Raw genomic sequence first — 72,089 nt, 5'->3', positions numbered from 1 at the left:
TACTGAAGTTACTAAGTATTTCTTGAGAAATTTTAGAAAATGTCAAAAACTGAAAGTGTCTCTTCCATTACTGTAGGATTGGTTTTATATATATATATATATATATATATATACATCGTGAATTCGCGATAACTCGAATCTGATAGGACTGACGAAAAACTTTGACACATCGGAAGTTCGACTTACCGTTAGTTTCGGTTTTGGACTTTCAAAATATTGTCGGATTATTTAATTAATGCTTATTAATTACAAATCTTCTAAATGCTTACAATATTTAAGATCATTTCTCTGACAAGCCATTTACGATAAGACTGTTTGAAGCATTTTATGATACCCTGCTCCATTGGCTGCAACTTTGCTGTTGTGTTTGGCAGGAGAAACTGCAAGTATACTGCTTTCAAATTAGGTAGATCACTATGCGCTGTGCATTTATCCATAAAGAGTATCACTTTTCTATTTTTAGCGAAGAATTTCCGATCTAATTTTCTTACATAGTCTTCAGATAAAACTGATGTCACCCAAAACTTTTTGTTAGACTTGTAATCCAAAGGATGCGTTTTTACATTCTTGAAACTTCGGGGATTTCGGTATTTTCCGTTTCTTGCCCATTTTACCCCCTGAGCAGTTTTCATCCTTAAACATCATAGTCTTATTTGGAAGACATAAAAAATAAACCTATTTCATCAATATTGAAAACATCATTGCGCAATGGAATGGGACAAAATAGTCTAATTCAGCAATATTCATTACTGATTTACCTCTTATGATGACAAATAATCATCTTTTAAATGTTGTCTGTTGTATAATTATGACTACGAGCCATTTTTAAATGATAGATGAAAATATTATGGAATTAGCCAGCAAAAATTAAAATATAATTTTGCAAACATAAGTTTGATACTAAATTACAAATAAATGAGTAAATTAAATTAAATGAAAATAATTAAATAAAAAATTAAATTAATAGACAATAATTCTGAAATCTAAAAGCATTTAAGTGTACAATGATTGTAAAGTAAAATTTTTGCTATTTTTTTATTGATTTCTTAAAAATAAACTTTTACTTTATTTTTAAAATATTCCATGATGTTTTGCTAAAAAAAGATTATACATCTTATTATTAAATATCCATTCTGAAATATTCATTTTAATTAATGAAAAAAGCCTTATTTCAATAAAAGTCATAAGTGTACGACACTTTTGGAAGCCACTGTAAAAATAAAATTTTTTTGGTGTATAATCGCCTAGAATCTTTTTCTTTTGCTTAATGAAAATATATTTATATTATTTTGCTTATTAAACAATACTTATTCAAGCTTGTTTTTTTTTTTTTTTTTGGTCGCTCTTTATTTGATATTTGGTACACTTTGTGAAAAAATTACTTAGTGTATCACATTAAAACATTTTTTATTCAATAAAAACACTATATTCTACTAGCTAAAGATATTTTCTCCACATCAGTCTTAATTTTTTAAAAATTTATCCAAACATTAAAGAATAAGAAACTAATATTTTACTAAGTTGTTAAAATCAATTTAGTCTGATTATTTTTCACGGTGATATATTAAAAGAATAACATTTTAAATAAAATATTTTATAATATTGACACTTTTCTTGTACCTATCCTACACTTTATGAGAAAAAAACATGCTGACCTGAAAATTTTAGTATGTTTACCTGGAAAACCTGAAAAAATCAGGGAAATTTAAAACCTGATTAAAGTGGCCACCCTGCTCTATGTTTGTTAATGTAAATATAATTGTATATAATGTAAATTTTTGTATGATTTCAATTTAATCTGGAAAGTTAAGATTCTACTGTATTTTCCAGATTTTAAACTGGGTCTTATTGTTATTATTTTATTGTTTATTTAACCATATTTTTCATCTTCTCTAATTATAATTTTCTATTTACAATTCCAGTTTGCTTTTTACTCTTATATAACTATTCTGCTTTAAATATTTTAATAATATTTATGTCATTCTCCTAAAAATGTATATATTGAATTTTGCCGAAAATTTCCTAAATTGTAAAGGCATTTTTTACAATAAAAAATTTTAAAAGATAAAAATATTTTATTTAAGATTTATTATAGTTTGTGTAATATTATTAGTTTTAAATCTGAAAGATATTTTAATAAAATTTGTTAGTTTATGAATATTTTTTGTTACTTTATACAGTATTTTTCTGAAAAATCTACTCTGAGCTCTAAGCTTTTCAACTTATTATAAATGTTTTGGGAATGTATTATTTAATATTTGGCCTTGGTTTTTTCACACTACTGTAGTGTTGCTACAGCATACTTGTTATACAACCTGTTCTCTCTTTTTTATAATCTCTAATCTCTCCTTTTTATAGTTTCTAATTTTAGATTGATTTTTTTTCTATTTTTATATTTAATGTTTTTGATTGTTTGCATTAAGTGCATGGGGAAATTTATCATTTTAAGTGAAAAAATTTGAAGTTCTATAGATTAAGAATGGTATTTATTGGTAAAAAGTCTATTATCAAGAAAAATAAACAAATGACTTTGAACTGACAAAGAGTAAATATAATCTATAAAAATCTTTTTTTTTTTTTTAAAAAAATTCATTTAATTGAAAAGTAGGCCTACAAAGATTTATGTGCAGCTAATTGTGTGTTAATTTTTTTGTCATTTTTACAATAGTGTGTTTTTTATAATTCTTATTTTTATATATTGATTGTATATTAAGATAATAAATGTTATTCTTTTCATGTGAATTGCGCTTCTAACATAGGGAAAGTATTATAAATAGAGAATAATTTTTTATAAATTTTTGGATGGTAATAAAAAATGTTCGGGGAAGTGGGCTGCAACATAAAAAGCTTTAATCTTTTTGTTATTTCATTATCTACGTCTTATTCTTAATTTATTATTCAAAACTAAACTCTTTCTCAAACTTAATTATTCACTCATAATTTTATTCACACATAGAAATTTTATTCTTTTCATTTTCATTGTGCTTCTAACGTAAGGAAAATATTGTAAATAGAGAATAATTTTTTATAAATTTGCCTGGAGCTTTTTTTTGCCATTCATATTTTCATATTTGAAGTACTTATTGATTTTAATTTTATAGCTTGTGTGGTCTTTGAAGGTGAAAAAAAAATTTCTTTACGGTTTTTTGATTATTTTTCTGACATTTGTCCAGAATTTTTATATTTAATATTTTTTGCTTTTCTTAAATATTTATGTTTCAATTATTTATTAATTTTAATTTACGGCTGGTATTCTCTACAGACGAAGAAGAAACTGTAGTATAATCTGTTGACCTGAAGTTCTCTTTGCTTCTATAATTTCCTTTTAGCATTTGTCTGGAGCTTTTATATTTCATATTTTTCTGCCTATTATAAATTCCATGTTTAAGGTATTAGTTGATTTTAATTTATAGCTTGTGGTCTCGAGATAAAGAAGAAATTGTTATATAGTTATATAATTGTTATATTTAGACCTACAATTTTCCTAGCTTGTTATAAAAAAATTCATCTGCCTGAATTTATTACATTTTTTTTCTTAATTTATATTTCCTTGTGCTAGAATTTGCAAATTGTTTTTATATTTAGTATGACTTTCATTAATGGTGATATTTGTATAATTCAGTCTTATCTTAATTTAATTAAAATGATCTTCTAAAGAATCTAACCTGCTGTTTTCCTTGCTCCTGAAAGTTTTCTTTAGAACCTGTAGTTGTTGAGTTGCTATTTTGAAACTAATGTATTTCTGTTTGTAATACAAGATGTTCATAATGCATTTGGATTTGCAGCTATCTTAATATAATGGTATATGTGTAAGTTTCTATTCTTTGTTCTTATTTGTGCTATGAGATCTTTTACTAGGAACTTAATCTAGTGTTCTTGATCTCTTCTTTTAAATTTAGCACTTGGTTTTATTCTTAGTTTTCCTTTCCTGGAATATTTTCTCTAATTTTTGCATAGAAACATTTCTTCAATTAGTACTTTTACTATACTATGCTTAAAAAGTAGTGGGCAGTACTTTATTTGTTATTTCATTTTATTTATTATAGGTTGCTCACACAGCTTTTACCTTTTCAGTTTATGAAAATATGTATATTAATACATATGTATATATTTTTCCATCTTTCAGCTTTCTCTTGGGTATAGTAAATGCACATAATCACATTTTTATATCAGATTAGTTTAAATGTTTCATGCTGTATCATTCCTCGTGATAAGTGTATGAAGTATCATCTATGTGACACCATATGTGTATTTGACTAAATAACTAACTCCATTGAAGTTGATATTAGTAAACTATGCAACTCTTTGGAGTTGGTGATATTTAGTCATTAGTTAATGAAAAAGAAGTTAGAATGTTCTGATATTGAAAGCTTTGAAGGGTATACTTTTTATTTTTTTTTCTGTTGATTTGAAGAAGAAAAAGCAACATTCTAAAAACTTACAAAGATTAGATTTTTGACTTTAATGTTTTCTTACTATAGGATTATTGTCATGAACTATTTTCTTTTGGATTTGTTAGGATTTGCTTTTAGGACTGTTAGAACTGTTAGGATTTTTAGATTTGCTTTTTTATTCATTTCGGCATTAATTTTTTTTATAAATTATTTATTTAAGTAACTATATTTAAATTTCCGTCCTCAAATTTTTTTTTATAGTACAGTTAATCTTGAAATTAAATTTCATAATAATGTGAGTTGTTAAACATGATGAAGTTTTTTTCCAGATTACTTTTAATGTTCTAAGCATGAAAGTACTATTTTCCATCCCTGTGTTGGATAGAATTATTATTCCTAAATGATTTATTATGTGTATGTGTTGCTAAATATCCGTTTCCATTAGAAAAGGCTACATAAAAAACTTTACATAAACCAATTTAGTGCTTAGAAATAAAGTTTCTTATAATATAAGGTTTCTTTATAATATGAATCCAATTATTAAATTATTCTCTCCTTGCAAACTTTCAGTTTTGCAACTGGCCTAGCACCTTTTTTACTGCTCTTTTAATATTTCTTCTTGCAATTGTATTTCTACATATTTTTTTGGCAACGATTTTTATTATTAGTTAGTTCTGATGGTTATTTATTTTAAGTTCTAAAATATATCTCACAGCTTGCTCTTTGACTTAGTTAAAACACATAACTATGCTTATTTCAAATTACTTTAAATGTTTTGGTTCCTAGAGAGGTGTTTTCCTTATGATTAGTGTGTGAATCCTTTGAGTCATCAGAAAAGCTAAATAATTGACTCCATTGAAGTTGATGTTAGCAAAACTATGCAGCTCTTTGGAGTCAGTGATATTTGGCAAAGAGGTAAATGAAGCAGAAGCAAGAGAGTTCTTATGATGAAAATTGCCTGGTATGACTTTTTTTTCCTGTTATACGAAATAATGGCAGAAAGTGAAAGTTAAGTAAAATTAAAGCAATCGTAAGTGAAATGTGTTCTTGTTCCGATTTAATTCTTCTGGTTTTAAATCGACATTGCCGTGTTTAAAATGGAAAATAAAGTTATTTAATTGATATACAGAAATGTCCACATTTTGAAGAAATTTTAAATTAAAATTCTGATGGTCAGATAAATTCTTTTCCTCCCTCAGCAGTAATCAAAGTTTCAGAAATGCATACCTTAAACAAAAATTCTAACTTTAAACTTTTTTAAAAATAAAACATAAAAAAAGTTTTCAAAAAGTTAATTAGCACAAATACTTCGATTATCCTATGTGATTTTGATTTAAAAAAACGAGATAAATTTTGCTCAACGCTATTCCCTTCTCCAAATGTTACGGAAACAAACTGTCCCAATCTTAAAAGTATGTTGTTGTTTTTTTCTATTTAAAGCAATTTTTATTACTGTTAATAATAACATTTTATACAATTTTTTAATGATACTTTAGTATCAAAAATATTTTTTCGTTATTTTAATTGTTTAAAGTATAAGTTGAGGTTAATGAGGAATATCTTGCAAAATGCAGCTGAGTTGCACATGAGAATGCAAGAATCTATCCAAACCCATCCAGCTCAGTATATGCTCGCATCAGAACCCCCCAAGTATTTCATCAAACATTTAAAATTATTAGCGCTGTCATATGCTATGGGCCGACGGTAAGTCGAAATGTATTATGTTCGAATGAACAATGAATAGAACATAATGAAATCCACGCTTTTGCATAATACGTGACGAAAATCGACATGTTAAAGAAAAGAAAAATCTAATTTTCAAAAAGGGAAAATTAAGCATTTTTTAAAAACAACCAGTAAAATAAGCACATTTAAAGGGCTTTTAAAACACGAAAAAAGCACCATTAAGCAGTTTTTAAAAACGCTACTCACTTTGATAGAAAGTGTAGATGCCAGGATGCCCTGCAACTCCATCTTACACCGCCCTATGAGTTTTTCCTTAACCTTAAGAGTAAAATGCAGACAACACGTAGGGTTTTAGTAGAAAATTTAATAGAGAAAATATAAACAATTCATATAAATAAAATTTCGTATCGCAAATTTCTAACTCTATTACTAGTTTAATTATACTACTATTAAGAACGAGGTTCAATTACAAAGTAAAGGCTAAGGAATAAAATAATAATATTTTTAAGAAAATTACATAAATAATGCGAAAATTAATATATAGGAAAAAGAGATTTAAAAAAAAAGAGAATTCTTAGATGCTTGCTCCACATAGGGCTTCCCTATCTCTACTTAAAAAAGGGAGACGAGAAACCATCTTACATAAACAATCCATATAAATAAAATTTCGTATCACAAATTTCTAATTCTGTTTTAATTATTCTACTATTAAGAACGAGGTTTAATTACAAAATAAAGGTTAAGAAATATAATATAAAAAAGGATTGACATAAATTATACGAAAATTAATATATAGGAAAAAGATCCGCCTACCACTGAGGATGTTTCGCTGTGGTCGGTGCAAGCCGGATGCGGATTTCGTATCGACTGGGATTGGAACCCGGTTCGCCTCATTGGAAGGCGAACACTCTATCCCCTGAGCCATCGCGGCTCCGTGGAGGACTAATTTTTTATATATATATACATATATAAAACCGTCGTTGAACAGCCGACACAATTTTATGGGTTTACGACTACTAATGTTCAACTCCTTAGCCTTGTCATTTTGAACCCTATCCAGAAGACAAGGGAACTCCTGGATCGAGTATTGGGAGAAATTTGCCTTCGTAGAGGACTTTTTGATGGTGCAAACCCGCATTTGCGTTACAAGGAGAGGAAGACCACGAGAACCTCCCACTGTTAGCCTGACTGCAAGGGGACTCTAACCCATGATCCGTCTACCACTGAGGATATTTCACGTTTATTGAGGAGGACTGTTGACGGGAACAGCAGTCAAACTAGATTAATAGTCTTTATGCAATAGTAACACTCAGTGGCGTAATTGACGCCACAACCTCCTTATGCGCTGGGGAGCGCACGAGGTGTGAGGGCGCATGATTCAGAAATTATACACTAGAGGTGCACGACCCGTGGTAGCTCTTGAACCAAAGGGGAAAAAAAGGAGACAATTATAAACTATTATGTTTTTTTTTCTTTTTTTACAAAAAAAAGAAAAGAAATCAGAGCATCTAAACAGATGTCTTTTCCTGTTAAGGTACCCGAGCAGGAAGAGATACAAAATTAAAATATTACTTAGTGGAATTTTCATGAAAATGGTCGTAAGGCAATAGACGTTCTTTTTCATTAAGTTGTCATTTCTGAACTTTTATCTTAAAAGAAAAGAAAAGAAACAGTTGGTGGCATTTCTTTTTAAAACGTTTTCATTCAAAAGTGTTGAAATGAAGAAACTCTGAAAGTAGCTTCAAAGCCGCTATAGATTTTATTTTCAGATTTATTGTTGGAATATTATATTATTATAGTTTGGGGATTCAGATTTGATGTTATATTTTTAAAACAGTATGAAAATTGAATTACATTTAAACTTACCACAAGAATGAAAGTCCCTAGAAATTTATCTTTACAGCTATTAGAATACAATAATCAATTCATAGATCTTTATTCTAATAGAACATTTATATGTTCTATTAAACCCGAGAGATTTTAATTACGTAAAGATTCTACCTGCAGAAGTTATCACTATCGGAAAGCTGTTTAACCTTTCGATACCATCTTTAAATTTATTCTAAATGATTTGCTCTCAGCAAAAAACGTTTGCACTTATAGAAAGCGATCACAGGAATAGTGAGAAAGAAATTATTTTACCAAACGTTTCAAATTAATTCCTATCTTTTTGAGTGTTACAGTATTTAGAAGCCACCCTGTAATGCAAATTAGACATTATTGATGACCTTTATATATTTTTAGTATTATCCCCACATAAGTGGTCACTATTAGAATTAGTGCATTTAGAGTTTCAAATAAATATTAGAAAGGAAAACTAGCATTTATTACCTATACCAGGTGAATAAGTATAGAAAATCATCATAGCAAGATAATTAAACCCAGTTTATTTGTCTGATAAAACTCGAAATGACCCAAACACATGGAGTCTAGGATCCATGCCCAAACATTTACCTGTGCTACCATTTAAATTTTCTAAACAAATAGTAGAGGGATAGCCTGGTTGGTAGGGCACTGGACCCATGTCCAAGAGTTCGCGGTTTCGATCCCAGCTGGCCGAAAGAGTAAATGATGCACGTTAAATCTATCGTATCTCAAAGTCCTCCATGTTCCCATAACATACCTCTGGGGGTACTGATCCAGGAGTTTCCTTGTCTTCCGGATTGGTTCAAAATGACAAGGCTGCGGAGTTGAACATTAGTAAACGTAAACCCAAAATTGGGTCGGCTGTTCAACGACGGATAAAAAAAATAGTAGGGTTGTAGGAGTGGGCATTAAGTGTGCGGGATTGCTCACGCGTCGCTTCTGGGTGACGGCTGTGTGCCTTGCAAGTCAGGGGGTGGGGTCTTGCGGACCTCCAAATTTGTGGGGAATATTGTTTACGCAGTGGCCACAAAAAGCCGTAAACCCGCTTCAAGGGTCGGCTAGCCACCTGCAGTGACCAAACAAATAAACTGGTTTTGATTTTTCATTAATTTTCTTAAAGTTTGCGATTCATAGAAAATGTTTTATTTCATTTTTTACAAAGATTATATTAATTATATAGAATTAAAGTAATGAACAGTGCGTAAAAAAATAAATAAGCGAAACATCTTGAATAACTTATGATCTAATGACAGCATTTTTAAGTTCTTGTACAAGTTAATAGTTCAAGGTGGTCTTAAATCTGTTAATTAGTTAGTGCAGATGATACTTTAGGTTACGAAATCAGATGCAATAACGTATTTTCTCTGAATAACAATTTATCTACCGATTATGATTATTGACTCCCAAAATAAAGGGGATTGCTGCAATCTAGAAAATAGAGTTCCAAAGTTTGGTGAGGGGAGAGGTCAAAAGTTTGATCCCCTTATTGTTAATTTTACTTATTGCGTATTTCTTCTTAAAACATTTTAAGAAATTAACATAAAATTTAATTAATAGTATGAAAAGAAAGAGAAGTGCTAAACACATCGAATGTTCTTCAACCAACTGAAAATGGCAACAAATGATTTCAGTCGGCACTGATGGGGGTTACCTGGCACACGTGATAAAAACAATCGATTTTACAGCAAAAAGCATTTTCATTTTTCGTTGTTGCTGTTGTCGTAGGCAATTAAAGCAAAGTGTGCGATTGTTCTTGTTTTTTAGTGGCGCCATCTATGGCCAAGAATTTGACTTCTGCCACACCCATACGTCACACCCGCTTACAGGGTGAACATATTCATACATCCCTCCATGCATCCATTCATTCTTCCACAGATCGTAATTTTTGACCTGATCCAGAGAACGATCAATTTCCAATTCAGTACCCTCAGAGGTATAATTGTTTATGGGAAATGTGTGACTCGATAGATTTAACTTGCATCAGTCACTATTTACTACACAGAGAGTCTTCGAATGGCTAAATTCCCGTTCTCATGAAGGTGGGTCAAGCGTTCTGCCAACCAGGTTCATTTATCGTTACAACACCGGTACTGTAAAAAAAATGCTTGGTAATTTGCTGCAAAAATTACAGCAATTTTTTACAATGTGCTAGCTGCAAACACAAAAAAAAATTTTTTAAGCACTTAATACATGAAATAATTCATTGAATTCCATAAATAAGAAACACACTCTCATCAAGTTCTAAAAATCTTACTATTTTTACGAAAGAACACACACCTATAAAGCTGTTAAAACCTGTGTAAAGGTTTCATAACTTAAAAAGAAGCTCATTTGAGAATATTTAAATATATTTTGAAATCATTCATGCTTATAATTAAACTGAAGCACGTATGAATGTAATAAGTAAGCGGTAAGTATAAATTGAATTTTCTACATAAAATGTGTTTTTTTCTTGTTGCTCTTAAGTTTTATAAATTCAATTTTCAACCAGTGACGTTATATATTTCGTTTAGTGTAACTAAGAAAATCGCTAGCCTATAAATCGTTAGTCTAACTAAGAAAGTTTTCGTGGTTTTCTTCTCTTTGTAACAAAGTACAAGGTGGTTTTACTGAAATAGTTTCTCATTGATAAGAAATTGCACCATCAGAAAGGTTCCTAGTTTTACATTAAAATCGAAATACAGAATTTATTATTAAAATGGAAAATCTTCTTTTTAGTTTAGCAACGTTGGTATCACAAAAAAAATCAATTCTACTTTTTAATTTTTAGAATATCGTTTTAAATGACAATTTATTTTATTTCATGTTAGATTTAAAATGTCTTCAACTCTAGATTTTTAGTTTATTCGGTGATTCTTTTAAAAATTTAATTTTAGTGCTCTATTTTTTTAAAAAAAGATAAAATTGATGAAACCCAAAAATATTCCTCATTTTTATTTCCATACTTTTTGCTTTTGCAGAATATTTTTTTTAATAGAAATGAAATTTCATTCACACATTTCAATCTTTATTGTACTTAATACGAGGGTTCCTATTTATATTTCTGGCCTTGGCAACAGTAAGTGTTGCTAGGCGACCGCAGACGATTTTAATCGAAAGTTTCAAGTACCGATAGAGGGTTCAAGTACCGATAAAAAAGATTGCGGGTTGGAGATTTGTTCAAAAGAGAGTGGGCTTGAAAGCTCTCCAAATGATATCCGATTCGAGTACTGATAAAAAAGGGAGTGTGTTCGAATATTGAAAACAAAAGGAAGTTGGTTGGAAAAATATTCGATAGATCGATAGAAAATATTCGACAGATGGAATAATGTTCAAGCAGCCGAATTGTGGTAGAATATTTTAAGAAAACCTTAATTTTAAATTTTAATTTTTCAAAAAATATATTCGAATATTTAAATTTTAATTTGTCAAAAAATATTGTTTGAAATTTGACATCTAAAATTACTTAATTCAAAATTTTATAAAATTTTTTATATTATACAATGGTGTATCAATTTTGAACGGATCACTATATTAATACTGAGTGCAGGGTGTTTTTAAATCCGACCCTATTTGTTTGGAAAGTATTTTGAGTATTTGATGGGATCAAAAATATTGATCACGAGAGAGGTGGCTCATAAGTAATTTGTCAAAATTTAAGAACAAATAGTTCACATAAGTACTTTACAGAGACACCAGGTTTACGGTGAGACCCGCTATCTCTACGTAACAGATCCCCCTCTGTCACGGACTTCAATTGGATCTATATGATTCTCAATTTTATCCTCTGAATCTTGAGAGAGATGAGTTGAAATTATCGATACATAGCGAAAGTAGCAGAACAGAGAAAAATTCAGCTACTATTATTCAACTCCGTAGCCTTGTAATTTTGAACCGAATCCAGAAGACAAGGGAACTGCTAGATTTGTATCCAGAGATATTTATTTGTTATGAGAACCTGGAGGACTTTGTGACACTGACAGTTTTAACATGCACCAGTCACCATTTTATACATGGGTATTCTTCTGCCGGCTGGATTCAAACTCCCACTCTCACCAACACGAATTCAACGCCCTATTAACCAGGCCAAATTTATTAGTTTATTTTATAACAGTCATTGCACAACCGACCCAATTTCGAGTTAACGACTACTAATATTCGACTCCGTAGCCTTGTAATTTTGATCCGAATCCAGAAGACAAGGGAACTGCAAGATTTGTATCCAGAGGTGTTTATTTGTTATGAGAACCTGGAGGACTTTGTGACCCTGACAGTTTTAACATGCACCAGTCATTATTTTATACATGGGTATTCTTCTGCCGGCTGGATTCAAACTCCCACTCTCACCAACAAGAGTCCAACGCCCTATTAACCAGGCCAAATTTATTAGTTTATTTTATAACAGTCATTGCACAACCGACCCAATTTCGAGTTAACGACTTCTAATATTCGACTCTGTAGCCTTGTAATTTTGAACCGAATCCAGAAGACAAGGGAACTGCAAGATTTGTATCCAGAGGTGTTTATTTGTTATGAGAACCTGGAGGACTTTGTGACCCTGACAGTTTTAACATGCACCAGTCACCATTTTATACATGGGTATTCTTCTGCCGGCTGGATTCAAGCTCCCACTCTCACCAACACGAGTCCAACGCCCTATTAACCAGGCCAAATTTATTAGTTTATTTTATAACAGTTATTTCACAACCGACCCAATTTCGAGTTAACGACTACTAATATTCAACTCCGTAGCCTTGCAATTTTGAACCGAATCCAGAAGACAAGGGAACTGCTAGATTGGTATCCACAGATATTTATTTGTTATGAGAACCTGGAGGACTTTGTGACCCTGACAGTTTTAACATGCACCAGTCATTATTTTATACATGGGTATTCTTCTGCCGGCTGGATTCAAACTCCCACTCTCACCAACACGAGTCCAACGCCCTATTAACAAGGCCAAATTTATTAGTTTATTTTATAACAGTCATTGCACAACCGACCCAATTTCGAGTTAACGACTACTAATATTCGACTCCGTAGCCTTGTAATTTTGAACCGAATCCAGAAGACAAGGGAACAGCTAGATTTGTATCCAGAGGTGTTTATTTGTTATGAGAACCTGGAGGACTTTGTGACCCTGACAGTTTTAACATGCATCAGTCATTATTTTATACATGGGTATTCTTCTGCCGGCTGGATTCAAACTCCCACTCTCACCAACACGAGTTCAACGCCCTATTAACCAGGCCAAATTTATTAGTTTATTTTATAACAGTCATTGCACAACCGACCCAATTTCGAGTTAACGACTACTAATATTCAACTCCGTAGCCTTGTAATTTTGAACCGAATCCAGAAGACGTAGGAACTGCTAGATTTGTATCCAGAGATATTTATTTGTTATGAGAACCTGGAGGACTTTGTGACCCTGACAGTTTTAGCATGCACCAGTCACCATTTTATACATGGGTATTCTTCTTCCGGCTGGATTCAAACTCCCACTCTCACCAACACGAGTCCAACGTCCTATTAACCAGGCCAAATTTATTAGTTTATTTTATAACAATCATTGCACAACCGACCCAATTTTGAGTTAACGACTACTAATATTCGATTCCGTAGCCTTGTAATTTTGAACCGAATCCAGAAGACAAGGGAACTGCTAGATTTGTATCCAGAGGTGTTTATTTGTTATGAGAACCTGGAGGACTTTGTGACCCTGTCAGTTTTAACATGCACCAGTCATTATTTTATACATGGGTATTCTTCTGCCGGCTGGATTCAAACTCCCACTCTCACCAACACGAGTTCAAAGCCCTATTAACCAGGCCAAATTTATTAGTTTATTTTATAACAGTCATTGCACAACCGACCCAATTTCGAGTTAACGACTACTAATATTCAACTCCGTAGCCTTGTAATTTTGAACCGAATCCAGAAGACAAGGGAACTGCTAGATTTGTATCCAGAGATATTTATTTGTTATGAGAACCTGGAGGACTTTGTGACCCTGACAGTTTTAACATGCAGCAGTCACCATTTTATACATGGGTATTCTTCTGCCGGCTGGATTCAAACTCCCACTCTCACCAACACGAGTCCAACGCCCTATTAACCAGGCCAAATTTATTAGTTTATTTTATAACAGTCATTGCACAACCGACCCAATTTCGAGTTAACGACTACTAATATTCAACTACGTAGCCTTGTAATTTTGAACCGAAACCAGAAGACAAGGGAACTGCTAGATTGGTATCCAGAGATATTTATTTGTTATGAGAACCTGGAGGACTTTGTGACCCCGACAGTTTAAACATGCACCAGTCACCATTTTATACATGGGTATTCTTCTGCCGGCTGGATTCAAACTCCCACTCTCACCAACACGAGTCCAACGCCCTATTAACCAGGCCAAATTTATTAGTTTATTTTATAACAGTCATTGCACAACCGACCCAATTTCGAGTTAACGACTACTAATATTCGACTCCGTAGCCTTGTAATTTTGATCCGAATCCAGAAGACAAGGGAACTGCAAGATTTTTATCCAGAGGTGTTTATTTGTTATGAGAACCTGGAGGACTTTGTGACCCTGACAGTTTTAACATGCACCAGTCATTATTTTATACATGGGTATTCTTCTGCCGGCTGGATTTAAACTCCCACTCTCACCAACACGAGTTCAACGCCCTATTAACCAGGCCAAATTTATTAGTTGCTTTTATAACAGTCATTGCACAACCGACCCAATTTCGAGTTAACGATTACTAATATTCAACTCCGTAGCCTTGTAATTTTGAACCGAATCCAGAAGACAAGGGAACTGCTAGATTTGTATCCAGAGATATTTATTTGTTATGAGAACCTGGAGGACTTTGTGACCCTGACAGTTTTAACATGCACCAGTCACCATTTTATACATGGGTATTCTTCTTCCGGCTGGATTCAAACTCCCTCTCTCACCAACACGAGTCCAACGCCCTATTAACCAGGCCAAATTTATTAGTTTATTTTATAACAGTCATTGCACAACCGACCCAATTTCGAGTTAACGACTACTAATATTCGACTCCGTAGCCTTGTAATTTTGAACCAAATCCAGAAGACAAGGGAACAACTAGATTTGTATCCAGAGGTGTTTATTTGTTATGAGAACCTGGAGGACTTTGTGACCCTGACAGTTTTAACATGCATCAGTCATTATTTTATACATGGGTATTCTTCTGCCGGCTGGATTCAAACTCCCACTCTCACCAACACGAGTTCAACGCCCTATTAACCAGGCCAAATTTATTAGTTTATTTTATAACAGTCATTGCACAACCGACCCAATTTCGAGTTAACGAATACTAATATTCAACTCCGTAGCCTTGTAATTTTGAACCGACTCCAGAAGACATAGGAACTGCTAGATTTGTATCCAGAGATATTTATTTGTTATGAGAACCTGGAGGAATTTGTGACCCTGACAGTTTTAGCATGCACCAGTCACCATTTTATACATGGGTATTCTTCTTCCGGCTGGATTCAAACTCCCACTCTCACCAACACGAGTCCAACGTCCTATTAACCAGGCCAAATTTATTAGTTTATTTTATAACAATCATTGCACAACCGACCCAATTTTGAGTTAACGACTACTAATATTCAACTCCGTAGCCTTGTAATTTTGAACCGAATCCAGAAGACAAGGGATCTGCTAGATTTGTATCCAGAGGTATTTATTTGTTATGAGAATTAGGAAGACTTTGTAACCCTGACTGTTTTAACATGCATCAGTTACTATTTTATACATGGGTATTCTTCTGCCGGCTGGATTCAAACTCTCACTCTCACCAACACGAGTCCAACGCCCTATTAACCAGGCCAAATTTATTAGGTTATTTTATAACAGTCATTGCACAACCGACCCAATTTCGAGTTAACGACTACTAATATTCGACTCCGTAGCCTTGTAATTTTGAACCGAATCCAGAAGACAAGGGAACTGCTAAATTTGTATCCAGAGGTGTTTATTTTTTTTATGAGAATTAGGAGGACTTTGTAACCCTGACTGTTTTAACATGCACCAGTCACTATTTTATACATGGGTATTCTTCTGCCGGCTGGATTCAAACTCCCACTCTCACCAACACGAGTCCAACGCCCTATTAACCAGGCCAAATTTATTAGGTTATTTTATAACAGTCATTGCACAACCGACCCAATTTCGAGTTAACGACTACTAATATTCGACTCCGTAGCCTTGTAATTTTGAACCGAATCCAGAAGACAAGGGAACTGCTAGATTTGTATCCAGAGGTATTTATTTGTTATGAGAATTAGGAGGACTTTGTAACCCTGACTGTTTTAACATGCACCAGTCACTATTTTATACATGGGTATTCTTCTGCCGGCTGGATTCAAACTCCCACTCTCACCAACACGAGTCCAACGCCCTATTAACCAGGCCAAATTTATTAGGTTATTTTATAACAGTCATTGCACAACCGACCCAATTTCGAGTTAACGACTACTAATATTCGACTCCGTAGCCTTGTAATTTTGAACCGAATCCAGAAGACAAGGGAACTGCTAGATTTGTATCCAGAGGTGTTTATTTGTTATGAGAACCTGGATGACTTTGTGACCCTGACTGTTTTAACATGCACTAGTCATTATTTTATACATGGGTATTCTTCTACCGGCTGGATTCAAACTCCCACTCTCACCAACAGGAGTTCATCGCCCTATTAACCAGGCCAAATTTATTAGTTTATTTTATAACAGTCATTGCACAACCGACCCAATTTCGAGTTAACGACTACTAATATTCGACTCCGTAGCCTTGTAATTTTGAACCGAATCCAGAAGACAAGGGAACTGCTAGATTTGTATCCAGAGGTGTTTATTTGTTATGAGAACCTGGAGGACTTTGTGACCCTGACAGTTTTAACATGCACCAGTCATTATTTTATACATGGGTAGTCTTCTGCCGACTGGATTCAAACTCCCACTCTCACCAACAAGAGTCCAACGCCCTATTAACCAGGCCAAATTTATTAGTTTATTTTATAACAGTCATTGCACAACCGACCCAATTTCGAGTTAACGACTACTAATATTCGACTCTGTAGCCTTGTAATTTTGAACCGAATCCAGAAGAGAAGGGAACTGCAAGATTTGTATCCAGAGGTGTTTATTTGTTATGAGAACGTGGAGGACTTTGTGACCCTGACAGTTTTAACATGCACCAGTCATTATTTTATACATGGGTATTCTTCTGCCGGCTGGATTCAAACTCCCACTCTCACCAACACGAGTTCAACGCCCTATTAACCAGGCCAAATTTATTAGTTTATTTTATAACAGTCATTGCACAACCGACCCAATTTCGAGTTAACGACTTCTAATATTCAACTCCGTAGCCTTGTAATTTTGAACCGAATCCAGAAGACAAGGGAACTGCTAGATTTGTATCCAGGGGTGTTTATTTGTTATGAGAACCTGGAGGACTTTGTGACCCTGACAGTTATAACATGCACCAGTCACCATTTTATACATGGGTATTCTTCTGCCGGCTGGATTCAAACTCCCACTCTCACCAACACGAGTCCAACGCCCTATTAACCAGGCCAAATTTATTAGTTTATTTTATAACAGTCATTGCACAACCGACCCAATTTCGAGTTAACGACTACTAATATTCGACTCCGTAGCCTTGTAATTTTGAACCGAATCCAGAAGACAAGGGAACAGCTAGATTTGTATTCAGAGGTGTTTACTTGTTATGGGAACCTGGAGGACTTTGTGACCCCGACAGTTTAAACATGCACCAGTCACCATTTTATACATGGGTATTCTTCTGCCGGCTGGATTCAAACTCCCACTCTCACCAACACGAGTCCAACGCCCTATTAACCGGGCCAAATTTATTAGTTTATTTTATAACAGTCATTGCACAACCGACCCAATTTCGAGTTAACGACTACTAATATTCGACTCCGTAGCCTTGTAATTTTGATCCGAATCCAGAAGACAAGGGAACTGCAAGATTTTTATCCAGAGGTGTTTATTTGTTATGAGAACCTGGAGGACTTTGTGACCCTGTCAGTTTTAACATGCACCAGTCATTATTTTATACATGGGTATTCTTCTGCCGGCTGGATTCAAACTCCCAATCTCACCAACACGAGTTCAAAGCCCTATTAACCAGGCCAAATTTATTAGCTTATTTTATAACAGTCATTGCACAACCGACCCAATTTCGAGTTAACGACTACTAATATTCAACTCCGTAGCCTTGTAATTTTGAACCGAATCCAGAAGACAAGGGAACTGCTAGATTTGTATCCAGAGATATTTATTTGTTATGAGAACCTGGAGGACTTTGTGACCCTGACAGTTTTAACATGCAGCAGTCACCATTTTATACATGGGTATTCTTCCGCCGGCTGGATTCAAACTCCCACTCTCACCAACACGAGTCCAACGCCCTATTAACCAGGCCAAATTTATTAGTTTATTTTATAACAGTCATTGCACAACCGACCCAATTTCGAGTTAACGACTACTAATATTCAACTCCGTAGCCTTGTAATTTTGAACCGAAACCAGAAGACAAGGGAACTGCTAGATTGGTATCCAGAGATATTTATTTGTTATGAGAACCTGGAGGACTTTGTGACCCCGACAGTTTAAACATGCACCAGTCACCATTTTATACATGGGTATTCTTCTGCCGGCTGGATTCAAACTCCCACTCTCACCAACACGAGTCCAACGCCCTATTAACCAGGCCAAATTTATTAGTTTATTTTATAACAGTCATTGCACAACCGACCCAATTTCGAGTTAACGACTACTAATATTCGACTCCGTAGCCTTGTAATTTTGAACCAAATCCAGAAGACAAGGGAACAACTAGATTTGTATCCAGAGGTGTTTATTTGTTATGAGAACCTGGAGGACTTTGTGACCCTGACAGTTTTAACATGCATCAGTCATTATTTTATACATGGGTATTCTTCTGCCGGCTGGATTCAAACTCCCACTCTCACCAACACGAGTTCAACGCCCTATTAACCAGGCCAAATTTATTAGTTTATTTTATAACAGTCATTGCACAACCGACCCAATTTCGAGTTAACGAATACTAATATTCAACTCCGTAGCCTTGTAATTTTGAACCGACTCCAGAAGACATAGGAACTGCTAGATTTGTATCCAGAGATATTTATTTGTTATGAGAACCTGGAGGACTTTGTGACCCTGACAGTTTTAGCATGCACCAGTCACCATTTTATACATGGGTATTCTTCTTCCGGCTGGATTCAAACTCCCACTCTCACCAACACGAGTCCAACGTCCTATTAACCAGGCCAAATTTATTAGTTTATTTTATAACAATCATTACACAACCGACCCAATTTTGAGTTAACGACTACTAATATTCAACTCCGTAGCCTTGTAATTTTGAACCGAATCCAGAAGACAAGGGATCTGCTAGATTTGTATCCAGAGGTATTTATTTGTTATGAGAATTAGGAGGACTTTGTAACCCTGACTGTTTTAACATGCACCAGTCACTATTTTATACATGGGTATTCTTCTGCCGGCTGGATTCAAACTCCCACTCTCACCAACACGAGTCCAACGCCCTATTAACCAGGCCAAATTTATTAGGTTATTTTATAACAGTCATTGCACAACCGACCCAATTTCGAGTTAACGACTACTAATATTCGACTCCGTAGCCTTGTAATTTTGAACCGAATCCAGAAGACAAGGGAACTGCTAAATTTGTATCCAGAGGTGTTTATTTTTTATGAGAATTAGGAGGACTTTGTAACCCTGACTGTTTTAACATGCACCAGTCACTATTTTATACATGGGTATTCTTCTGCCGGCTGGATTCAAACTCCCACTCTCACCAACACGAGTCCAACGCCCTATTAACCAGGCCAAATTTATTAGTTTATTTTATAACAGTCATTGCACAACCGACCCAATTTCGAGTTAACGACTTCTAATATTCAACTCCGTAGCCTTGTAATTTTGAACCGAATCCAGAAGACAAGGGAACTGCTAGATTTGTATCCAGGGGTGTTTATTTGTTATGAGAACCTGGAGGACTTTGTGACCCTGACAGTTATAACATGCACCAGTCACCATTTTATACATGGGTATTCTTCTGCCGGCTGGATTCAAACTCCCACTCTCACCAACACGAGTCCAACGCCCTATTAACCAGGCCAAATTTATTAGTTTATTTTATAACAGTCATTGCACAACCGACCCAATTTCGAGTTAACGACTACTAATATTCGACTCCGTAGCCTTGTAATTTTGAACCGAATCCAGAAGACAAGGGAACAGCTAGATTTGTATTCAGAGGTGTTTACTTGTTATGGGAACCTGGAGGACTTTGTGACCCCGACAGTTTAAACATGCACCAGTCACCATTTTATACATGGGTATTCTTCTGCCGGCTGGATTTAAACTCCCACTCTCACCAACACGAGTTTAACGCCCTATTAACCAGGCCAAATTTATTAGTTGCTTTTATAACAGTCATTGCACAACCGACCCAATTTCGAGCTAACGACTACTAATATTCAACTCCGTAGCCTTGTAATTTTGAACCGAATCCAGAAGACAAGGGAACTGCTAGATTTGTATCCAGAGATATTTATTTGTTATGAGAACCTGGAGGACTTTGTGACCCTGACAGTTTTTACATGCACCAGTCACCATTTTATACATGGGTATTCTTCTTCCGGCTGGATTCAAACTCCCTCTCTCACCAACACGAGTCCAACGCCCTATTAACCAGGCCAAATTTATTAGTTTATTTTATAACAGTCATTGCACAACCGACCCAATTTCGAGTTAACGACTACTAATATTCGACTCCGTAGACTTGTAATTTTGAACCGAATCCAGAAGACAAGGGAACTGCTAGATTTGTATCCAGAGGTGTTTATTTGTTATGAGAACCTGGAGAACTTTGTGACCCTGACAGTTTTAACATGCACCAGTCACCATTTTATACATGGGTATTCTTCTGCCGGCTGGATTAAAACTCCCACTCTCACCAACACGAGTCCAACGCCCTATTAACCAGGCCAAATTTATTAGTTGCTTTTATAACAGTCATTGCACAACCGACCCAATTTCGAGCTAACGACTACTAATATTCAACTCCGTAGCCTTGTAATTTTGAACCGAATCCAGAAGACAAGGGAACTGCTAGATTTGTATCCAGAGGTGTTTATTTTTTATGAGAATTAGGAGGACTTTGTAACCCTGACTGTTTTAACATGCACCAGTCACTATTTTATACATGGGTATTCTTCTGCCGGCTGGATTCAAACTCCCACTCTCACCAACACGAGTCCAACGCCCTATTAACCAGGCCAAATTTATTAGGTTATTTTATTACAGTCATTGCACAACCGACCCAATTTCGAGTTAACGACTACTAATATTCGACTCCGTAGCCTTGTAATTTTGAACCGAATCCAGAAGACAAGGGAACTGCTAGATTTGTATCCAGAGGTATTTATTTGTTATGAGAATTAGGAGGACTTTGTAACCCTGACTGTTTTAACATGCACCAGTCACTATTTTATACATGGGTATTCTTCTGCCGGCTGGATTCAAACTCCCACTCTCACCAACACGAGTCCAACGCCCTATTAACCAGGCCAAATTTATTAGGTTATTTTATAACAGTCATTGCACAACCGACCCAATTTCGAGTTAACGACTACTAATATTCGACTCCGTAGCCTTGTAATTTTGAACCGAATCCAGAAGACAAGGGAACTGCTAGATTTGTATCCAGAGGTGTTTATTTGTTATGAGAACCTGGATGACTTTGTGACCCTGACTGTTTTAACATGCACTAGTCATTATTTTATACATGGGTATTCTTCTACCGGCTGGATTCAAACTCCCACTCTCACCAACAGGAGTTCATCGCCCTATTAACCAGGCCAAATTTATTAGTTTATTTTATAACAGTCATTGCACAACCGACCCAATTTCGAGTTAACGACTACTAATATTCGACTCCGTAGCCTTGTAATTTTGAACCGAATCCAGAAGACAAGGGAACTGTAAGATTTGTATCCAGAGGTGTTTATTTGTTATGAGAACCTGGAGGACTTTGTGACCCTGACAGTTTTAACATGCACCAGTCATTATTTTATACATGGGTATTCTTCTGCCGACTGGATTCAAACTCCCACTCTCACCAACAAGAGTCCAACGCCCTATTAACCAGGCCAAATTTATTAGTTTATTTTATAACAGTCATTGCACAACCGACCCAATTTCGAGTTAACGACTACTAATATTCGACTCTGTAGCCTTGTAATTTTGAACCGAATCCAGAACAGAAGGGAACTGCAAGATTTGTATCCAGAGGTGTTTATTTGTTATGAGAACCTGGAGGACTTTGTGACCCTGACAGTTTTAACATGCACCAGTCATTATTTTATGCATGGGTATTCTTCTGCCGGCTGGATTCAAACTCCCACTCTCACCAACACGAGTTCAACGCCCTATTAACCAGGCCAAATTTATTAGTTTATTTTATAACAGTCATTGCACAACCGACCCAATTTCGAGTTAACGACTTCTAATATTCAACTCCGTAGCCTTGTAATTTTGAACCGAATCCAGAAGACAAGGGAACTGCTAGATTTGTATCCAGGGGTGTTTATTTGTTATGAGAACCTGGAGGACTTTGTGACCCTGACAGTTTTAACATGCACCAGTCATTATTTTATACATGGGTATTCTTCTGCCGACTGGATTCAAACTCCCACTCTCACCAACAAGAGTCCAACGCCCTATTAACCAGGCCAAATTTATTAGTTTATTTTATAACAGTCATTGCACAACCGTCCCAATTTCGAGTTAACGACTACTAATATTCGACTCTGTAGCCTTGTAATTTTGAACCGAATCCAGAAGAGAAGGGAACTGCAAGATTTGTATCCAGAGGTGTTTATTTGTTATGAGAACCTGGAGGACTTTGTGACCCTGACAGTTTTAACATGCACGAGTCATTATTTTATACATGGGTATTCTTCTGCCGGCTGGATTCAAACTCCCACTCTCACCAACACGAGTTCAACGCCCTATTAACCAGGCCAAGTTTATTAGTTTATTTTATAACAGTCATTGCACAACCGACCCAATTTCGAGTTAACGACTACTAATATTCAACTCCGTAGCCTTGTAATTTTGAACCGAATCCAGAAGACAAGGGAACTGCTAGATTTGTATCCAGGGGTGTTTATTTGTTATGAGAACCTGGAGGACTTTGTGACCCTGACAGTTATAACATGCACCAGTCACCATTTTATACATGGGTATTCTTCTGCCGGCTGGATTCAAACTCCCACTCTCACCAACACGAGTCCAACGCCCTATTAACCAGGCCAAATTTATTAGTTTATTTTATAACAGTCATTGCACAACCGACCCAATTTCGAGTTAACGACTACTAATATTCGACTCCGTAGCCTTGTAATTTTGAACCGAATCCAGAAGACAAGGGAACAGCTAGATTTGTATTCAGAGGTGTTTATTTGTTATGGGAACCTGGAGGACTTTGTGACCCTGACAGTTTTAACATGCACCAGTCATTATTTTATACATGGGTATTCTTCTGCCGGCTGGATTCAAACTCCCACTCTCACCAACACGAGTTCAACGCCCTATTTACCAGGCCAAATTTATTAGTTTATTTTATAACAGTCATTGCACAACCGACCCAATTTCGAGTTAAGGCTACAGTGGACGTTCAAAAAAATTTTTTTTAGTTTTTATGCTACACTAAAACTTTTTTTATAACTTATGTATTCTATCAAGATATGCCCTTGCAAAAATTTTTGTAAAAAATATTTGGACCATTTTTGAGAAATTTAAAATTTTTTAAAAAAAATTCATCAATTTTAAAATGCTCCGAGCGGCTTAAATTAAAATTTTTATTTATTTTTTTTTAATATTCTTTTTTTAGAGATAAATGTTAAAAGCTTTATGCATTATATAGGAATTTTCCTAAATTTATTTTAAATTTATGACCAAAAAACAAATTTTATGTAGATTTTTGTTTCAAAATAAAGGTCGTTAGGTACATGAAACCCGATAACTCTTTTATTACTTGTTATAAAACAGAAACAAATGCATAAACTTAATCTAATATACATATAAATAACTAGAAAAAAAATTCATCTCAATAGGATGAAAACAAAGTCGACTGGAACATTTTGAATACGTGAAACATAACAAAATTTCAATTTTGAGAAAAACAGCTTTTTGTGTAAGAAAAGGGGCGTGGCTTCATAATGTGAAAACGAAACTACCCTATAACTTCTCAAAAAAATGACGAAATTTAAAAAAAAAAAAAAAATTCAGTTGAAAAAGCAATGAAACAAGTGTCTAAATATGTCCAAAAAAAACGAAATTTTTATCAATTTTTGGCAATATAAAGGTCCACTGTAGCCTTAACGACAATTAATATTCAACTCCGTAGCCTTGTAATTTTGAACCGAATCCAGAAGACAAGGAAACTACTAGATTTGTATCCAAAGGTATTTATTTGTTATGAGAACCTGGAGGACTTTGTGACCCTGACAGTTTTAACATGTACCAGTCACCATTTTATACATGGGTATTCTTCTGCCGGCTGGATTCAAACTCCCACTCTCACCAACACGAGTTCAACGTCCTATTAGCCAGGCCAAATTTATTAGTTTATTTTATAACAGTCATTGCACAACCGACCCAATTTCGAGTTTACGACTACTAATATTCAACTCCGTAGTCTTGTAATTTTGAACCGAATCCAGAAGACAACTGAACTGCTAGATTTGTATCCAGAGGTATTTATTTGTTATGAGAACTTGGAGGACTCTGTGACCCCGACAGATTTAACATGCACCAGTCACCATTTTATACATGGGTTATCTTCTGCCGGCTGGATTCAAACTCCCATTTTCACGAACACGAGTCCAACGCCCTATCAACCAGGCGATCCCGGCCAAATTTATTAGTTTATTTTATATTGCACAGCCGACCCAACTTCGAGTTTACGACTACTTATATTCAACTCCTTGGCCTTGTCATTTTGAACCCTATCCAGCAGTCCCTGGAGCAGGTGAGGGTCGTTATATTAATACTGTTTGTTAAAATAAAAAGAACATTTCGTAAGCTGATATTATTTAATTGATGTTTATATTGAAAATATTTCTTCATTATTTTTGCTTTCCTTTCAATTATTTTAAGTACATTTGTTAAATTTTAGTGCAAGAAATTTTTTTAAAATTATTTATGTAAATTTTTGGCTTATAAGGGTTTATTAAAAGGTCTATTAAATATCAGAGAGAATAAATGTCATGCGTGTTTGAAGTATCAGCTCTGCTCTTGATGGTGTATAGTGGCTAGGATGTGAAAGAGCGACTGTCCCGGGCATCCAGCCAAAACGAGCATTCAACATATCAATGGAACAAACTAAAGCTTTATATCAATTAGTTTTAGATAATTACAATTGTAGAATAATTATCTTATTATAGAATGAAATGTTTTAAAAGACAAATATCTGTTAATGTTTAACATTTAATAAAAGATAAAACAGAACCAATATTGAAATCTAAAGAGTTTATTATTTTTAATTACTGATAAAGTTTGTGACAGAAAAAAAAATTAAAGCCTGATAGATTTCAGAATTTTAGAAACACCTTCTAGTTATACTATTACAATCAAATAGATTTCGATGTCTTTCATCCCGGTCTCATCAGTGATTCAGCATATTTCGATATCATTTTTGTTTTGTTCTTACTTAATATTAATTTGTTTGCGACAGTTAATTTGTATACCTCTTTTACTACATTTTCGAGGAATTTAAAAATATGATATTGAGGATTTTAACTGAAACGAAATCTGCTTTTTTTGTATGCCTCTTTTATTACGTGATCATCACACCCACACGCAACTGTCTACTCTAAATAATGCTATATAGAATGAGATAGCAAAACAAACGTGTGTAGTTATTTAAATTCTTATTCAAAAGTATTAGTTAAATTTTCTTCTTTTTTTTTTTGAACTGACAATTTCTGTACTTTTTTAGATATTTTAAAGTGCTATTTAAAACTGCTGCATATCACATGAAAGCATTAAATACATCATTTGTACAATTTTAAAGTAAAATAAAAGGGAATTCTGATCCTTAAAAACAGATATTAAATAGTCTGATGATCGAATGATGGGGCAAAAAAAAAACTTTTTTACCTTTTAAACAAAAAAATATTTTATTTACAAATAATTTGTTAATACTCAAATTGCTTGAAAGATGATATGTTCCCTACTAATGACAACGAAGTTTTTTGTTTTATTCACTCATTTATTTATATTTATTATGTCCGACAATGTAAAAAAGAAAAAAAGTGCATTTTGGGCTTCTGAGGGCCCCAGCTCCGAATAAAACTTTAAAAAAGGGGGGAAGTAGGATCTGGGGGCCCTTGTCATCTCGGGGCCCCAAGCTACAGCTTGTTTAGCTTATACGTAAATCCGGCCTTGGATACAGTGAAGAGTAATCACATCTAAAAGTGACCTCTTTTTTAGAAGCAAGATACTGCTCAGAATACTTACGCATAACCCTTCTTCTTCACCCAGATTGTCACAGTGACGTCATAAAGAGTCATAAATATCACAGCAGTCACAGGTATGACCGTTCTGAAATGTTTCTCAGAGGCCATAAGGTGACTGATGATACTCTGTCTCGTAAAATCGCATAAAAGTCTCCATGATTGTGACTTTTGTTACTTCCCAGTTAGCAAAATAAGGTTCATTTTAACTCAGGAAACCTTTTAACATAAACCTCAAAAGGTTTGTTATGTGGTTTACATGTAAACTTTCTAACCTTAAAACGAGATCTGACAATCTGCTCCATTCTACAAACATTACCCTAACCCAAAACCTTGGAAAACATCCTTCGATATAAAAACCTCTAATCGAGGTTTTAGGATGAAATTAACCTTAAATCAATGTGTGTACTTAGGGTTTTCAAGCGTAAAAACATCCTTTATCAAAGCTAGTCTCAAGGTAAAAATAATCTTAAATCTAGGTAGGGTAAACTAACCAGTGAAGGAATACTTAAGCTTCGCTTGCCTTTTAAAAAACCATATTAATTTCAAAACTCGTAATTTTAGTTAAATGACAGTGTCACATATTTGTTACTCATTGCAAATTATGTAAAAAACATTTGTAGTAAGAAGACCAAGTAAAGGAACAGCTCCTACCAATGAATGAACACCCAGTAAAGGAACACTTAATTTTGGTTATTTTTTAATGCTCTTTATGAATTTATAAGCCATACAAATATTTAGAAACAAGCCTATACTTAAAATTATAACATATAAATACTTGGAAAATGTTAACTTTTTTTTGTAATCATGAATTGAAAATTAAAGTGTCAACATATTAACACATACTGTTCATTCACTGGGAAATCTATGCCCAGTAAAGGAACATGCCTGTTCGCTCTCTGGTTAGAAGTTATTTTTCGTATTTTTAATATACTTTTGATACGGAACATCACTAAAGGTACAAGAAAATTAAAGTTTATCTTTTATTTTCATTAACTTAGAAAAAAAAACCCAGTAAAGGAACACCTGTTCCCTCACTGGTGTTTCATCCGTTTGGTGATCCAGTGAATAAACACTCGCTTATCTCAGTACTTTATCATGCTATGATGCTTTAAAAAAATAAAATGTAGCTTCAATAATATATTTATATTTTGAATTCTCTTTTTCAAAGTGAGAAAAATAAGACTATTACATGCAATTAATTCCACTTCAAATATATAAATACAAACTCTCACCTTATAATTTTTACAACGAAACAAGGTGTTACAGAGATAATAACAAATTCAAAATTTTTTCCAGAGAAGTCTATTTGACCAGGTAATCCAAAACATTGCTAGATGACTTCCTATTGTTTGGCAGTAAGCTATTGTTACCAATCAATCTAAAGAAAAACTTTCAAATTCTTATTTTTAATCAATATATATGAAATGTTCCTTCACTGGTTGGTTTACCCTATAGTCTTTTTGAACTTATTTGTCGAGAGGTTTTGCATTGAGTATTTTTTTAATGTTAACTGTAACGCTAATTTTAGATACACTGATCTGCAGAGAATTTTTTAACATGCTCTGTGTTGCGTCAATGATTTGTAAACTCTCTAGATCAGCTAGCACTACTGTCGTTTGCGCTACATCGTAGCGAACAAGTCATAAACTAATTCTGTATGCTTGTAGTTACTTTTGAAATTTGCATTAAATTTTTAAACTGAATTGTTTTGAACAATTTTTTTTCAAAATTTCATGTAGCTAAATAATTGTCTTCCAGTTTTTTACACATAATTTTCGTACGAGAAATGTAGAAAAAAATTTAAGCATTTTTTAAACATTATTAATTATGAGTAAAATATAACAATAGATTTGCCAAGTGAATTACACTCAATATCAACTACAGTATCGTTGTCAGTTATTATCCCGGTATTTTATAATCGTCGTTGAACAGCCGTTTATGGGTTTAAGACTACCAATGTTCAACTCCGTAGCCTTATAATTTTGAACCCAATCCTGAAAACGAGGGAGCTCCTGGATCAAGTATTGGGAAAAATTTTGCCTTCGTGGAGGACTTTTTGTTGGAACTAACCCACATTTGCATTACATGGAGAGGAAAATCACAAAACCCTTCCACAGTTAGCCTGACGGCAAGGGGACTCTCACCCGTGATCTGTTTACCACTGAGGATATTCCACGTCTGCACTGTGGTTGGTGTGAGCCGAATGTGGATTCGTATCAACAAGTAATTTCTGAGATTCGAACGCGGTTCAGCTCATTGGAAGGCGAATGCTCTATCCCCTGAGCCATCGCGGCTCAATAATTCAAGAGTTATCGTTGCAAGATGAATATCTTTGACAATAATCCACACGATATTACCGTATTCGATCATTATTGTTGCCGATAAATTCGTAATATTGTCGTTGTTCTTAGCTATTTAATTATTTAAACATTCTATATCTGTTAATGTTAGTATGTAAAAATCATCTTTGCTCCACCTAGCTCAAATAATTTCTCATTCTATGGCATAAGATTTGAATAATGTTTTATGTTTTTTCTTTTTAATTTTTGTTGTTATTTAGTTTGGGGTATGAATTTTGAGATTAGATTAATATAGACAATTAGGTATAAATAAGAGGAGCATCCCCACCTTGTATCTGAATAGTCTATTCCCTCGCAAGGCAATCTTTGTAACCAATTATCAAACTTGTTTTCCCAAAAACTTAAATATTTATTTACTTTATAAGTACTTATTATTTTTTGCAAGTTCATTTAAAAATGTTTTGAATTGATTTAAAATGAAATGCAAAGTAAAGAAATAATTACATTTTGGCTTAAAATCTGAGATTTGAGATAACTTTAGAAGCATTTCTGAGGAATAAAAATTCAAAATATTCATATTACTGAATGTTTTTTGTTCAGAAACTAACAAAATGATTTTGAGCAAATTAAAGATTTTGATTGCTAAAATTATTTAAAAAAGTTTTTTTGCTTGCCTTACAACAATTGAATAAATTAGTTTTACGTACGAGTGCAACATATTTTTCATAGTTAAATTAGTTATACCATAGCCTACATCACAAGTCGTATTATTCCTACTGAATTCAACCAGCAAACGGCATTTTCTGCGAGCCTGGATTCTATCAACAAACTAACATTTTCTGCTACAAATAAACATTAAACGAAGTTTGTTGGTTTAAGTCGCTGCTAGCCAGGTTGGAATTGTATCAGTCTAGTTCATTTTGAAATAATTGATTTTATTGCTTTATCTAAGTTTATGTCTTTAATAAACATATTTAAAATTCAGTTTATTAATTAAATTAAAAGGTAAATGTTATTACTAGTGGAAGTAGTTGTGTTTTCATATTATACCCAATTAAGTACATTTAGGGTCAGAGAAATACACAGAGTTAAAGTTACATTAAAAAGACGCTTTACTGCGAAATAAATACTTTGTGGCGAATTCTGTTTCAGCTGATAGTTGAAATTCTACTTAAAATTTAATCGACTGGTCCATAAGAATTCCGCACCCATTTCGCACCAACCACAATGCTGACGTAAAATAACCATAATGGTAGACGGATCACGGTCTCTTCGTCTTCAAACTAAACGTGTGAGATTTTCGTGGATTTCTACTCCATGTAACGCGCAACGCAAATGCGGGTTGTTCCATCAAAAAGTCTTCCATGAAGGCAAATTCCTCGCAATACCTAATCCTGTCCTTGTCTTCTTGATTGAGTTCAAAATTACAAGGCTACGGAGTTTAACATTAGTAGTCGTAAACCCAAAAATTGGGTCGGCATTTCAGCGATGGTTATAAAATAAGACAGAGATGAAACAGAATTTGATAAGAGGTTCTCTCGTAGCCAATCAACATCTAAATCGGCTATTCCGACTTAAATTTTCGGAAAGAATTTATCACCGAATATGTATTACGCACCTAATGCTGATTATCCTTTATTTTTTTTTACAAATTATTAGCATCCGATTAACCTTATAAAATTTCTTTTGCAGATGCATTGGCTTAGACTTGGGGGAATGATTCTCAGTATTGTGATCTGCTTTCTGAACACAGTCTACAGCCAGTATCAAAATTGGAACGGACATTACTATCAGCATTATTCATCCACTTTAGTATGGGTTGCACCGGACCACCAAGGCGGAGATCTGGATTTGCAAAGTTCAATTAATAGACCATCTTCCAGCTTTGGAAAAACCCACAGTCCAAGCCACGGTGGCAAGATTCGCTTTCAAAACCGCAATGGCAACTATCGAAAGCACACCACATGAAACCGTTTATGAAACGACCATTTAAGAATTCAAACTCACTAAACAACCAGCCGCATGACCAATCGAGAGCAGGACCTAAAGAGTGGCAAGGAAGATTTCTTACTAAACATAATGGCATATTTTTCCGACAAACTACAGTCCAACCCTGAAATTGGCCTGATTACATTCCTCCATTTTCTATTATAAAACCTTCTATAGAAGGTTTTATAATGGAAAGAATAATAGATAATAGAAGGTCCATATATGGATGATCCACATGCACTTTACACTTTCAAATAATAATTATTCATTAAAAATGAGGCAAAACATTTATTTGTTTTAAGCAAATTCCCATTTGTTAGTGTATGATAAATATATCTGCAAGAAAGTATCTTAAAACAAAATCGAAGCTTTTTAGTACATATATGAATAGAGCACAGTCTATGACCATGGTTACGAGTTTAAACTGTTTCAAGTAAAGCAGGTTTTGACTAGAGTCAGTGAGGGAAGTAAGCAAGAGCCGGACCTCTTTCAAAAAACGTTTTTATTGTTTCCGAACGTTTCTTCCAAAAAACGTTTTTATTGCATCAACTTTGTAAATTTATGAAAAAAAAAACAATAGTATTTTTCAATTTAATCAGAACGGAAGAATTCATTTTTAGATGACAACTTCCAAATTGGAAAACACTAATCAGAAAGCGTAAATCAAGTTTAATTAACCGCATAGTTTACATCTTAAAGTGTAAAGACGGCACTTTCAGAAAAAATGTATTTCATTTGATTTAAACCAAAGGAAAAATTTTATGTAGCAAAGAGATAACGTGCTTGAATTTTATACAAACTATGCAAACAAAATAATGCGAAAAGAGCATTTATTGATGAGAAAACTAACTCTTATTTGAAATAAAGCATCAAAGTTTGAAAGGAAAAAAAAACTAAATTTTTTGAGTTTTGAAAGCTTAGTTTTGTAGAAAATATCCCAACAGCGATTTTTTTTGTACATTGCAGATAAGTATACGTTGCAAGTACATATTTCAAACATTAATGTATTTTTAAAGAGCTTTTTATTTTGACTGAAAGCACAAACTTGTTTTTTCATACTGTAATAATTTAACTTTTTTAACAAACCTAAGAAATAATCCAAACAGATAATTAAACTTGCTTCTGTAATTATTAAACTCATATTACGAAATAAAGCCTTTTATTTTCCTTATTTATATCAAACTAACACAACTTAAGGGAGAAAACTAATTTTTATTAAAATATAGATTTGATTGCCTCTGCAATCTTTAGACAAATTAAAATTTTTTAGAAATATCTGGACTATTCAGAACTGACAAAAGTTCTCTCTTAATCGACCTTTAGTTAAGTTTCAAAATGAGTTCAATTCATGAATTTGAGTGTATGTTGTATTATGTAAGCAATAAAATCAAATATTTGCTAAAAAATTTATAAATTATTTCTTGTGAAGTTCTAAGTTAGTGATTTTATAAGATTAAACAAAATAAAATTTTCGAACAAATTTTTTAACCATGTATTTAAAAATCAGAGATAATTTAATTGGACTTACGTACAAGTGACAAGTTTTAACCGAGAAAAAATTAAAATTCATAAGAGAATTTAGAAGCTTGCGCTCCATGGGAAGAAAATCAAAAGAGTTATTAACTTAAGAGATTACAAGTGCCAAAACTTTTGATTGGACTCTTCGTTATGCAAACACTTTTTCTGGTTTGACAAAGAGTATGCTTAGATTAATTTCGATGGAATCTAAAATGTTCATTTTATGAAAAATCTAAACTTTTTGAACAGTTTGAAACTAGAATTAAACATATTTAGTTGTTCTCTTATACCATTAAAGCAATTGGGGTGCGCTTGTTTTCCAGCGCAGTCATCCATTGCCAAGAATATTACTACTGCCACACATATTAGTCTACCACTTTAGAGGGCGGACCCATTCACACAACCACAAATCGTAATTTTGACCTGAACTAGAGAACGATCGATTTCCAATCAGTACCCCCAGAAGTAAGATTTGTTATGGAAACATGGGACTAGTTCGGGAAACATTGGTGACCAAACAGATTTAACGTGCACCAGTCACCATTTAATGCAAGGGCAGTCTTCGGTAGGTGGGGATCAAATTCACGACCTCTTGGACATGGGCCGAATGCCCTACCAACCAAGCCATCCCTGCCCCCATATGCTTCGTTGTAAATCAGTTAAGCTAAGGTCGTATGTCAAAAACTAGTGTTCAAATATATTCCTTATAGAAGTTATTTAAGGTGCCCTCGTAATCTTTAGTCCACCAACATCCTGAGCCACACAGCTAGAGTGACACTTAACTTCAAATTTTGCCCAAACTATATATGTATTAGAAAAAAAAACTTTCTAGTAGAACCTTGAAAATTCCATTTTGTGCGAGAGTATTAAATACTGGAATTTTTCTAATCCCGATCCTTAATCTGAAAATTAAAACCACACTAAAAACATCAAACATTTTTAACCAAAAATTTAATTTATTTTCAATATAACATACACAGTACAGATACGATTTTTACAATTTATCTTTTAATATAGTCTAGCATTACAAAAACTAAAAACCTATAACCAAAATACTTTTATGATATATAGTATAAACATCAGAGTAAAACTTCTTTCAATTACTGTCAAAAGTTTCAAACACTAGTTCAATACAATTATACAATGTAAACATTTACCACTAATTTGCTTCGTTAAACATTTACTACTAATTTGTCCCGGAAAAAATTTAGTATTAAAAATGATAACGTTTTCATTTCGTTTATGATAAATTTTCCACATTACTAAAAGCAGGTGATTAATAAATAGTATAAATCCTGATATTGAAACTAGATCTGATAATTTTTAAATTAAAAATTTTAGATCTTTGTAAAAGGACTGTTTTGTTGACTAGAGTTTTACAGCATGTCATTAAAAAAATCAAACTTCAGAAATTTTGCTAGCAGAGGGGAAGGAATTTCCAAGCAGTTCAAGTTATTATTAAATTTTAAGCCTTTAGAATTTAATTTTGATTAGTATAAACTAAACTTTGAAAAAGAGATTTCTTCGATTCATCCATAGTGAAAATCCTCCTTTCCAAAATGATAGATTCAGTTTCATTAAATTTTAAATCCAAATAAAACGTAGTCTTCTTGCTAAAGTAACTAACAGTGTTTACAATGATTCCTTATAATGTGAATTTGTTCTGTTACTAATTCTATTAAAATAGAAATGTTCGCAATCTAGATATATAAATAAAACCAACTCTGCGATTATGACAACACTTTAAAATTAAGTAAAGCGGCAGAAATTCAGAAAAATTTTACATTTTGGTTGCTGATTATTCAAACTTTGGCATCTTTAAAAATATGCAAAACTGATTTGGATTTATCATAGTAAATATATTAAAGCAATATAGTTGTATATTCAAATTAGATTAATTTTAGTGTCAAATGCTCACAAATTAATGAGTTTCAAAAATAAAAATACATAAATTTCTTATCTCACACATCAGAGTAGCATCAATATACGTCAATGACATTTACATTATGAAAAATTATAATTTATGAATTCCGTTAGGTACATATTTTATAATATAAGTTTCATTTTATGCTATACACATAGATTACACATTCGATATCTAAGACAAGACTGATTACATAAAGCCTAAAAAGCAGTGGAATATACAGTTTAAGTCGATGTTAATTTAGCCGATACAAAATATTTAGGAAAAACTAAAAGTTTAAAATTTGAATTGTCGTAAAGTAGAATTTAATTAAAAATAGTATTAAAAGTAAATTAAATAAAATGTACACTTTACAAGTTAATGCACGGCATAGGCTTCTCTTGTTTGTAAAAAAATTCAGGTTTCCCAAACACAATTTTAAAATATGCTGATCCAAAAATATTAAAATTGACCTAAAAATAAAAATTATTTATCTAATAATAAACCGCTAGTTTAAAGAAATTTCCTAAGTGCTTAGAATTTTGAATAAACAAAACTGTTAAATGCAATTTAATGATACTCACTCAGGTCGGTAACTGAATTTGTTTTCGCGAGATTTTAATAAAAGTACGAGTTAATTGTTAAAGTTTTCGTTTTCACAGACACTTTGCTAAAATTTCAAAATCTACAGAAAAGTTTTATTACCATTTTTAGGCCGATTATAAGGTAATATATAGAAAGTACAATAACTTTAATAGTTACGCACTTTTAGCATACAAATCTTAGTTTACCATTTTCTTGAGTCGCTTAAAACCAATTTTCATACAACTTAAAAATTAAAAATTTAGTTAATTTTGAATACTAAACATTTTTTTTATCCAGCTCTCACTTCCTTAATTTCTAAGTTACAATATATCACTTTGACGTCTTAAATTTAACAAAAAGAGAGTTCTAAATTAAAGTATAACATAATATGTAATAAATTTGTTCAGCCTCTTGGAAATTTCGAACTTCAATAAAAGCATTTTCGTAACTTTTTAATATTGAAAACTTAGCAATTAGTTTTATTACAAATCTTATTTTTTTAAAGAAAAAATGAAGATATTTTTAAAAGAAAAAAATACAATTTTATTAATTCTTCGATTGCTAATTATGCTTTAAGTTTTAGACTGGATTCTTTCTGCATAGTTGAAAAGTTAAAATCTGTGCATATTAAATGAAAATACGGTTTCGGCCGTGAGGAGCAGGCGATTAAGAAAATACTGTACTGACATTTTGTTCTTTACGTGCTTGTTATATAATTTCTTTACATTTTGTTTTTCTTTATTATCAAGAATTTTAAAGATTTTTAGCGAAAATTGCGAATTAGAGTTAAAATTAACTATTGGAACGTTAAGATAGAACTGCATTTTTATTTTAAAACTAATTTTAGGATGTTTTAAGCGTTTTAAATACTATAAATATTACATCAGGCAAGGTATTACGAAGGTGCAATTTGAAAAAAATACTCAATTTGGAAAAGGTACAAAATGCAGTACTGCATCTTTTACGGTAATTTGCAAACTTTAAGTATTTGTTTCTTTATAGATAAGCATTTCATTTAATTATATTAAAAAAATTACGATTTCTTAACAAACTTTAAAAGATTTTAAGCTCTGTTTAGTACTTTATGAAGGAATTCACGATTCTGTATTCTCTAAGAAAAAAAAACTGTTCTACATACCAATATTTTACTTTAAAACTAAAGCATTAAAATCTAGACAAAACTGAAAATTTAGTAAACCAAACCAAAACTTTCGGAAAAAATTTTATAATTTTTTTTTGCGAAATTTTCTGTACAACGTTAATTTTAAATTTTTTTTACTCAATTCTGCATAAAGTTTGGTGCTTTATAGGAATTTAAGGAAGCTAATTCCACCACTGAAGCAACAAGTTAGTGTTAGATGTTAAGATAAGTTAAGTGATTAGTAAATTAGGAATTATTTTGTTACTTCAGCAGCAAAATTAAGTTACATTAAACGTCCTAAAAATTATGAAAATTTGCTAAACAAAAATATTTTAATTTTATTTGTCTTTAAATATAAAAATGCTATAGCCTTCAAGTACTTTAACAAAAAAAAAAAAAAAAAATGTTAAAAAAATAGTTTTAGTTAATTTGTTGAAATTTTGTCCCCTTCTAGCACGTTAATGTCTACAACTTTTTTAAATTATCCGGATAATGTAACCAGACTTTTAAATAAAAATTATCACTTGTTTTTACATGAATTTTTTAAATTTTATATTTGGCGCTAACTACACTAAGTCATAAATCTTGGCATGAGAGTTCGTATATTAATTACTTTAACTGACAGTTAAAGTATGTAGAACAGTAAAAATATGCGAAATTAAATTTAGAAAACCTAGAATTTGAATTTTTTCCCCTTTCAAGAAGCACCTTTATAATACCTGCTTTTCACAAGTAAAACCTCCCCCTATTATGCTCTGTATGAACTGAACGAACTGTTAAAAAAACCGATAAAGAACTGTTCTAAATTAAAGTACGTCAGAGCGGAGAGTTTTTACGTACAGCAACGTAACCAACCGCTACCAAATAAAATTCCACACTTGCTCAGAAATTTCAAAATTTTCCGTCGTACACAAGCTTTCATGTTAGCGCTATATCAATCTCCAAATCAAACAGAAGAATTTCGAAAAATTAATAGTAATTAAATTAATAGTGTTTAGAAGTCTACGAATCTCAATAATGTTTTAACCTCGAATTTAGTAGCGTAGAGAATTTTCGGTTACTCTTTTTAAAAATGTCGAATTGCGATTGTAGATTTGAGTAATGCACCGATGATGAATTTGTTCAGTATTCCTGCTATCAAAGTAACAGTTAATATTTGGAGCGCGAATGATACTACTTTCGCTCTAAACCCCCTTGAAGAAGGTCTATACAACTGTGTATAATCCTGATGTTTCGATTTAAATAAAGAACCGTAATCGTCCTGTAATTTGGCTGTTTATTTTATAGAATTTGGGCTTACCTGTCAAAACTAACTACGTTTGCGTAAAAGTACTTAAACGTTTAACTTAATTTTAATGTAATTAAAATTTCGGTCAATTTATTGTATTTTAAAAATTAATAACTCATACCTTTATTAAAAAACATTGCCTACCTATTCTAGTAGTACACAATTTCAACTTAACATCTCAGGCACACAGATTTCCAGAACAGGTAGAATTTCAAGATTCTTAAACATTACTACGGAATGAAACGACATAAAATTCTATCATTCGTCAACTGATCTCATGCTGGGATTGAGCTACGAAACTGGAATAGAAAAATAGAGCAGTAATTTCCTAAATATAGCCTAGCGGCCTTAATTCGATCAAATTTTCAATGTTTAAAGAGAGCAGGCACATTTTAAAAATCAATTTAACTGTTATGAAATTTTATTTAACCAGAGCTTATTCTACTTCCCATTACATAATATACTAGCTCATAACTTTGTTCAGCCTTTTAGAAATTTTGAAAACTTTGGGAAAACTTTAATAAAAGCATTTTCATAACTTTTCATATTAAAACGCAGCAATCTGTTTTAATACAAATCCTTATTTTTTTTAAAAAATTTATAGAGATTTAAGACAGAAGACAGTATAATTCATTGATTGCTAATAATGCTTTAAGTTTTAGACTGGATTCTTTCTGCAGAGTTGAAAATAGTAAAAATCTGTATATTAGAGGAAAATATGGTATCGGACGAGGGGTGCAGACGATTAAGAAAATGTGTAGTCCTTGTAGACAGCTATATTTGCATTTTGTTTTATATGTGCTTCTTATAATTGTTTAATATTTTGTTTTTACCTTTTCTTTTTAAGAATTTTAAAGCTTTAGTGAAAATTCCGTACTACACTTAAAATTAACTAATAAAACTTTAAGATAGAACTGCATTTTTATCTTGAAACTGTTTTCAACGCTTAAAAATACTCAAAATATTACATCAGGCAAGATATTACGTAGATGCAATTTGAAAAAATCACAAACAATTAGGAAAGGTACAAAATGTACTACACCTTCACGATAATAAATTTGTAAACTTTCAAGTATTAGTTTCTTTAAAGAGAATCATTTCATTTAATTATATTTAAAAATTTACGATTTCTTAATAAGCCTTAAAGGTTTTTAAACTGCTGTTTAGTATTTTATGAAGGAATTCACTATTTTGTTTTCGTAAAAAAAAATTAAAAAAAATTTAAAAAAAAAAAAAACTGTTCTACATGCTACTATTTTACTTTTTTTAGAAAGAAAAACTAAAAATTTAGGCAAAACGGGAATATTATTAAACCAAAAGTTTCGGGAAAAATTACATAGATTTTTTTGCGAAATTTTCTTTATACCGTTAATTTTAAGTCTTTTTACTCAATTCTGCATAATATTTGCTGTTTTAGGGGAATTTAAAGAAACTTATTCCACTACTGAAGCAGCAAGTTAGTGTTAGATGTAAAACGTTAAGGTAAGTTAAATGATTAGTAAATTACGGATTATTTTTCTACTTCAGCAGCAAAAATAAGTGACATTAAACTTCCCTGAAAATTTTCCAACCAAAAATATTTGAATTTTATTTTACTTTAAATATATAAACGTTACAGCCCAAGTACTTTAACAAAAAATACTCATTCATAAAAAAAATCAGTTTAGTAAGTTGAAAATTTTTCCTCCTTCTAACTCGTAAATGGCTACAACTTTTTTAAATTATCCAGATAATATATCCAGACTTTTTAACTATTGATGTAAAAACAAGCAGTTACTTCGATAACAATTTTTATTTAAACTTTATAATCGGTCTTAACTACACTAAGTCTATATAAACCTTTGCATGAGAGTTCGTATATTAATTGCTTTAACTGCAAGTTAAAGCATGTAGAACAGTAAAAATATGCTCAATTATGCAATTAATTTACAAAACCTAAAATTTGAAGTCCTGTTTTCCTTTTAATGAGCACCTTTATAATATCTCCCTCTGCTTAGAGAGTAAAACATTCCTCTATTAAGTTAAGACTGAATTCCTTCCTTCGGTTTTCAAAAATTTACTTAGCTATAAATCTAGTTTTGTACACGAGAGGTAAATTTATATTACAGTATACAAATAATATATTTTTTCAATGTATTTAAAAATTTAAATTAAATTTATTAAATTTGTATTTATAATAGTATAGCACATTATGTTTGCGTGTGTTCACTGTCAAGTTTATGATTCCAAGTGATGAATTCGTGAAAAGTGCAGGGGTGGAGGATATTTAGAAATTTTATTGTATAGAGTTTGTGTGGATCCGTCTAAATTCAGTTAAAGAGATTTATTACAAAACTATTAATGCATCAATAAGGAAGAAACGAGACATGTCTGCGAATTTGTTTAGAGATTTTATTTTTGAATGTTCTAGCATGAATACTAAAAGTTGCATTAAATAGTTTGCGAACTACTGTAAAACAACGTTCATAAATTAAGCAATTAGATATAGCAATAACTGTTTAATTTAAAAAATTTTGTATTTAAGTCCCTTTTTCGAAGTTTGAATGTCAGGTTTTTGTTAAATTAAATTGTGCCAAAATTTACGCTCCAAATAAATACAAATTTAGAAAATTTAAGCTTAGATCATTCTAAAGCATTCTAGCATTGTAGTACCGAAACTATAATACGACTATTTGGTATATGAGTTCCTGATTGAAAAGCCCCATTCTACTTCATGCTAATATGAACCAAATTACCCCTCGTAAAGGAATAAACTAAAAACTAAAGTTCGAATTAAAACTTTTTTGTAACGGAATTCTTAAGCATTCTAAAAAATATGGTTCACAAGTTTTCTTGGTACAAGGTGAATGTCTAGTACAAATGTTTTAAATTACTGGTATCATGGCGGCGACAATTTTTAAAAAAAATGGAGTGATACAATGAAGTTAAACGACGAGAACAGTTTAGAGTTTAGGAAAACTGCGTGCCTGGAGAAGATAGAAATATGGCAGATAATTCTTTTGCATTTAACAGAAATGTACCTAAAACATTTAGCTAGAAATTTTGAAAGTTTGCGCAGAAGGCTTAAAAAGTAAATCTTTGTGAAAAAAATTAAGACTAAAACTTTCTAGAATACCTTAAATTCCAGCAAAAGTTTTTTTAAAATATTAAAGCCAAAATCTAATTTTTTTAACCTAGTATTTTTATCAATCATAAACTTTTACATAGTTAATTTACTTTTCAAAAACAAGAGAAATTATTATAGATAACAGATCTAAGATAACATCTTACAGATAACAATGAAATTTGCAATGAAAAGCACCGAAGATACGAGACCAGTCAATAGAACATAAATAAATGTTGAAGACCTGAACGCTGCAATTATGACATATGTAGCAGAGAAATCGTCATGAGTTTATCGTAGAAGGAATACATGAAACCAGTAGTTCCTATCTGCCATTCTGAAAACAAAAATATTTGTTACTTCTTAAGCAAGGAAAAAATGCTAAATCCTTAAAATTAGTGACCTAAACTCAAAAAATTGTGGCTACGACTTTATATTTAGGTGTAGTGAAGCGCCATACATACTTCTATTGATCTAGATGTTTCCGTACATCAATAATGCTCTTTTACAACACTTTCAGTAAAGTTTGTCATTTGTAGCTGTTTTACTAAAATTTGTAATTTCCATAAGAGGACGCCATGTCACAGAATAAAATTTTACTTATTACGATAAGATATAAAGCAATAGTCATTCATTTAGGATGTACGTATACAATATTTCTTAAAATTCGTTAAGGAAACATTCAGAAGGCTTGAATCCAAACAAATAGAAATAGAATTATTTCCTTTAGAGATTTAACTAAATTTTCTGAGAAAATTTAGATATAACTAGAAACAAACTTGTTTTTGTGGAATGTTTAACAAAGTGGAAATCGAACTTCTTTTAAGCAAAAAATGTCAATTATTTGAGAATTTAAAAACTTACTACGAAAAGATTTGTGAAAATATTCCTGAATGGAGTGAATTTGGTGACATCATTTATTGATTTCAAATTATATCTTTTAACATTTATATGAACTCGCGATTTGGTATTAACTAGAAATAACACAATTTTAAGAATTTTTCATCATATTCGGGTAGATATTACACGAGTGTTTACAATAAAAGAATATAACTTGGATTTTGCTAAATTTATGTAAAAAACTGATGAAAACGGACCCTTAAGCCAATGTAACATAGGGGTAAAATTCTGCTTCTTTATGAAAAACTGCTTCTTTATGTGATACTTATAAAAATTGTGTAAGATTGCACATAAAACAAATCTTGAAAAATTGAAATAGATGTGGAAATTCTAATTGAAAATTTCTTAAAATTTAATTTAACACTCCGTGTTATATGTTAACAAATTTACTGATTTTTTGCACCATTTAAATTTAATTAAAAATATCTAGACCAGGTTTGACAAGATTTCACACAGAATTACACACGGTAAAAGAAGTTTTCAGCAAACACCTATCAGTATTTACCAGCATCTCAAAGAATTACTAAGAACTGCTGTCACCAATTATTCACCAAATTTTAAATTATTAAAAGTAAAATAAATGTGTTTATAATTTTAAAAATTCAATACATATATTTTGCACTTTTGTTCATATGTTTTCAATAAATATAATTTCAGCAGAAAAAATTTTTAATACCTTTTTATGCATACCTTTTAAATACGTATTTAATTGCAGCTCGCGAAAAATTTTAAATTTTGAAAACTGGCTCGACTATTAAGGAGCTTAGCCACCTCTGTTGTATAGTGTAAAGTTAACTATGCTGACTCTTTTGTACCTTATGGACTGTAATTATAAGTTATGCTGTTACTAAATTTTTAAAAAATATGGCGTCTACTTTACACCAAGTTCTTGGTTCTCAGCCGTGGGGGTTTAAGGGTTAGCCTTCCAATGTGGTGAACCGGACCCGAATCCATTAACGGCTGGTTGACAGTAATTTCGTTCCAAACTTGCCCCAACCACAACTCTGATGCAAAATATCCTCAGTGGTAGATAAATCATGTGTTACAGTCACATTACCCTCAGGCTAACCGTGGAAGGTTCTTTTGGTCTTCCTCTCCATGTAACGCAAATGCGGGTTAATTCCATCAAAAAGTCCTCTACGAAGGAAAATCCGCCCCCCCCCCTCAATACTTGATCCAAAAGTTTCCTGTCTTCTAGATTCGGTCCAAAATTAAAAGGCTGCGTAGTTGAACATTGGTAGCAGTAAACCCAAAAATTGGGTCTGCTGTTGAATGACGGTTATACAATATAAAATTAAAATAAGCTTTAAAAATTTTCATGAACTTCTAAATGTGGGAGTCTTAAGCATATTCAATAGAAACTATTTAATTCAAAATGAGTTTTGTTATTTGTTTACCTTAACTAGATTCTTATCCTCAAGGTGAAGCATTCGTGTGAACATTTCGTAAATATTTAATATTTCAATATAATATTCTCTTACATAATAAATTTTATATATGTTTGTCAATGGTCAATATTTTGAGAATATCTCAGAACCAAATATGAACACATATAATTTTATCAACATAACTACTTTAAAAGAACGTCTAACTGTGGAATCACCCTTTCGAAATTTAGTTTCAATTTCCAAAAACCTTTCGGGCACGTTAAGAACTATTTACTGACCAATTAGTAAACAAATCTTAAAATTGAATAAGTGAATTATTCAACGTTTGTGATTCAATAATCACCCAAACTGTGTTTAAATAATTTTTTACTAACCATTTAATATACAAACATAGAAATCATTATTTTCGTATAAACTAATACACAAGTCAATCAATAGCAAATTTTAAAAGCCAAGCTGAAAAAAAAATTTAAACCTATTTTTAAAAAATTTAAAATTCTAATAATTTAAACATAATGAAAAAGAAATAAACAATACTGCCAGTTCATAAAAAGTTGAACAATTCGTCAAATTATAGACTTCTCAACTTAGCAAAAATATTTTAAAGTTTGGGTTGAGACCAAAATTTACCAGTATTTGCAAATTAAAAGAGAATGCAGATTAATTGTTTGGAGTTTAAATTTATGAATGTTTATAAGCTAGATAGAGGATTTTGAAAATTTTTCAAAAGGATTCCTTCAAATAATTTTAAATTTAGAACGAATAACTAAGTTCTAGATGCGACTATCAGCACCTTATTTTTATGCCTTCTAAATTATCAAGATGAAACTTTATAAATTTAATTTATACGAGTTTCTTCACTCTATTTCGAGTATTAGAATCTATGTAATATCCACAAACAATTAAATTTAACGATCTCATATTTATGGGCCAATAATTTATAAAAGTATTTTCAGATAATACTTAGTTTTAAAAAGTTAAATAGCGTTAAGAAAATTTGTCATTTTAATTTTAATCATACTTAAAGTTTAAAGGCAGCTGACTTTCATAATTTTTTTTTTATTTTTAGGAGTTTAAAAAAAGATAACTTTTATTTGAAAATAAGTATCTATGACAGATCAGTTTTGCAATATTTTAGGTTTTCGAAATAAATTTTAGGACGTTGTGGAACCTCTAAAAATTACGAATTACGCCCTTAAAAATATTTTTACAGAATTTATTATGAGTTAACAGTCACCAGAGCGAATTTTGCAGTTTTTACTTTACGCAATTGAAGCAAATTACTTTACTTTCCCCAAAGCAGAAAACTTTAAAATTAAAATACTCAAAATAAGATTCCACTGCATCAGAAAATTAGATAAGGAAATCAGGTTTGAAAACATAGCAATCTTAAAGTTAAATAAATTTGAAGTTAATATTCGGTATACCTCGTGTTAGATCTGAAGGGGCTTAAAAAGTAGACTCACTACTCCATTATTTTTATATTTATTTTTTGTCAAACAAGTCAGTCCAGATTGGTCAAAATTTAGATAAATTATAATTTAAAATGAATATATAGCGATTATAAACAGCTATAACTAATCAAAAATTACTTATCTATAAGATTAACACAGAATGTAGATCAGTGGTTACCAACTGGCCAAGCGTTTTTTTTTTGTGGCCCGTGAACTAAAATATTAGTTATCATTTTTGCGAACAATTTTCGTAAAAAATTTATATGGGTTTAAAGTACTTTTCTTTGTTAAAAAACCTAGTTTCTTCGTTTCTGTGAAATTTAACATGCCAACGTTGCAAAAAAAATTTCAGTCAAAATCTACTTATTTTAATTTGTAATTAAATACTTTCGTTTTGTACAACTTGATAAAAATCTGACAGTAATATTTAGTGTTCCTTCAAGCATAAAAAGAGTCCTATATAAAATTTTGATAAAGTTGCGGCCATCCATTTGACTGATGTTTTTAATTACGACCTTCGGCCTCATGTAAGTTGGAAACTCCTGATGTAGATGGAATTTTTTTCACGCTTGAAAATCCAATGTCAACCTAGATTTAAGGTTTTAATATAGAAGGCTGTTTTCCAAGGTTTTGGATGAGGGTAAGGAGCATAGAATAGAGCAGATTGTCACAGATCTAGTTTTGAGGTTAGAAGGTTTACACGTAAACCGCATAACAAACCTTTACATTAAAAGGTTTTTGCTGAGTGAAAATAAACATTGATATTTGGGATTAATTTTTAATTACCCTGTATTTAACGTTTGCACTCTTTGAAAATTTTTAAGTGTTATAGTGACAGCCCTAATTCCTCAAACTGGAGAAAGAAGTTTATCATAAGAACGTAAAAAGTTATCCAGGGGTTAAAATATAAGTTATGTAGGAAAAAAACTCACCCTTTTCTTCATATGCACTTTAGATGCATTTCCAGCCAAATATTTTCATTGTCTCGTCTCCAGATAAACCCAAACATCTAGCCGAATATTTCCACCATCATTATTGTAGTCGCATCTCCAAATAAAGTGTCTTTCCATCCATTTAGGCAAATATTTCCACCATCATTATTGTAGTCGCATCTCCAGATATATTCTCCATAAAACCACTTCCATTTTCTATGTAACCTGGATGAAAATCTGTAAGAGATTGAGATATTACTTTAAAAAACTAAAATTAAATACTTAAAAACGTCTTAAAGAGAGATCAACATTTTTAACTGGTCAAAAGTTTGAGTCTTCTAAATCTACGTAATTAGTATAAAAATACAATAATCAGAACTTTTCGAACATTTGAAAAACTAAAAAAAAATTTGCACTAATATTAATCTTCAATAAAGTTTATTTTATACATATATATATTTTTAAGAAGTCCTAGCATTACCACCACAATTATTGCCAAAAAATTTTCAAATTGTTTCTTATTGTTGGCTTACGTCGCACTAGAGCTGCACAATTTGCTATTGGCGACGGTCTGGGGAACATACCCGATTAGGATAAATAGCAAATTTTACAAGTCGAACCGAAAAAAAGGTAACTTTAAACCTATTTAAAAAATTTTAAAATTCTAATAATTTAAACATAATGTAAAAGAAACAAACTTTGCTGCCAGTTCATAGAAAGTTTAACAATTTGTCAAATTAAAGACTTCTCAACAGAGCAAAAATATTTTAAAGTTTGGGTTGAGACTAAAATTTACCAGTGTTTGAAACTAAAGAAAAATGCCGATTAATTGTTTGAACTTTGGAATTTAATTGTATGGAATTTATGAATGTTTATAAGCTTGAGGAAAAGGATTTTGAAAATTGAAATTTTTCTCAAGGACTTCTTCAAATAATTTTAAATTTAGTACGAATAATTAAGTTCTAAATGTGACTATTAGCACTTTATTTTAATCTTAAATTATTAAAATGAAACTTCATCAATCTAATTTATACGAGATTTTTTATACTATTTAGAGTAATAGAAGCTGTGTAATATCCAACAACAATTAAATTTAATGAACAGAAATATTTATTGGCCAATAATTCAGAATTTTTATAAAAGAATTTTCAGGTAATAGACTAGTACTTATCAGTTTTAAAAAGTCAAATAACGTTAAGAAAATTCGTTCATTTTAATCTTTTGCTTAAAATTTAAAGGTTACTGATGTGCATAATTCTTTTATTCTTAGGCGTTGGAAAAAATAAAGTAACAGATTTTTGAAAATGTATGACAACTCAGTTTTACAAAATTTTAGGTTTTTGAAATAAATTTTAGGACGCTGTGGAACCTCTAAAAATTAAGGATTACGCCCCAAATATTTTAAATAATTTATTATGAGTTCACAGTCACCAGACCGAATTATGCAGTTTTTACTTTACGCATTTGAAGCAAATTACATTAGTTCCTAAAGCAAAAAACTAAAGTTCATGATAAAAACAATACTCAAATAAGATTCCACTGAATCAGGAAAAAAAAATTGTACAAGGAAATCAGTTTTAAAAACATATTGCAATTATTAAATTAAATAAGTTTGAAGATCACCACTTGCTTATTTTTATAATTTATTTTTTGTCAAACAAGTCAGCGTTGAGTGATTGAAATTTGGATAAATTATAGGATAATTCAAAATGAATATAGCGATTACAAACAGCTATAACTATTTAATCAAAAATAATTTATCGATATGGTTAACATAGAATGTGAAGTGACGCAGAATCCTGCGCACGCGCGAGTTCATAAGTGAAAATAGAGAGTCCCGTGCAGAAAGTATTCCAAGTGTTAGAATTTGCCATTTAGTTATCACAGTGTAGAGAAGATTTCGCCAGCGTTACAATCAAGAACCTCCAAATTAAAACATACGCAGATGGCATAAGATGTTCGAAGAAACGGGAAGTTTGTGCAAAGGGAAAAATAGCGGAAGGCCACCTACCTCAGAATGTTTGACAAGAAAGGACTACCGCCTAGATGGGGTCTAGGTGACCAAGGGAAGTTGCATAGAAAAATCTGGTGCATTTATACAAAATGTTGAAATTCCTTCTAGATTCTGTGTAAATTTTATCTATACTTTTTCATTAAATAGTTATAGCCGCTTGTAATAGCTTATATTAATTTCGAACTACCCTGTATTTAACGTTTGGAACCTGAAGATTATTAAGTGCTATAGTAACAACCCTAATTCCTCAAACTGAGGAAATTTTATCATAAGAATGTAAAGATATCCAGGGTTAAAATATAAGTTATGTAGGAAAGAAAAACTCACCTATTTCTTCATATACACTTTAGATGCATATCCAGCCAAATATTTTTATTATCTCGTCTCCAGATAAACCTACACATCTAGCCGAATATTTCCAGTCATTATTGTAGTCGCATCTCCAAATAGAGTAGGTCTTTCCAACATTTAGGCAAACTATTCCACCATCATTATCGTAGTCGCATCTCCAAATAGAGTAGGTCTTTCCATGCATTTAGGCAAACGTTTCCACCATCATCATTGTAGTCGCATATCGAGATATATTCTCCATAAAACCAAATATTTTCCATGTAATCTGAATGAATATCTGTAAGAGATTGTGATATTACTTGAAAAAATTAAAAATACTTAAAAACTTCTTAAAAAGAGAAACATTTTGAACTGTTCAGAAGTTTGAGTTTTCTAAATCTACGTAATTAGAATAAAAATACAAAAATCAGAACTTTTCGAACATTTGAAAAAAACTAAATAAAAATGTGCTCTGATATTAAACTTCTATAAAGTTTTTAAAATTTTTTTAGTCCTTCCAGCATTACCCCCACAATTATTGCCAAAAAGTTTTCAAATTGTTTCTTGCTGTTTACGTCGCACTAGAGTTGTAGACTATTGGTAACTGGTCTGGGACACATCCTTGAGGAAGATCCAAAGAAATGTCATCACAATTTTGATCCTCCGCAGAGGGGATAGCTCCCCTGCTCGATAGCCAGCCAACCTGCATACAAAGACTAGCACTTTTCGGTAGAACAGTTTAACGAGGACCGATACCGCACACAGGCCGATCAAAGTGGTCACCCACCCGCACACTGACCGCAACAATTAATGCTCGACTTCAGTGTTCTATTGGGAATAATGTCTTGACGATCAGTCCACTTCGGGACTTATTCATGATTTGTACAACATGTTTTGATTCATTTATGAGAAGCACAACGTTATTAATCTGTTTTAGAAATGAACGCTACAAGTACCTGCATTTAAAATGAAACATTGTGTAAAATAAACTACCCGAGTTCGAAATAGCAGAAATGAAAGTTTTATTTGGAAACTCACAAGGGTGATAATATATTTTTAGAAATTCGATTAATTAACCTTAAAAATTTTGTTTACTTTTTAATTGTTAAAAAATTTAGCACTCTTTGTATAATGTAGGGTATTTTTATGGTGTATTTCTTCATATTCTGGTCACAAAAACGAATTTACTAGACTTACGATATGCATGGCATAAAATTGATCAAAAGGTAAATTTATTTAAATTTAATTTTCTTAAAGTCTTTATTATAATTAAGATTTTCAGCCAACGAAAGTAAATGCAAAAATAAGTTTACATAAGTAAATGCTTTGTACAGACATACAAATAAATCAAAATCCTAAAATTTTCAGCAATAAAACTATTCCTACAGTTTCTCAATATAGTGGCATTGGGTTTTAAGAGGTTTTTAAAGTTGTGTAATAATTTCTGTATTTTTTTCATAGAGACTAAACCCTAGATTCTGTTGTGTTTATAATCAATACTAAGTTTCAAACCTTTTCATTTATATTAAAAATTAATTTCATATACACTTATAAAATCCATTAAGGTATCAAAATACACAGAGTGGTTAAAATTTGTATACCATACTCACATTTTAATATCCAGGATTGGCTAGGAGCCTGCAAACTTAATTGTACGCAAAGTAGTACAGTTTGATAAATAATTAAATTTTAAAAATAACTTGACAATAAAAATTTGAAAGGAGTCTTGAAGGCTTTGTAGAAATAGTGTTAAAACCCTAAATGCGAAGTAGACGTGTAAACAAGGACATTACCTACTTTCTCATAAACAAAATTATAACAAGAGTGGTAGATAAATTGTAAATCTAATCGACTTGTGGAAAAAAAAATAAAACTATAGAATTTCGTTGCTCCGTATGCGAAACTAGTGGTTGCCGGTCACCAATCCTTAAAAAAATTAGATTTGGAAAAAAATATCTTTAACTATACTGCTATCATAGCAGCAAGAGAAAATCTTTAAGTTTCAATGAATTTCCTTTCATTAAGAAGCATCTAAGAACGTAAATAAAATAAGACTAAAAATACTCAGTTATGTAACATATTAAAATCCTAATATTATAATCTATTGTTCCGAATAAACAGTTCTTTAAAAACATTTTTAAATAACTAGTTTGACCATACTATAAAAGAAAGCAAAATTTTGAAAATAAGAAATTGGTATAAATTTACTTTTGAATTTTTACAAAATAAAATTTTCGTACAAATTACAGAATGCTAAAATTTCAGAAATTTATAAAATTGCACCATAAAATTCAGTAAATCGATAACGTATCTCAAACGAATTCAAGGATTCTAAAATTAAGTATTATAGCTACTTCATATTATTATATTCTGAAACACGATGCACATATGAACATATAGAATTAAATATTTCAAGCGCAACGAAACGTTTTTGGTGCGTTTACATTGGGAAACCTAGAACAAAGAGTGCTACGTGTTACTTTTTATTGACTACTTATTTTAGAATAAGAATACATTAAACCACTTCAAAAGTATAATCAAGCAAAATTCGGCAACCCAAATTCCGTCTGGTAAATTTGAAAATTACTAGGCGCAATTATTCATACATTAAAATAAAGAAAGTAAACTTACCTGATCGAATCAAACTTCACAATTGCAGGGTACACAAACTTCAAATCACAGACATAGTATTTACTTTTGATCGCAACACTGAAAAAATCGACTCGTTCGTTGTAATGGAACTGAACAACTGAGGCCTTAAAAAAACGACTCGTAGGCGACGAAAAACTAACTAACTAATCAACTTTTTTCAGAGTACCTATCCATGTATGGATATCTGCTCTTTCATCTAAATTGGATAATATGCGACGAAAAACTAAATATCGCACTCTTATATAGGTTAAAAAAAACTGTGCGTGAAATTACTTCCGGTTGCTGGTTTTTGCTTAATAAGTGAAATTTCATATAGATAGAGTCTCTTTGTCCTAATGGTATTTTCCTTCCACCAAACGTTGTGAAGGATAGAAATGGTAGGTTCGAATCCAGCCGTAACCTGGTTGTATTTTTGGACTGAACTTCCTTATTTTGTGATATCTGATTTTCCACTTTACAAGAATTTATAAGGCATTTCTTTGTATATATAAGCTCATAACCCTGATTATGTATGAACTGGGGCCTCCCTTGCAGAGCGGTATCACTCGCCAAAAGCTGTGCAAAGCGCGGAGGGAGCGGGTTCGAATCCCGCTGTTACACTGGATGTATCTTTTTGCTGTCCTTCTATTTGACAAAGGTTTATAAGTCTAAATTGAGCACACATGCCTGCAAATGTATGTAAATCCAATAAACCAAATAAATAATATGCATGTACTATGAACAAATGGTTGAGGTCTTCATGGCCACTGAGTATTGTCAATCCGCTAAACATTCTAAAACGTAAAGGTCGTGGGTTGGGTTCCCACTTTAATCCAGAATGTATCTTTCATTCTTACTATACCATTTTAATTAGTAACTTGTTGTGCCCTGTTCTTTCTTTTGATTTAAGCACATAGGTCTGTATTTATTTATTTATTTGAATGCATATCCAGGCTTGTATGCTCATCACAAAGTACGACTTATAAGAGCATGTCAACTTGAAGAACAGATAGTACAAGTAAGAGAAAGATATCATAAAGATACAGGATTGATATCAAACGGATATCATCCAGGTTTATGACGGAATTCGAACCCGCCACGTCCACGCTGACCGAAATGGCGAGACCACTCAATCAGAGAGGCCCTCTCTCAAACCTGTAAATTTGTGAATTTCGTGTCGATATTTACTCGTTTCAATTGTGATGAGTGGCAGAAAGTTAATAAACTTGTGCTTCAGCAGAAAAAGTTATGCTATGAAAATAAAAAAAACTACAGTTTATGTGCCTTATACTTGAAGCAAAGCGATGATTTTAAACTATATATAAAGATCATTTTAGGGCCGGGATTGCCTGGTTGGTAGGGCACTGGGCCCATGTCCGTGAATTCGTGGGTTCGATCCCAGGCTGGCCAAAGACTCCCCGAGTAGTAAATGGAGACTGATGCACGTTAAATCTGTCGAGTCGCAAAGTCCTCCATGTTCCCACAACAAATCAAAACCTCTGGGGGTACTGATCCAGGAGCTTCCTTGTCTTCTGTATTGGTTCAAAATTACAAGGCTACGGAGTTGAACTTTAGTATTCGAAAATCCAATATTGGGTCAGCTGTTCAAACGGATATAATATGTATATCATCAAGCTGTGAAGAATTATCTGGGCCTTAGAACGAACGAATAGTTTAAATATTTTGAAAATTATTAAACTTACTTAAAAATCGCCAATTTGATAGACATGAAAATTATCAAAATCACTGCCTTATTCGCAGTTTTTTTAAAATTTTTATGACCCCAGATAATACAGCATTGGGGGAAGTTTTTAAATATTAAAAAAGAAATTAAACCACAAACGCATTACATTTTGGCAAAACTACAGCTTTTCTCTGTATTGACGTTTTGCTAAAGCCTTAGGAAGTTTAGAATTTTGATTTAGAACATTCTAAACTTGTCCTGGCAGTCATTAGTAACTGTTACAAACTCACGGCAGTTATAAAAATAGCATATTATTTGATAAAAAAGCGTAATTTCATATGATGACGAAGCCTTTGAAAAATCCCATTTTGCGTAAAAAGTGCATACATTTATACTGCAAAATTACCAACTAAGTTACAAATCGAAACAAATGCCAAAGTTTTTAACTGTAGGACTAAAGATGATCTTTATTTTGCCATGATGCAAACAATAACAACTGGAGTTTATTACTAGTTAAAACTTCGTTTAGAAAAAAATAAATAAAAGGAGAAAGATGCCATGCAAAAAATAATTTATTTATTTTGTTTACAATATTTACAATGAAAGCAATAAAAAAAATTATGTATGTTTGGCTCTTTCTTTGAAAATCTTGCTTCCCTGCAACTAGAAAAAGAAAGATGTTAAAGAAGTTGGTCCTAATCAGTAAGTTAGCTATTTTTAATAATCGCTTAAAAAATTCATAATATAGATATTTTTTTTTGTTTCGATTCCATAATAACAAAATCGAAGTTTCAAACTAGTACTATCCAGTATTAAACAGAGCAATAAAGTTTTCAATATTTATTATGTAATTTGCTTTTACATGAAAACACTAAAAGCTGCTGAAAACACTGCTTTTATATGAAAACACTATGAAAACATTAAATAAAAAATAATAAATATTTACTAAGAAGTTATTTCTTGCGAGGAATTATCTTTAGATAACAGAATTTTATAACCGTGTGCAAAAGTTTTTCAATTCCCTTAAAAAGCTCTCGATCTGTAGTGAAATACAAAAAAATAAAATTAACATTTGGGGGTCCAAACTTTGGATAGCTCACCCGACCCAACTATTGGGACCATATTCCCCAGATTACAGCTACCTCCTATATTACGGGGATTAGAAAATCGAATCTGTTGAACAAAAGTTATGCTTATTCAGAGAAAGTATGTTTTTGTGTCTGATTGCGTAACTTAAAATAAAATATCGTGCACTAATTAATTTGCATGTTTGATGTCACACCCTCGAATTATTAAGATGGAGTCCTAGAACGTGAAGATCCGATCATTAAATCAAAAGTTATTCAGGGTGGTACTTTTTGGTTCACTGTACGTTAATGTTACCAATTTACGACATCTCACTGAGAAAATATGACTAGGGGGGAAATATTCATTCTGTCTTCTCCTGTCCCCCATGTCCACAGTAGCCTCCTTTTCCTCTAAATATAATGCTAATCATAAAATACCAATTTCTACTTCAATTTGGAAAATAGCTAGCAAATTGGAAAAAAAGTAGTTTATTTTTCTAAAATTCTCAATTCTACTTTACTTTATTGTAGCGAATGTCAAATTTTCAGAAGGGGTGGCGCACATTATCTTCCATTTCAATTAAATTTCAGAGGAAAATAAAGTTTTCGATTTGGAAAATAGCTTTAAAGTCGAAAATAAGAGTTAAATATAAATTTTACTTGATTTTATTCCTGCGAATGTCTGAATTTCAGAAGGGGCGAAGTATATTCTTTACCCCCTCACTTTAATTTAAGGGGAAAATAAAAGTTTCTTTTTGGAAAATAGATTCAAAGTTTCTTTCTTTTTTCTTTTTTTTAAAGAAAAAAAATTACTAGACTTTATTATTTCAAATGTCTAAATTTCAGAAGATACAAAACACATTTTAGCCCCCCTTACTTTATCTCAGAAGAAAATAAAGTTTCCTATCCCCTTACTATAATTTAAGAGGAAAATTAAGTTTTCTATTAGGAAAATATCGTCGAAGTTATAAAACAAAACAATTTTCTTCTTCTAAAATTTCCTACTTTACTTGATTTTATTCTATTAATGTTAATGTCTAAATTTCAGAAGATGAGATGCAAATCCCCCACCTCCTTCACTTTTATTTCAGAAGAGAATAAAGTTTTCTATTTGGAAAATAGATTCAAAGATGAAATTTTTTTTAGTTACCAATTTCTATTATTTTTTAGCACTTTGACATTTCAAAAGGGGTGAAACACTATGTTCGCCCCCTCATTACTATTTCGGAAGAAAATAGAGTGAAAATTGTAATTAAAATATTCTTTCCACTTTCATTTTACTTTGCCAAAAGTCAAAAAACATATTAATCGCCCATAACAAAATAAAGTTTCCTACTTGATGTATAACTTCAAAGCTGAGAAAGAATAGCTTTTTTTTCTTCTTCTCTAAAATTACCTATTTTAATGGACTTCGTCTTGGCGAATAACTAAATATCAGAAGAGGCAAAGCACATAAATGTTAGTGGAATATAAAGTTTTCTTATTTCAAAAATAGCTTCAAAATAGAAAATTTTTAATTTTAAATTACCGATTTTACTTTATTTTTGTGAGTGTCTAAATTTCAGGAGGGGCGAAGCGCATCGTTTGCCCCATCACTTAAATTTTAGAGGGGCCCTCTGCCTCACCCTGGTTGGCACGCCACTGGGTCTGACGCTAGATAGTAGAGGAAACAATGCAAACAGAAGTGCAATGTACAGAAAGTGTTAACAATCAACTACATGCAGCTGTGGCCTTTCCCCTTCTCTGCAAAGCGTGTTTGTTCTTATGAGAAAGGGAAATAATTCGCGAAAGGTGTTATACCGTTTTTTACCCTTTCCTTTATGTTATAGTAGGTACGTAATTACAAAAAAGAAAATTTTCAGCAACTCTATCTTAACACAATTTCTTTCCTACATATATATAATTAGAGTACTGTATTTTGAAAAAACATAATGTGGTCTCTTCATATGGGGCCCCCTTGACCGTCAGGGCCCCGGGGCATTACAGAAATATGAATTTTTTTTTAATTTTCTGTGTGTGCGCAATCTAAGCGAACTACTTTAAATACTCATATCTTAAGTAGTTTTTATTGATTTTTCTTTTCAAATTTTAAATCCATATTTTTGTAAATAATTTTAAATTTCTCTAACAATTTTGTTTAATTATATTAGATATTGAAGTTATAAAAAATAAAAAAAAATAAAAAATAAAAATTAAAAAAAACATAAGACAAAGGAATTCATTTTTTTTTAAATGTCTTTAACTCCATAAATATTTAGTTAGGTTTATGAAATTTTATGCTGTTATTGAAAATAACAACCAAAATAATCTATACAAGTTACAAGATTCTTGATTGGCTTTCTGGCATAGGGTGTTAAAAAATCCTTTTTTTTTGTAATTTATTGCTGGTTTCTCAAACTTCTGAAAGTTTTAAGCTTTATAGCTAAGTATAAAAAAAAAATCTCATGAACTAAAAACCTTGAGAAATTTAAAAAAAAGTCAAAAACTGAAATTGTCTCTACCATTATTCTAGGGAAAAATTATGTATATATATATATATTTGTTTCAGAGTCGTGTGACACAATGAATGATTATATGGTGTCTTTGGCGTCTAGAGGTCTGATGTTCAATTTGTCCTCTGTGAATAATAGGAGGGGGAGAGCACTGCACAAACCTCAATTTTACGAAAATTTATCTAAGGTATATATGAAGATTCTTTGATTGAGGCAAAATTATTGTTTTGTAATTTTATATCTGCTTTCAATTTTTTAAAATTTTATTTATTTATTATTTCTTTTTTGATCTTACAGCAAAGGCGGTTGCAAAAATCTCTGAAGTATGCTTTTAGTGGTAAGACTTTATTTTAATAGTTACTTTGTTCCTATTTTTTATTTTTTTAAAGCAAAATTATAAACTTGCTTCCAGCATTACCACTTAGTAAAAATATCTAAACTTCACTGTACTTATGTGAGTAGTTGAAGATTAATTGCAGTTTTGTAAAATTAATTTTTTTATCTATGTTTTAATACATGGTGCATAGAGTTTTTAAAAAGTGCTTAAAGGTGCTTATCTTCGATTTTCTTTTTTTAAAGGCCCTTAAGATGCTTTTTTATTCAGTGTTTTTAAAGACTGCTTAATTTTCCCTTTTCAAAAATTAGATTTTTTTTCTTTACTTTGTCGATTTTTGACGCATAATATGCAGAAGCGTGTTTTTCACATTATTCTATTCAACGTTTTCGCAATTCATTAAACCACAATCCATTTCGATGTACCCTCAATCCGTAGCGTATGAAAGTGCCAATCATTTTACTTGTTTGATGAAATACTTGCGGGTCTGCATGTAAGTCTTCTGAGCTGGGCTCACTGACATTCTTGCTCTCTCATGTGCAACTCTGCTGCATTTTGCTAGATATTCTCAATTTTAGACTTTATTCTCCACCACCTGATATCAGACTGGAAAAACTCTTGATCTTTTTATAAAAGCTAATATAATCAAGAAAAGAGTTCGTTGTCAGAAACTGGTTATTTTATCATGATCATGTAAAATTTGAAAATTATTTTGCATTTTGTTAATGTATATAGTGATTAAAAATATATTTTGAACTCTTAAAAAGTACTTAAAAGGTGCTTATTTATTGTTGGAAGATTTGGCAACACTTCCTGCAATAATAATATAGTCAATGCTTCATTGCTGTCTAAACTGTTATGTTGTGAGTTTTGAAAACAATATAACTGTAAATATTCATTAAATTCTCTCAAAATAGTTTGTTTTTTCTTGGAAAGAAATTATAGTTTTATTTTTTTCTAATAATAAAAGAGACATTACGTTACAATGCCACAATTCAAAGAGGAACCAATGCCAAATCCAAAAGCCACTAATTCTTCCATGCATTATAGTTGATATAAAATTTGCATGGGCATAATTTTCTAAAAAGTTTCATTCTGCTCAAAATCTTTTAAAATGACCTAACAGTTACTATAGATTACAATTCTCAGAGAAAATATTTCTAGGTTTTTTTTCTCATTATTAGGAAGCATTGATCTTCCTAGAAAGCTTTAACTTTTTTAGACTTTGGAAATTTTTAACTAGATTCTTAGATCCACCTAAAATATTCAAAATTTGCATTTGTATGTGTTTAAACTTTTTCAGAAGTTTAAACTCACTTGAACTTCGTTTAAACTTCTTGAGAAGGCCAAGGCCCACCCTGGGCTGTCGAGCCATTGATAATGATGATGTTTTTAAAATGGGTATTCATAGCTGCAAACTCTTCTGGATTTACCAGTCGACTACTGGATTTTGCCATTTTTCCCCAGGTCTACTGGTATAATAAAAATTCTTCAGGGTGCGTAGCGTTTGTAAAAAGTACTTAAAGGTGCTTTTTGGGGGATTTCGTTTTTAAAAGCTTTTAAAGGTGCTTTTTTCAGCTGGCGTTTTTAAAAAGTGCTTTTTTTACGCGGACTTCATGTCGTACCCATGTTATGACTTGCGCACACTTGAAACCGAAACCCGAGTGCTCCAATTCGGATAGAGAATATCAGATCCTTATGAAATGTTTTTCTTTTTAATTTAATTTATTTTTGTTTTTGTTTATTTTATTTTACTTCTAACACTTTTTTTGACGTAGGGGGTAAGGGTACTTTTATTCTGAGTTCAGGGTCAAGTTGAATTTACTCAGTTCAGAGTTCAGGGTCAAGTTGAATTATTAGTGATGCGGGAAGGTACTGATTGTTTTGATTTACGCCCGTTTCCTTTTTGTTTTTTTTTTAACGCTAAAACTGTTAATAAAAAGTTTTTGTTTTTCAATTATATCATTGATAGAATATGAATTTTTTGAGTGCTTGAAAATTTTTGTAAAGTGCTTGAAAAGTTTTTAAAACGTGCTTATTTTTGATTCAAAGATTTGGCTACGCACCCTGTTCTCCTGGTTTTCATACATTTTAGAAAATTCCCTATAATTGATTAAGTTTTTGAAAAATATCCTTAATCGGAATAAAATTTTTACACAATTTATCACTTGCTTGAATACTTAAATAAGTATAGCTAGTGCATAAGGGAACGAGCCTCACTTATTGTAATTAGTTTAAAGCTTTTCTTTTTTCTGAAAATTTAAGTTTGTTTTATTCTGTACTTAAATAGTAAAATCTTTTAATCATCAATAATGATTTACTTGTCCTTTTTAAAATAAAAGTTAAAAATAATAAAAAGAAGCATTTCAAATTTATTTAATATTAATCGTAAATGGAAAATATTGCAGACTATTTATTAGTATAATAAAGTTTTATAGTGTAATAAACTTTATTAGTGTAATAAAGTTTTTGTATTGTGATGACTATAAAAATCCCAAACTTCCCAAAACGGTTAAAAAATTATGGAACAGTTATAAAATTTTTATTTTTTCTTAAAATCTACTGGATTTATTCCTATCCATGTTGGCAGCTATGGGTATTTATGGTTATGAAATGTTGGTAACTTTTTAATTTACATTTTATTGTTCAACTTGGATTTTTTTTATAGCTTATGAATTAAGTGCATTGCCTATTCTTTTCAGGCTCTTCTCTTAGTATGAGACAGCTACAAGTTGACTTAGTTCCTTATCTTTCAAAATTGCAAAAAAGGGATTTAAATCCTGGTATTAATCAACTTATGAATTAAGTGCATTGCCTATTCTTTTCAGGCTCTTCTCTTAGTATGAGACAGCTACAAGTTGACTTAGTTCCTTATCTTTCAAAATTTCAAAAAAGAGATTTATATCCTGGTATTAACAATTTAATATTCTATTTGGAAAAAAAAACATAATAAATAGATTAAAATATTTCTTTCAATTTTTTTAATTATTTTAGCTCATGTAACACTAACAAAAGAATTAGGAGATATAAAAATAAAAAAGTTTTTCAGGTAATTAATTATCATTTTATGTTAATTTTTTAATTTTTAAAACCTTGTAGTGATGCAATCTACTAATTAAGCTGTATTAAGTCCAATATTCTTCAGAGATGATTCTGCTTACCGCAATCCGAAAATTTCATAAATTCCAAGTCCCAGAAGTTTCAAGAAATCATTGATCACATTTATGCATAAAAATTGTTGTATAATTTATTTCGAAATATTAGGAACTAGAATTTATTCTTGGCATCTCTTTACAAAATTATTAATTTAAATTATGTTGTATATAATTTATTTAGAATTTCATGTTGTGGAAATATCAATGATTTAAATTTATAAAGACATTTATTTTTTGAAACACGTCATTAATGATTTTACTCAAGAAATTTTCAGGGTTTTTTGACTTCGACTCAAAATCACCCCTGATTCTTTCAAACAATTAAATTCTCTTCAATTTGGTTTTTATTGTTATTGATTTTAGTTTTAAAATTATCAATTATATTTTTTAATAAAATTGTAAATTATATTTTGAAAAAATATGTGTTAAATATTTTTAAATCTAAAAATATTCCAACTTGTCTTAAAGGTGACCACATACAATTGCTATTACTTTGTACTTGTATGCATACTATCTTTCTTTTTATTCTCTAATGTAGTACATTTCCTTTGATGTTAGATCTTGTAAAAGATTGTCTTTTTTGAAGAATTTTGTGTTTTTTTTTTTCAATTAGATGGACTAGATACATTTGTCTTTACACTCTCAAGAAAATGTTTTATAAATATTGAAAATTATATCTTCTGAAACACTGTACCTCAATTTAGGATTATAAATTAAGTTTTGTGCAAAAATTGTGTGCAACATTACAAGGGTTGGTTAATCCCAATGTTTGATCCAGGAGTTTTCTTGTCTTCCGGGTAGGGTTCAAAATTTACAAGGAAACATAGTTAAGCATTGATGGTTGTAAACCTGAAATTGGCTTGACTGTTCAATGCGGTTGTAAAATGAAATATAAAGTTGCGCTAAAGATAAACATATTGAGATAATACTATCTTTAGTTAGAGAAGAAGACTGTTCCATTCTTTTTCTTCTCAGAATCGTAACTCTTAACACTAAATTTTTCTACAGCAGATTATTTGGAGATCATGGCTTTTCTTTCATCTTCATATTGAAATTGAATGTCTGCTTATTTATGAAAATATTTACGCAATTTGTTCACACCTACTCCTTCTGAATTTACCATCAACTGGCATCAAAACAAATGTTGAAAATAGCATCACACTCATATTCCTGTGCTATTTTCAGAGGTGCTAACCATTACAATTTCTCCAAAATTAAAAACTATTTTAAGATTTCTTCAAGAAAATAAGGGTCTTATGATTGAGAAATGAAAATTATAGTTTTTAAATTTTTTTTGTTTTTTGCAGCTATTTAACTAGTCCTTATTTTTTACTCCTTGGAATCATTTTTTAAACAATACAAACATAAGAAAGTAACCGTACATAACCATAGGTAACCGTACATAACCATAGGTAACCGTACAAACATAAAAATAAACCGTATAGGAGAACAAAAGAGCTTAATCTCAAAACAGAAGCGCTGTGAGAAAATATTTTTAAGGATTTAAATGCAGTTGTCTATAAAGGCAATATGGATTAGTTCTAATTTAACCAAAAATTAGAACTTTGATTTCAAATAATAGATACAATTTTACATATTTTACAATAAAAGTATAAAATTTTAGTGTCATATATTTTTTAATTAAGTATATTTGCCAAGGTATTTTTTATTTTTATTTTATAAATATATACCTAAACGTATTAATTATTCTTTAAATATGTAGAATTAAGTAATAAATACATCTTAGAATTGCACGATTTTGGAACGCTAACTTGTTTTGAATTCTGTGTTGTTGTAGGGTTATACTGTATTGTTTTTATGGATATTAAATAAATACTGAGCTCAAGGGTCTGTCCAGAGTAAATTTCCTACCGTTTAGCGGTACCTTCACAAATTCAACTTTAGGAAAAACGGCAGTTTCACAAATGAAAAAGCAAGTTCTCATGCAAATCTGTGTTCTTGTTGCAATCTATGGAAAAGAAGAGCTTTCCTGCCAGCTGTCTTTTACAAAACGGTAGCACATGTTCCGTCAATGTGGGAAACCTAATCGGTCGTTTACGCCATATCAAGGCGAATTTTTTTCCCGCTGAGTTTTTTAAAATTAAGCGTGAGGCTCTCCCTCTGTAAGCTTTACAAGAAGTCGAAATTCGAACATTATCATAAACACTATTGTAAATTTTTTTTAACTGACATTTCTAATATTTTTTTCTCTGTGAAACTTTTTTCTGTATGACCCAGAGGAAAATGTTCCCATAATTAGAATAACTTTTAGTATTAGTACTGTTAAATGCATGTTTTTATTAAGTTCAAGTTGGAGTTTTACTATGGACAATGATTTTTTACAGATTTATGCTTTTTGTAATTTAGATAAAATTTTTAGCCCAAAATTTTACAATACCAAAATTGTTTTTGAATATATAGGGAAAAATATATAGAAATAAGTCATAAATGATTTTTATTTGTAGTGACAATTTTCGAAAATATTTTCTTCCTTTACCATATTTTTGTGTTGATTTTTTAAATATAATTTTTTATTTGCACTAATTATGTCTAAATTTTCACAAAATAGGTACCTCTTAAAAAAACCCAGACAGATCAATGATTTTGCTCTTTCATAAACGACACACCTTTCCCAGAAAACAAATATTATTATCATTTCAAGGTACACCCCTACTCAAAAAAAGACTTTCTGATATTTTTCACTAGAGTTACATTATTTTTAATTTAACTTTTGTAACTTAGTGATAATTTCATTCACCGCATGTTAGCTAGTTTAGAAAGTTGCATTTTGTTTTTAGGAACCATTTTAAATCAATTTTAAATATTTTCTTGCAAACTGTTTTATGAAATCTGTTTTATGCAATGTACTCCTTCATTTAAAAACTCTGATTGGTTATTACTTTTGTATTTTTGATTATGGCATTGCAGTGCAACTTATATACCTTACAGCAGAATTTACTGAGTCAATCTGCAGCACAATCTTCATGTTCTTATATTCAAAATTTCTATATCTTCATTTTCCCAAAATTAGGCACATATATCAAGCAAAAAATGTATATTAGATAAAAAGTCATATTTTATGTAAATTTCAGAAATTCCGTAAATAAATAAATAGAAAATTCTTAAATTTTTAAATTTCGTTTAATTTAATATCTTTAAATGAATTAAAGAAAAGTAATTAAAATTTTCATCATAGTTTTGTGTTTGCTGATTTTAATATTAGAAAAAAAATCTGTTAACTTTAAGAAAATCTTCAAATATGCTCAGGAAATAACCCCTACTCTTACTGCAAATAATTTTGTAATATAAAATTGAAGCAATGCGAAAGTACAAGGTATATAGAATTATCTGAAAATTTTATTTTACTAATGACTTCTTTATACTTAGTAGTATTCTCTCAATTCAGTTTTCTTAATTTAATGAGAAACAAACATAAGTTTAAGGATGTTTTCTTTTTCTAAATTGAAAGTTATTCTATATCTTTCAAAAAGGAAAAAAAAAATCATTTCTCTATCTTTTAATCTTTATTTTCACCATCATTGATAATCGTTTTCATTACTATTGATTTAATGAATACTTACTTTTATTGTTGTAATATTTCATATATTAATAGCCAAGTGGGAAAGACGTTAGATGAAAAAGACCACTTTTGTTTTGGAGAGGAAGAGAGCGACCCAATTGATGATACTAACATGTCAGATGAAAATGTCAAGATATTGCCTGATGAAGAGATTGTTATAGAAGAATACAACTTTTGAACACAGAGATTATTTGTTGTGAAATATTTATATAATGAAGATATTTATTAAATTTTTGATTTCGTTTTTACTTGAATTAAAGTCACTTTCTATTAATGACTTGGTCTCAATTTAGTTGCAAACAAGAGATTGTTTTTTTTAATTGCTTCTAATTGAAGTTTGCTTGTATGAGTGTTATGCAGTGTTTTAATTGATTTTTCGAGTAAAAAAATGCAGTATTTTCATCCCTTTTATTGTAAAAAAAAAAAATACAAAGGTGATAATTTGTGTCTGGGTTTTAAAAAAAGGTTTTTATACCTTGGATGTTAAGTTTTTTGGATTTCTTAAACTGATTTTTGACAGTAATACTTGAAATTTTCTTCCAAAACTGTCTTAAAGCTCATAATACTATAAATAATCAAAATACTTCTAACATGAAATATTTTCTTATAATAAAAAAATAAATATTGTTTCATATTTGCTTTAAATATTTGTTTATCAAGTAAAACAACGTTGAATTTTTAAGAATACATTTATAAATTATAAATGTCCGTTGATACAGATAAATATTACTATAAACACTGATAATCTAAACTTGACTAATACTAAACTTCAGAGCTTATAATAGTTTTACCAATCTATTATATGCTCTAACTAAACTATTATAAAGGAATATTACTAAAACTTGAAAGCTTGTAATAGTATTGTATAATAAAAAAATAGCAGTTACTTTTAACTGTGCCTCAAAGGAAAAAAATCTCTACCGCGCTCCTGGAATGTCATGAAAAATCATAGAAAGTCATAGATTTCGGTATTAAACAAACTTTGTCATGATTTTAACTATTTCTTTTTAAAAAAAACATGATACGTCATGGATTTAGACTGCCTAAAAATCTAATTTTTAAAATAGAATTTTCACAGTGTAAATATCTGAATTTGTAACAAAATCCGCTCTCCCAGTCATATTTTATTAAAATATAGTTTCTTTCTAAAAATGAAAGAAAGAACGTAATTTCTAGAGCAAATTAGCTTTTAAACTTTCGTGATTTCAAAATTTATTTATTTATTTTTTTATTAATTTAAAATTCTAGTTTAAGCTTTTTATATTACACTTTTAAGAAGAAATAAAACAGCTTTAAATAACATATATCTGACTGTATTTAGTTATTTGCTTTCATATTTTTTTTAGCCACTTCATTGCTGCAACTCTTTCTTTACTTTGTTTTTTAAGTTTAAAATCAATTAATATGAAGATACAGAGTATAACAGTTTTGGTTATATCTATCATTTCAATTATTGTTATTACAATGCTTTTTTAATTTATGGTTGTGTTTTTGTCGGAGAAAATTGTAACTTCAATTGTAAGTGTTTAGTGTTTGTGATGTATCGATCTATTAACCAGTGGACTGTAACACACATAATAATTTATTTACAAGTTTAAAGATATAAAATTGACAAGGTCATTGTGAAGTGGCAGCTCCCTGTTCCAGAGTTGAATGGCAACTGAATAATATTGATTAGAGCACCGCCTCGTGACATAATTTCACAATTCTTTACCATAAGTAACTAAAATTTTAAGTAATGAAAAATTCTTAGAATTATTCATGGAAAGTCATGGATTTGAAAATCTAAAATGTAGCAGGTATTTAAAAAATTAATCTCTATTTAATTTTTCTGCCTGTTAAACAATTTTCCTTTGTTTTAACTGGAGAGAGTCCCGGTGGTGCAATCTCGTGCACAGCTTCGGACCAGTCAAAGTTGACACATCCATTCAATAAAATGGCAGAGAGAACACAGAAAACCTAAAATTTTCAGGGAATTTTATTTTGACTCTAAAAATCAGGTAATTGTCAAGGAAAGTTGAATAGTCTAGAAAAATCCTTCAACAAACCTGGTAAATGATCAGTCTTCGAATTGTCAGTAACAGTTATCGAGATTCGAGTTAATTCTAGCATCTAGTAGAATTATTTTATAAAGTATGTCTATAATAAAAGTTGAATATATATCTACCTTAGAAGTAGGATTCTTTTTCTAGTGAAACTTTTCTATGTTTCCATTCTCATTATATTATATGTTTTTTTGCTCACATTACAAGAAATTTGACAAGAATTCAAAGTTTTCTGATGAAAAATTTCATGGTATGATAAAATATGGTTTGGATTTCTATCGAAATTTACCTGATATACATGGAAAAGTTAGGAAATTTTTTTTCAGAAATTGAGTGGGAAGCCTGCTGCAAGATAGGATTAATTATGTTCAAAAATTAGAAGAAAAAAAAATCAAAAGATAGGAATATGTTATCAAAATAATAAGTTTTTACTCATATCTTTATTTTTCTCTTAAAAAGTTTTCAACTGTAGATCAGGTAACAGATTTGTTTCTGGTAAACCACATTTTTTATGTAATCTTTTGAGACAAATAATTCTGATATCTATTACAGTTATTTGTTGCAAAAATTTCACATTTTAGCCAAACTTGCATTTTTTATTCCTCTTTCCATGATATTGTTTTGCTCACAAAATCTAGTATTTGACACTACAAATAAAAAGTAAAATCATTTCTGATGAAAAATTGCATGGTATATATAAAATATGATCTGGATTTTCACTGAACTTTTTTTAGCAAAGTCATGGAATTTTTTTTCCTTCTGAAATTGAGTGGGGACCCTGAATAAGTGCCAAACATTGGGGATTTCCACGCTTGGTTGACCACCCAACATTTGCTCTGACACTCCAGAGCCTACAGTCACAAAAACTTGGATGTGCACAGTAGGCTTTTACCCTTCATAGGCTGCTGCACCACGCAGTGAAGAATTTTTTTTATAAAAAAAAACATTTTAGAACATGTTAAAATTAACTCTTTTTAATTCAAATATTTTGTAGTAAATATGATTTACAGGCATGTATCAACATTTGCTAATAGTTTAAATAAAATATTTTTAGTTTGGCTTTACATTACAAGTTACTGCTATCTTTTTTTCCTTTTCCGAATATTACTCTAAAATTGAAGGTAAGAAAGAAAATAAATAACGAATAAAACTAAATAAATAATGCAAAGAGATTTATTGGAAAAGTAGTATCAAGCACTGTTTTTCACTGCATTGTAGCTCAAGCAATAAAGCAAAGCATTCTTTCAACAGCCCATTGTATGCCAAGGGGGTGATAAGGGTTAGGGCTCCACAATTTCATGACAATCACAGAATTTTCGGACATTTTTCTTAAATATTTAAACTTCTGTTTTAACATTTGATTTCAAAAGATTTTGACCAACACTTTATGTGAATATTTGCAATATATATGTTATAAAAAAAAGAGATTGTTTTCCTAAAGACTGGTGGTTTTCAATAAGCCAAATTGAGTGGTGCAGAAAAAGACTTACATGATGTTCAGAGAATGATCGTCTCTTTTTTTTTTTACGACCACTTTTTGGGAGGCACTGACTTTTTTTCATAGATTTTGTGATGAAAAAAAACCTTCTAGGAGAGACCATTAAAACCTCAACCAGTGACCTGACAAACATCTGCATCAAATGCGAGAAAGTTCAAACAAGGAAACGCGAAAAAATATAAAAACAAAAAATTTAACAAAGCAAATTAAGTATATTAAAATGTATTCAAAATATTTGTGCGAAGCTCTAACTTAAAGAGGTCTTTTTGACGATACAACCTCATGTCAGAGTGCACTAAAAACGGTGCTGCCAATGATCTGATTCTAGAGTAGAAAGTTAAATTAGAAAAAAAAAAGTTATTTTAGAAAAAAACAAGCATCTCAAATAAACCAACCTTTTCTTTCCTTTTAAAGCTAACTAATTTTTATGATATTAAATTCAATGCACATTAAACATAAAAGATAATTGTTTATTTATGTAAAATTAGTAAAATTGTCATTGAAAATTAGTAAATTTGTTTTTACACATAATTATATCAGTTAGGATCCTTTTTATAAACGCTAAATTGCACAATTTAAAATAAAATTAAATTAAATATTTTTGCCGGACGCAAATTATCTGTATTACACCAAATAAAAAAACATTTATTAAAAACACAAAAATTAATGTTAAGCTTAAAAAATTTAAAAGTCTAAAAATAGGTTATTATCTATCTATATATATATAAACAGAAAGTGCAATGGGGCTATGTATGAGCTCCGGTTCTGTGAAAATGATAATGTAGTTATTTACACAATTATTTTGCCTAATCATGTATATGAGGAGTGCAAGACAGTAGAAACTTCTCACGTGCGGAAGGAATGGAGTAAATTATGTGGTGTCAACGATGGGATTTGAACCCCTGTTTAGCTGGATTGACAGCTAAAGTATATACGCAGCTTCAAGAAGCTAAGTGACTTTATGAAACATTTACCTAGAGCCGTGATGGCTCGGGGGATAGAGAGTTCACCTTCCTATGAGATGAACCGGGTTCGAATTCCAACGATGACTGGTTAATAAGAATTCCGCATCCGTCTTTCACCGATCACAGTGCTGTGTAAAATATCCTCACTGATATATAACCGTCGTTGAACGGCTGACCCAATTTTTGGGTTTACGGCTACTAATGTTCAACTACTTAGCCTTGTCATTTTGAACCCAATCCAGAAGACAAGGGAACTCTTGGATCAAATATTGGGAGAAATTTGCCTTTGTGGAGGATTTGCAAATTTCTCCCAATACTAAAAAAAACAAACAAAAAAAACAATTCATTGAACAGTTACAGTTAAGCAAGAAAGAGTAAGAAGAACTTATTTTACTTTTCAGAATTACAAATTACTTATTTTAAATAAGAAAATTAAATAACGACGTTAAAAACATTCTTTTTCCTTTTTGTAACATAACATTTAGGAAAAAGTTGTGGAAAGAAAGATTTAAATCAGCAACTTAGAAACACAATAGAACGTCATGGATGTCATTAAGTATTGAGTATAGTTAAGAGCGGCGAGCTCTCTGCTTATCGCTTATAGCTCTTGACTTGTTTTAAATTTGTTAAGTATCTAACTTTATTGAAAAAGCGATCACAAACAGTCCCTGGACAAATTGTTAGACGAACTATGAGATTCTATGTAAAATCTTATTTATCACGTGATACTATACAGCTTTATTGTTTTTTAGCGTCTGAAACCGGTTTGCACACTAGTTTACGTTTGTGTATCGATTGGTTAACATTGTAATGCAATACGTTAAAATTAATATAAGTAGGAGGTATATAAAAAATCTCCTGAATAAAAACCCATTGCATGTATGTTTAAATATAAAAGTATTACGTTTAAACTCGTGCAAATCATGTCATTATTAAAAAACTACAGCGCGTCTAATAATTTGGTCTAATTATTAAAATATACTAATATACTAAATATTCTATATTTATGAAATATATCGTCTAATTTATCCAATTGTCAAATTTATATTATATATTGTCTAATTTAACCCATTGATATACAGGAGCGCAAACAAGTGTAAACCGCGTGAAAATAATAAAGCTGTATAGTTATCACCCGATAATTACAATTTTGCATAGAATCTTTATAGCGCGTCTAATAATTTGGTCAGGGACTGTAAGTTGCACAATAAACAATGTATTAGATAACAGAACAGTTTTCTTCGGCAGCCATGTTTGGACCATAGAACCCTACTTAGAGTTTGAAAATTATACCTTTGATATTAAAGGGAGCTAGGGGGTCTCGAAATATGAACCTTACTCGAGCCATTTTATTTTCTTCTTCTTTTTTTTATTATTCCATTACGCTTTCTTTGCTGGATTTCACACACAGAAAATACCCCATGCATGCTAGAAAATCCAAAATGTTACAAAAGGAGTCGAAAAAGAGCAAACAAACTGATTTTCCTGGATTTTTTCATTTTTTTCTCCCATTTTCGCAATAAAAAATTTTTTTTTCCAAAATGCAGGACCCTCCAGAATATCGAAAAACACATTAAAAAAAATAATATAATGTAAAATAAGCAAAAGAAGAAAAAAAGAAATTTTTTCGAAAAGGTGCACGTCCCAGGCATTCGAACCCAGGACCCCCGGAACAACAAATCTAACTTGCCACACAGCTTTACCAACTGCGCCAAGATTCACATGCCTGACCGCGAATATTTAACTTAAAACACCTTCTCCCGGTTAGTAAACAAAACTTATTTTGGCAGATTGTGGGCCCACTAATTGGTATATAAAAAAATCCTTCGGTACAATTGCTGGATACATTAAATTCTAAGTTTGGGCGGAGTTTGAAATTTATAGGTTAATAATATAGGGAGTTACGGGGTGTGATGTGTGCGTGACTCCTGATATGACTTCTGTCCCGTTTTCAGCCTTTATTCACATATAGAAGACTTCATTCCCTTTAAAATATTGGAAAGAAGTTAAAAAAAGTTCGCTATTAGTTATTATTCGCTATTTCCCGAAGAAAAAATAGATTTTTTTTTATATACAGAACACTTGATTCACGTTTAAAATTAAAAATATATATTAAAAAAATAATATTAAAAAAAAGAAAAAATTTGAATGTTGACCGACGCAGGGTTTCGAACCCATGGTATCGTGGACTACAAATTTGACTTGCCACACAGCTTTACCAACTGCGCCATGATTCACATGCCTGACCGCGAATATTTAGGTTAAAACACCACCGCCCGGTTAGTAAACAAAACTTATTTTGGCAGATTGTGGGCCCACTAATTGGTATATAAAAAAATCCTTCGGTACAATTGCTGGATACATTAAATTCTAAGTTTGGGCGGAGTTTGAGATTTATAGGTTAATATTATAGGGAGTTACGGGGTGTGATGTGTGCGTGACTCCTGATATGACTTCTGTCCCGTTTTCAGCCTTTATTCACATATAGAAGACTTTATTCGCTTTAAAATATTGGAAAGAAGTTAAAAAAAAGTTCGCTATCAGTTATTATTCGCTATTTCCCAAAGAAAAAATATATTTTTTTTTATATACAGAACACTTGATTCACGTTTAAAAATAAAAATATATATTAAAAAAATAATCTTAAAAAAAAGAAAAAATTTGAATGTTGACCGTCGCAGGGATTCGAACCCATGGTATCGTGTACTACAAATTTAACTTGCCACACAGCTTTACCAACTGCGCCATGATTCACATGCCTGACCGCGAATATTTAGCTTAAAACACCACCGCCCGGTAAGTAAACAAAACTTATTTTGGCAGATTGGGGGCCCACTAATTGGTATATAAAAAATTCCTTCGGTACAATTGCTGGATACATTAAATTCTAAGTTTGGGCGGAGTTTGAAATTTATAGGTTAATATTATAGGGAGTTACGGGGTGTGATGTGTGCGTGACTCCTGATATGACTTCTGTCCCGTTTTCAGCCTTTATTCACATATAGAAGACTTTATTCGCTTTAAAATATTGGAAAGAAGTTTAAAAAAAAGTTCGCTATTAGTTATTATTCGCTATTTCCCAAAGAAAAAATAGATTTTTTGTTATACACGGAACACTTGATTCAAGTTTAAAAATAAAAATATATATTAAAAAATTAATATTAAAAAAAAGAAAAAATTTGAATGTTGACCGTCGCAGGGTTTCGAACCCATAGTATCGTGGACTACAAATTTAACTTGCCACACAGCTTTACCAACTGCGCCATGATTCTCGTGCCTGACCGCGAATATTTAGCTTAAAGCACCACCGCCCGGTTAGTAAACAAAACTTATTTTGGCAGATTGTGGGCCCACTAATTGGTATATAAAAAAATCCTTCGGTACAATTGCTGGATACATTAAATTCTAAGTTTGGGCCGAGCTTGAAATTTATAGGTTAATATTATAGGGAGTTACGGGGTGTGACGTGTGCGTGACTCCTGCTATGACTTCTGTCCCGTTTTCAGCCTTTATTCACATATAGAAGACTTTATTCGCTTTAAAATATTGGAAAGAAGTTAAAAAAAGTTCGCTATTAGTTATTATTCGCTATTTCCCAAAGAAAAAATAGATTTTTTTTAATATACAGAACACTTGATTCACGTTTAGAAATAAAAATATATATTAAAAAAATAATATTAAAAAAAAGAAAAAATTTGAATGTTGTCCGTCGCAGGGTTTCGAACCCATGGTATCGTGGACTACAAATTTAACTTGCCACACAGCTTTACCAACTGCGCCATGATTCACATGCCTGCCCGCGAATATTTAGCTTATAACACCACCACCCGGTTAGTAAACAAAACTTATTTTGGCAGATTGTGGGCCCACTAATTGGTATATAAAAAAATCCTTCGGTACAATTGCTTGATACATTAAATTCTGAGTTTGGGCGGAGTTTGAATATAGGTTAATATTATAGGGAGTTACGGGGTGTGATGTGTGCGTGACTCCTGATATGACTTCTGTCCCGTTTTCAGCCTTTATTCACATATAGAAGACTTTATTCGCTTTAAAATATTGGAAAGAAGTTAAAAAAAGTTCGCTATTAGTTATTATTCGCTATTTCCCAAAGAGAAAATAGATTTTTTGTTATATACAGAACACTTGATTCACGTTTAAAAATAAAAATATAAATTAAAAAATTAATATTAAAAAAAAGAAAAAATTTGAATGTTGTCCGTCGCAGGGTTTCGAACCCATGGTATCGTGGACTACAAATTTAACTTGCCACACAGCTTTACCAACTGCGCCATGATTCACATGCCTGCCCGCGAATATTTAGCTTAAAACACCACCACCCGGTTAGTAAACAAAACTTATTTTGGCAGATTGTGGGCCCACTAATTGGTATATAAAAAAATCCTTCGGTACAATTGCTGGATACATTAAATTCTGAGTTTGGGCGGAGTTTGAAATTTATAGGTTAATATTATAGGGACTTACGGGGTGGGATGTGTGCGTGACTCCTGATATGACTTCTGTCCCGTTTTCAGCCTTTATTCACATATAGAAGACTTTATTCGCTTTAAAATATTGGAAAGAAGTTAAAAAAAAGTTCGCTATTAGTTATTATTCGCTATTTCCCAAAGAAAAAATAGATTTTTTTTATATACAGAACACTTGATTCACGTTTAAAAATAAAAATATATATTAAAAAAATAATATTAAAAAAAAGAAGAAATTTGAATGTTGACCGTCTCAGGGTTTCGAACCCATGGTATCGTGGACTACAAATTTAACTTGCCACACAGCTTTACCAACTGCGCCATGATTCACATGCCTGACCGCGAATATTTAGGTTAAAACACCACCGCCCGGTTAGTAAACAAAACTTATTTTGGCAGATTGTGGGCCCACTAATTGGTATATAAAAAAATCCTTCGGTACAAATGCTGGATACATTAAATTCTAAGTTAGGGCGGAGTTTGAAATTTATAGGTCAATATTATAGGGACTTACGGGGTGTGATGTGTGCGTGACTCCTGATATGACTTCTGTCCCGTTTTCAGCCTTTATTCACATATAGAAGACTTTATTCGCTTTAAGATACTGAAAAGGAGTTAAAAAAAGTTCGCTATTAGTTATTATTCGCTATTTCCCAAAGAAAAAATAGATTTTTTGTTATACACAGAACACTTGATTCAAGTTTAAAAATAAAAATATATATTAAAAAATTAAT

General features: G+C 31.3%; 1 protein-coding gene and 1 long non-coding RNA gene across 2 annotated transcripts; one reads left to right on the top strand and one right to left on the bottom strand.

The window, feature by feature from the left end:
- Positions 1-39,351: 39,351 nt before the first annotated feature.
- LOC147816844 (uncharacterized) lies at positions 39,352-50,259 on the bottom strand. Its single transcript, XR_015429229.1, has 4 exons — positions 50,049-50,259; positions 47,415-47,715; positions 45,074-45,310; positions 39,352-40,736 (listed from the first exon to the last, which is right to left on the bottom strand). It is a non-coding gene; the product is annotated as an uncharacterized LOC147816844 (long non-coding RNA).
- Positions 50,260-52,180: 1,921 nt separating this feature from the next.
- On the top strand, positions 52,181-62,634 carry LOC147816843 (uncharacterized). Its single transcript, XM_087151819.1, has 6 exons — positions 52,181-52,434; positions 55,348-55,478; positions 55,589-55,628; positions 58,328-58,408; positions 58,620-58,674; positions 62,394-62,634. The coding sequence occupies exons 1-6, from the start codon at positions 52,410-52,412 to the stop codon at positions 62,536-62,538; spliced, it is 477 nt and encodes a 158-aa protein (XP_087007945.1). The 5' UTR covers positions 52,181-52,409; the 3' UTR covers positions 62,539-62,634.
- Positions 62,635-72,089: the final 9,455 nt, after the last annotated feature.

This window comes from Parasteatoda tepidariorum, chromosome 1, assembly GCF_982258835.1.
Source record: "Parasteatoda tepidariorum strain Cologne lab strain chromosome 1, Ptep-v5.0, whole genome shotgun sequence".
Taxonomy (NCBI): domain Eukaryota; kingdom Metazoa; phylum Arthropoda; class Arachnida; order Araneae; family Theridiidae; genus Parasteatoda; species Parasteatoda tepidariorum.
The sequence above is the reverse complement of the archived record's forward strand: the minus strand, read 5'-3'. Positions and strand labels throughout refer to the sequence as shown.

Excerpts from the sequence above, each read along its gene's own strand:
- LOC147816843 (XM_087151819.1), top strand. The coding sequence starts at position 52,410 with ATGTTAAAGAAGTTGGTCCTAATCA. Across the intron at positions 55,479-55,588 it reads TTTACGAAAATTTATCTAAG|CAAAGGCGGTTGCAAAAATC; the intron begins GTATATATGAAG and ends TTGATCTTACAG. Across the intron at positions 58,675-62,393 it reads AAAATAAAAAAGTTTTTCAG|CCAAGTGGGAAAGACGTTAG; the intron begins GTAATTAATTAT and ends ATATATTAATAG.